The 71,691-nt window shown below is 42.3% G+C and overlaps 2 protein-coding genes across 4 annotated transcripts; one reads left to right on the top strand and one right to left on the bottom strand.

The window, feature by feature from the left end:
- Positions 1-16,714: 16,714 nt before the first annotated feature.
- On the bottom strand, positions 16,715-45,798 carry EXOC5 (exocyst complex component 5). 2 transcript variants are annotated; one of them, XM_064715862.1, is made up of 19 exons: positions 45,655-45,798; positions 41,085-41,176; positions 38,659-38,806; positions 37,481-37,675; positions 33,320-33,384; positions 32,848-32,876; positions 32,606-32,715; positions 32,074-32,118; positions 31,825-31,965; positions 30,662-30,744; positions 30,001-30,210; positions 29,717-29,752; positions 28,683-28,830; positions 26,474-26,582; positions 25,676-25,796; positions 25,192-25,278; positions 22,754-22,862; positions 21,232-21,447; positions 16,715-19,108 (listed from the first exon to the last, which is right to left on the bottom strand). In XM_064715862.1, exons 1-19 carry the CDS (start codon positions 45,679-45,681, stop codon positions 18,920-18,922), a joined length of 2,160 nt encoding a protein of 719 aa, XP_064571932.1. In that variant the 5' UTR covers positions 45,682-45,798; the 3' UTR covers positions 16,715-18,919. The 2 variants fall into 2 exon arrangements, with proteins under 2 accessions (XP_064571932.1, XP_064571933.1); XM_064715863.1 differs by lacking the exon at positions 29,717-29,752.
- Positions 45,799-45,858: 60 nt separating this feature from the next.
- AP5M1 (adaptor related protein complex 5 subunit mu 1) lies at positions 45,859-57,906 on the top strand. Of its 2 annotated transcripts, none has more exons than XM_064715865.1 (8): positions 45,859-45,998; positions 51,656-52,301; positions 54,512-54,739; positions 55,216-55,355; positions 56,070-56,155; positions 56,251-56,366; positions 56,608-56,704; positions 57,736-57,906. In XM_064715865.1, exons 1-8 carry the CDS (start codon positions 45,931-45,933, stop codon positions 57,816-57,818), a joined length of 1,464 nt encoding a protein of 487 aa, XP_064571935.1. In that variant the 5' UTR covers positions 45,859-45,930; the 3' UTR covers positions 57,819-57,906. The 2 variants fall into 2 exon arrangements, with proteins under 2 accessions (XP_064571935.1, XP_064571934.1); XM_064715864.1 differs by having other exon boundaries at positions 45,864-45,998; positions 55,195-55,355.
- Positions 57,907-71,691: the final 13,785 nt, after the last annotated feature.

The raw sequence follows: 71,691 nt of genomic DNA, 5'->3' as shown, positions 1-71,691 counted from the left end.
AGGTTGGATATTAGGAAGAAGCTTTTTATAGAAAGGGTGATAAAGTTCTGGAATGGCTGCCCAGGGAGGTGGTGGGGTCACCATCCCTGGGTGTGTTTAAAACAGACTGGATGTGGCACTGGGTTTAGTTGAGGTATTATGGGTTGGACTCGATGATCTTAAGGTCTCTTCCAACCCAGTGATTCTGTGAAATCTGTGAATTCTTAGGCCCAATTCCTGGTGCCACAGTCCCGTGAGGTCTGGCACATGTCACCATCCAGGACAGCCTGTTTGCCCAGCTGATGCCACCCCAGGCATTGTCCCAACACTGGGATCCCCTTCCCAGCTGGCTGTCAGCTTCCCCAGAACCCAAAGGACAAAACTTTGCACCCAACCCCATCCAGCCATGGGCCTGTCATGGTTTCCAGGCAGAGGTGCTCCCTGCACACCTGGGGTTCTGTCCCTGGGGGTCAGAAATTTCTCATGGGAAGGCTCTGCAGAGGGGTTCTGTCCCACTTCATGTGGGAAGGCTCTGCAGGGGGATCTGCACAGGCTGGATCTGTGGGCTGAGCCCAATGGTCTGAGGTTCAACAAGGCCCAAAGTCCTGCCCATGGGTCACAACAACCCCTGCAGCTCCAGCCTGGGGCAAGAGTAGCTGAAAACTGCCCAGAGGGAAAGACCCTGGGTTGCTGGTGACTGCAGCTGAATGTGAGCCCAGGTGTGGCCACATATTCACCTGGCCTGGAGCAGGAACAGTGTCCAGCAGGAGCAGGGCCATGACTATTCCCTGTGCGGGACACTGGCAAGGCCACACCTCCAAAACTGGGGTAAATTTTTGGATTCTCACCAGAAGAAAGATGCTGGGGGGGTGTAGTGTGTCCAGAGAAGAGAATGGAGCTGGAAAGGGGCTCAGCCTGGAGCAAAGGAGGCTCAGGGGGGACCTTGTGGCTCTGCACAGCTCCTGCCAGGAGGGGACAGCCAGGGCTGGGCTCTGCTCCCAGGGAACAGGGACAGGACAAGGGGAAATTTTTTCAAGTTGCACCAGAAGAGGTTTAAATTTGATGGTAAAAATTTCTTCACCAAAAGAGTTGTCCAGCCCTGGACAGGCTGCCCAGGGCAGTGATGGGATCCCCATCCCTGGAGGGACTTAAAAACTGTGTAGATGTGGCACTTGGGGACATGGGTTAGTGGTGGCAGTGCTGGGCTAACATTGGATTCAATGACCTCAAAGGCCTTTTCCAATCTAAATGAATCAATTATTCCCATGGCATCAGACTCTTCTGCGACCCTCTGTCAACTCCAGGAGCTGGCAAGCGTGGCCAGAGCCATCTCAGAGCTGTGCCTGCTGAGGCAGTTCACTGGTCCAGCAACATTTCCTTTTCTCCCACATGACAAAATAAAAAGCAGGAGAGAATTATTCGTCAGCTCAATCCCTGTGTTAATCTAGTTGCAAGTATAATGTGATTTCCCTCCTGCCCCAGTAGTAGGTATTGCAACACCTTACATATGGATCATTTTAATCTAATATAATCTGGCTGGCTAGAAAGAAGGTTTCCCTCCACCACAGCTGCTTTTGATTAATGCTAAACATACATGCAAAGCTTCAATCAGCAAGAGTGTGCATCTTAGCTGCTCTGCATTTGGGAAATCAACAGTAAACCCTAGAAAATGCAGAAGATGCTGCAAAGCTTTACATGCTTAAGTTATATCCAGCTTTTTTCCCCCTCAGATGTTTCCTCTCTTTGCCATTTCTAATGTATCATGATTTATTACTACTTTTCTTTAAGCAAAATTGATTTAAAAGCTGCTGATGGCAGGAGATAAGAAGCACCAGCTCACCTTTACAAAAAACAAACCCTGGGCAAATACTCATTAACTGTTTTGTCCTCTTCATTTTACATTCACTTGCTGCAAACTTCAGCAAGAGGAGAAGCATTTCTGCTGGAGCTGAGATCAGGCACATATGCTATAATAAAAACACAAAGCCAATAAACGATAGCTTTTTTATCACTATTAAATACAAACATGTATTCTTATTTTACTATAATTATCAAACTAGGATTAATATAATCTTGTATATTGCTTCCCTTCACGGTGAATTAAATTATGTAAAAAGTCTCCCACCAGTATTCTTACCCAGCAAGAAACATTTTAATTGTAAATTTGCCTTTTGGAGTCTTTAAATGACACACACACACGCATTAAAAAAGGCCACGACTGTGGAAGCTGTGTATCCACTAATCTGTAAATAGACTCCCAGTCCAGGACTCATCTCTGAAATGTGGCATCAATTGCACAGGCTCCCATTTAGTTTTAGTTGAATAAAGCCACACTAGATACGCAAATAACATCAAACTTGCCGGATTAGAAAGGGGCACCTCATACTCTAAATCATGATTGTCAATCATCACCCAGGATTAAGGGATATAGTTTAAAAACCTAAAAGCAAGCACTTCCTTTTAACTTCTGCCTACTGTGCATTTTGGATTATCGCCCAGAAGCAGCATTACTTGAAACAAGGCTGCCTCCCTTCTGCCAGCTCCGGCAAGTGCAGCTCTGCCACCTCCTCACCCCTGCTTTGGGGAAAAAAACCTCTCAGCAAAGCATGCAATTTAGATTTGAGATCTACTGCTGGCTGTGATTATATTTATAACTCGCTTTTCACACAAGAATGGGGGGTTATTTTTGGCTTAATAAGTGCTTTCTGAACACAGTCCCCATTCTTACCACAAAGATGTAAAGCAGTTAAAAACCAGAGCAGCTGCTCTGTTCTTCCACGGAGCTGGCAGCCTCCCTGAACCACCGAGTTCCTTCCTGGTGAAGGGTTTTGAGGGAATTACCTGGAATGCATTTCATTGTGCTCCCGAAAGCAGAGCAGCATCCCTTGGGTAACTCACCTGTCCTGGGCAGTCACACTCAGCCTTCAGGCTCTGTCCCCCACCTCTCCCTCCATCACCTTCCCCTGGTTGAGCTGCAAGGTGTGCAAAGTGAGAGTTGCCACTTGGAAAGTCTCTCCTTGACTCCATGGGATAGGGAGATTTGGTCAATGAACATTTACATTGAGTGTGTATGTGAGCTCGGTGAGCTGAGCTCAGGACTGGGACAGAAACCAGGAATAATTTATGGGAATACTTAAGAGAAGTGGCTCCTGTTTGGGCCCTGACTCATTGTCAGGATCTCTAGCTGGTCAGAGTGACCCCGAGATGTGTTAGAAAGTCTCTTTTCCCAAACTGGTGCTTGAAGAAGGAGTCAGAGCTCTTCATTTCTCAGTTTCAAGGTTGTTTGTTGTGTCTTATCTCTAAAATTCTTTCTCCTGTCCGGCTGAGGTCAGCTCAGCAAGACAGCCCAGGCACTTTGCCCCCAGGGCACTGTTATGTTTTTATACTAAAAATTATGTGTACAATGCTTACAATTACTTCCCAATACCTATCACCTGTGTTAGACAGTGAGCTTCTACTCTAAACTAATCTGTAAGTGCCAACATCACAGCAGAAGATGGAGGCCAAGAAAGAGAAAGGCTGGACACACCCAGATCCCTCCATCTTGCCCCCCTGAATCCCCATTCTAAAAACCCCAAAATCTACTTTTTCACCTTGTGGTAAATTCACTATCATTCTACTTGATTTGTCATGGCTTGCAGATCTTCATCTGAGGTTGGTAACTTGCTCCATGGGTCATAATCAGAACCATGGGCATTTTTGGTCTCTGAGCCCCTTGTCGGGGGTCTTGGCTGCTCAGGACAGCCAGAGGGATGTCCTGGATTCTGACAACTCATAACTGATTACCTGATTTTCCAGGTTTGTGGTTTTCCTTATCTGATGTAAATTCAGGCCATTTTTGGCCTTTTGGTTGTTTCTGCCCAACGAGTGTGCTGCCAACTGATGTACCTGGACATGCAGGTTCTGTTGGAGAGCTGGGTATGGATGAAGAAGAGAAAGCCCACAAGGAATGGGGCACAGAGGGAACCTGCACAAAACAAGGACGTGTTTACTCTGTGTGAAGGCATTCCCAGCCAGTACTCTGTGTTTCCATTCCCCACGCTGCTACCACAGACAACACACATCCCATCCTGTTCCTAAAAACAGGATTAAGTCATCTTGCACAGCTAATGAAGCTTATTTCAAAATCAGTATTTTTGGAACATATTTATAACTGAGATGGTCACCAGGACCTGGGGACAAGGGTCACACCCTCACTGATGTGAATTCACAGCTGCACTGACTCCAACTTCACTTTCAAAATCTAAAGGAGTCAAAGCTCTTGCCCCTAAGGTGCAGTTTATGGCTGCAAAGTGATTAAAGAAAATATACACTGGTTCTTTAAGCAAGAAGGGGAAAAAACTCAGCTAAGGCTAATCTTATCAACATATAACCTTTTAATCAGATTATTGAAACAACATGTTAATTTATGAAAAGTTCAGCATTCTATTAAATTGCAAACAACCCAGTGAATTGCAACCCAACAGGCTGCTTCATTGAATTCATGCAGCCACTCCTGGCAAAGGCATTCCAAATTTGAACTTAATTAATATTCCTACTCCTGGTTTCCATAGTTTCTTTTTAAACATGAGTACCAGCAGAAACTGGCAGTAACTTTACCCATATTCTCAATAATAACCCCCCTCTGGCTGTCAATATGTATGAAAGGAAAAATTTTTTGCATACCCCAAACAGCCTGTCATTTTCCTGTCTTTTGTCAAAAATATGTTGGCAACTTTTTTCCCCTCTCTTTTTTGCTTACACAGCTTAAGATGCTTAACTGTTTCTCTGCTTGGGTTGTGGGTGAGGCACCTTCTCTTCTTGGAGCACTGACATCAAATGACAGCCACATTGGAAAAAAAAAACAGATTTCACTGAGGTATTGGGGGGGAGGCTTTCCCTCAAAACATCAAGAATGTAAGTGCTAAAATGCTTGGGGAAGTATTTAACATTTTCCATCCTTGCTTAGAAATTTTAAAAAAATTGCTTGTCTTCATCATGGAGTGAGAACTTATTACTCTAAATATGATTTAAAGCTATTTTTCTATTCCTATACAAGCTGAATGTCAGAAACACAGAGCAAGAAAGCCTCACTCACCATGTGGGCAGAAAGCAGGAGAGAAGCACAGCACCGAATCCCAGCTGGGCATGGAAAAGGAGGAAAGGGACATTCCCAGCAGTGCCCTGCTTCCACAGGGATCTTTCCAGAGGGCAAAGCCCCTCTGCAGCTCCACATCTCCCTTTCTACATGGTGTGGTGCCCAAAACCATCTTCCACTGTTCACCAAATGAACTCCTTGTTCTTGATATCCTTTGACTTTTAGGGAGTATTCTTTGTGTTTTGTGTTGGTACAAGAGGAACATAAATATCATTTGGGAGTGTACCCAGAGAGCAGAGGGCTCCCATGAAGAATTTCAGGCAAAAATCTACACAGCAAATCCACCCTGAGCTCTGTTCTGCTGCAGGACACTGTAATAAAGATTAATCCCTCAAGATTTGGGACCAGTGACTTCAGATTTATGCCTTTGGACTTGTGCACAGGAATAACCCTGGATTACTTTCCATGGGGAGCTCAGTGTCTCTGTTTCATCTGGCTCAGAAAACCCCAAGTATCTCAGACAGTGTCTGACTGAACCTCTCTTAGAAGCAGAGTTGATCTTTAAACCTGGTGAGGTGCCAGTGATGGCAGGTAGAAAGTGACCTCACAATTCCCTAAATTAGGGACTAAACCTAAAGCTTTTTCCTAAACTGAAACCAGCAGGTGAGCTCAGGATCTTGCCATGGATGTATCCAAACTGATTCTTCTCTCTAATTTACCAGGAGGGTGGGAAGACACTGGTACAGATTGCTCAGGGAGATTGTGGCTGCCCCAACCCTGAAAGTGTCCAAAGCCAGGTTGGATGGGCTTGGAGCAACCTGGGATAGTGGAAGGTGTCCCTGCACCATGGTAGGGGGTTGGAATGAGATGATCTTCAAGGTCCCTTCCAACCCAAACCATTCTGGGTTTCTTCCAATCCAAGCCATTCTAGGTTTTCATTCTATTAATTTCTCAGGTTTGGAACATTAGTTCCATTTTAACCAAAAGTGGCCAAAGCATAGATTGATAAAAGATAAAATTCCCCAATAAATTTTATGCAAAAAAGTTCAATGCAAAGATCAGAAATCCAAATCAGTGCATCACCAAAGGCAGGCTGCAGAGTGAGCCCAGCAGCAGTTTGTTGTTTATCCCATCTGTTGACCAGCTGAAATGTGTGAACTGGTGTCCAGTTAGAGCATATGTTAATGTACAGGAGATGTGCCAGATGCTGTGTGGCTCACAAGGAACACACAGTGCCACTCATCCACCTGAGGGACAGCACAGAGGGTGCCCAGAGGGATTTTAAAGGAGAGGGATTTTAAAGGAGCACATCCAGAGGGGACAACAAGGCTGGTGAGGGGTTGGAACACAAACCCTGGGGGAGCCTGGGGGTGCTCAGCCTGGAGAAAAGGAGACTCAGGGCTGCCCCCATCACTCTCACAGCTCCTGAAAGGGGCCTGTGCTCAGCTGGGGCTGGGCTCTGTCTGCAGGGACTGACACAGCCAGAGCACACAGCCTCCAGCTGCACCAAGGGAAATACAGGCTGGATAGCAGGGAAAAGTGTTTTCCAGCAAGGGTGATAAAGTTCTGGAATGGAGAGTCCCCATCCCTGGGTGTGTTTAACAAAGCCTGGATGTGGCACTGGGTGCCAGGGCTGAGTTGAGCTGTTGGGGCTGGGTTGGACTCAATGACCTTGAAGGTCTCTTCCAACCCAGTGATTCTGTGAATTCTGTGATTCTGTGAATTCAGCATCACAGAGTCATTTAAGGTGGGAAAGACCTCTCAGATCACTGAGCAGAGGGAGAAACCTGTTGGAATCATTCCCCAGGAAACCAGGCTTGGTTTACTCCAGTGTTAAATACAATAAAATTAATTAACACATTCCCTGACAAAACAAGGTTTAGATACACACAGCCAGTAAATCAGGTTCTGCACCTCTGAATTTGGTGCTGATCCTGCTTTAAAGGTGGGGGTGGGAGGACCAGATGCCTTCCTGATGTGCCTTTTAATCTGATTTATCCCATGTCCATCCTACATCTGGGAACACAAGCAGCTCAGTACAGCCATAGGTGGATTTTCCACCTGCAAAGGTGGGAAGGTGAAAAATTTTTCTTTCTCCACTAAAGAAAAATCCACATGAGCAAAGATTGAACTCCCAGATTCTAAACTGACACAGTGAGTCTGCATCACACCCTCAACAGGTACAGGAGCAGGCAGTGATGCCAAACCCCAACACTCAAGCACTGAACACAACAAGGCAACCTTGGGCTGGTCATGACACCTATTCCATTCCATCAAGGCTGATGTCAACCACAATTTCCAGGATTCTGCAGGATAAGAAGCCTGCCTTCAGGGTACCACAGTGCAGAAAGGTGATGTCTCATGCTGTCATTCCAAATTCTGCTGTTGCATTGAGTTCAATCATCCAGGCCCTGCCAGACGGGGAAACTCAAAGCCACCTGCAAATCAGGAGGGGACAAGATGACAAGCAACTGTTTGACTGGTGAGGATCCTATTCTTGGAATAGTTCCTGCCTATCCTGCCAAAAATGCCTTGGCTGAGGAGTGTGTGGTGGCTTGGGAGGAGGGATGAGGAGAGGGGAGGGAGTGCTGAGGATCAGAACTGCCTCCAGGTAAGGTAGACCCAAGGCAGAGTTGAAAGAGAATGGCAGGTCAGATGGAAGCACCCTGGAAGAGATGGAGGATGTCCAGCCAAAGCCAGGATTTTCTTCAGAAGGAGATAAATAATTTCTCCTTGATGTTAGTGCTGGCCTTCAGCTTTAGAGACTCTCCAACTCAGGGAAGTGGTTTAAAAAAAAAGAAACAGATCAGGAAGCCCAAGTGATCCTTTGATGGGGCAAAAAGATGTTTTGTGGTTCACAGTTCACAACAGAGAGAAGGGCAAATAGGATGGCTGGAAATAACCTTCGATGCTGCACAGGGGAAAAAAAAAATCTCTTAATTCTTCAGCTGCACTGGGAAGGGCAACAGACATTATTTCTGTTATGGCCTGATAAGCCTTAGCTAGAAATGGATACTGGAAAACAAAAGGGTGAAAGCAGTGAGGACATATGAGGGCAGGTCATCAGCAGAGCCCTGCAGGAAAGAAGAGCCACAACATTCTGCCTGAGCAGCTCTGAAATACCAAAAATCCTGAGAAACCACTAAGAGCCAGCATTGCAAAACTCCACCTACAAAGGGGAGCTCACCGTGGAAAAAGAATCAGGGTAGAGACTTGCAAGGAGAAGAGGAGACAGGCCATTGCTCCCAGAAGCCAGGGATGGAACAGATGGATGGCATCTGGAGATGGCCTGAGCTGCAGCACAGCTGAGGGAGCGAACGGTCAGGGAGCAGCTGCCACCAGGCTGGGATGGGGAGCGCAGGGACAGGGCCTGCTCTGCTCTGCCAAGGACCAGCAGGTGTGCAGGGACAGGGATGCCAAGCAGAAGGGAACCAAGCTACAAGGAAACTCATTCTGTTTGAAGTTAGCCAGTGTCAGATTAAAGGAATCAAAGACTTGTTTAGAGCAAAGCAAGGAGAAATAAAGGAAGCGTTTTTCAGATTTCAGTCCAAGCCTTTTGTCCAGTTTAACCTCTTTCCTCTTACCCCTCCATTTGCTTGTTTTCCTCATCAGTCACAACAGAATGGCTCCTCCAGAAGAGGCTCATCCCTTGGCTTTGTGATCACCAAAGAGACCAAGATCAAAGCAATTCAGGAAGGAGTTTGCATGCCTGCATCCCCCTCACATGCTCCTTCACAGAGATAAACCTGAGCAGAGCCACAGCAGCCAGAGGGGCTGTGCACTTCTCCTAAAGACAATTCCTGCCCACAGAAAGGCAGCATTTTCCTGCCATCAAATTCTCTGCTCTCCAGTCTTAGCAGGGAAGCAAAGTCATCTCGAGGTTTTCCTGTTAACAGGGAAGAGGAAATCCAATGAGCCACACGAGCGGAATTCATTACAGATGGTTTTCAGGGGTCAAATTAACAAGTAGCCATGGCTTTCTTGGCCTCTGCAAGTAGTGAGGTTATCTTAGGCACTCATTTTACTCATTTGCTCATTAGGCATCTCATTTTAGCAGGTTCAAATGAGTGGCTTGCATCCCTCATGAAGTGATGAAGCAACTGAGACTCTTCTAGGAAGCAAATCATCTGTCCTACTTTAGTTCCATGCCAGGATGAATCAGACTTTGAAAGAGATCCCTTCTCTCTCAGTCCATGATACAGAGAGCCTACACAATGAGCACAGTGCCCATTTCAACTCACAGGATGGGAATTTGGGGCTCAGTCCCCCAGGATGTTTCCATGCCTGGGGAACTGCTCCACTTTTGCTTCTTTTGGCTCCACTTCTGTCTCGTGTGGCACTGCAGAGGAGCTGTGTTGTCTTCTGCAATCTTATTCCATCACAGAACTGGCTCTGTTCCATTTCCCCTTAGAATCCACATAGTTCAACATCCAAAAAAATAACTACCCACTGAATTAAAAACTTTTAAAATGTTGTCACTCTCCCATAGCTTCCTCAGCACATCTAGTTCTTTCTGGGTCTATTTTGTACAGGGAATGCTCAAGAAGGAGAACTATTCCTCGTCTTTTTTGGCATGAAGCAATTTTCTGGCACTGACAATTAAAAGCAAGTACATTCCAACTCAAAGCTGGAGACAAATTTAGGAATGTGTCTGACAGCACAATTGACACTCATGCCATTTTTTTTTTAAATGAAGTTGACAGATTCTTAGGAATTTCTAAGAGCAGACATTTCCTGAGCCTGATTAGGACCTTAGTGAGTCCTGGAAATAAAACCCCAGGATGAGCTCTCTTCTTTAGCTGACATTCCTGTTGATTCCTGCCCTCGCCACGTGACTGAACACTCGGTGCTACCATTGAATCATTATTTCCTGCCTTCTCTTTTTCAGCTTGGCCCTTCACGTTGCTAAATGTGCCATTTTTCCCATGAAACAAAGCAGAAAACTGCCCACCTTCCTGTTTCTCACCTCACATGGTGGGTCTGAATGGAAAACACCAACATGGAGAGAATTACACGTTGTACAAAGAACGGCTCCGGCTTTCTCGACGGGAACAAGCCCAGCTTTGGATCACACCACTGCTGCACGAGGAATTGTCCCTCCAGTGGCCTGATCTGAGGGTCTCTTCTGGAATAATGTCCTAGAGGGAAGCTGACAGCTCTTTCTTGCCCTCCCTGCACACAACCAGCAGCATTATTTTTGCAGGATTGTTGTTTGTGAAGACCAAATAAAGCCATTTCCTTTAAAGCAAAGCGCCTTCACAGTGTAAAGGCTTCAAAGAGGTCTTTGCCCATCATTACAGGGAGTACAACAGCCCTGAACCCCTGTGGTTTTGTTTCCCCAAAGTCACTTAAACTTATTTTTCAATTTGCAGAAAAGAAGAGTCTCTTCTTGCTAACACAAGCACCACCTTAGCACCCCTCTCATCAAAAAATTAAGTGCTATTAGCTAAAGACACTCTACTCTCTGCTCTGAGTTAGACACCAGTCATGGTAGGTTTTAATTTGATTAGTGATTGGGCTAAAAGCAGCTAAATAAAAATTATAATGCCCAAGAGCCACTTAGACTTGTTCAGACTCTTTAAACACCAAATCCCTTCAGCAACATAACATTATCTTTATAGACAAAACTGAGTTTAAAAGTACAAATCTAATTGATCTCAAGTGCATTGGAATTACTATATTTAGGCATTGGATTATGTACTACAGAAAGCCTCATGCTATGCAGGCAACAAAACTAATTGTGGGAAGACAAAGGTATGTGTCTAACGTGCTTATGGACTTTTAAAAATTCATATTTCCATTGAAGCTGGCAAAATTACAGCTGCTCACACCAGCAGTGAATTTGGCACTGTGCCCCACATGTTGAGCAAACACAAGCCAGCTATTTCTGGTCTCCTTCAGAAGACCTGGACTTCAAGCTCTGCCTCAAAATTACTATTTAAGGCTTTCACTGTTGCAGGAAGAAGAAAGTAAATAAAAAAGCAGCAAGTTGACTCTCAGCAGCTAAACAAGACTTTTCTTCTCTTTAGTCTCGACTGGGGGCTCAGTTCACACAGACATTTACAGCAGATGCTCTGACACTGAAGAAAGATGTCTTTCCACAGTTAAAGGAGCTTTTCAAATGTAAGATGCTATTTCAGAATAAAGGAATTGCCTAGACAAGAGGAAGGAGCAATCCATCCCCACAGCCACTTCTGAGATTGATATTTATCAGCATATATACAAAAACCACCCCCACACACCCAAAACACAGGGCACACAAATGGAGAGATTCACTAGCCCAGTTGAACTTGTGTCTGGCTGGTCAGGAACATTCTTTTAAAGTCTTCAGATGGATGCAGGGATTCTGGCTGCTTTGAACTGCTGCTGCTTGCAATTTACTTGCCTCCCTGCAGACAGATTTCCCCAGGAGGAAAAAAAAGCAACAAAATCCATTTTTCCCCACCCCAAATACAACCCCAGATCTGCATGTCAGAACAAAACAATTGTCAAGAAACACTGTCAGACAACATGATCCAAGATTACAGAATTATTTTAGTTGGAAGGGACTTTAAATCATCTCATTTCAACCCCCTGCCATGGCAGGGACACCTTCCACTGTCCCAGGGTGCTCCAAGCCTCATCCAACCTGGCCTTGGACACTTCCATGGATCCAGGGGCAGCCACAGCAGCTCTGGGCACCCTGTGCCAGGGCCTCCCCACACTCACAGGGATGAATTTCTTCCTAATATTGAACCTAACCCTGTCCTCTGACAGTTTAAGATATTCCTCTAAAACTTGGTGGCTCATCACTGTGCAGCTTTTCCAGCTAATCCCAGAATGTCTCCTGGGATAAATGTCTCCTGGAATGTCTCTCTCTATAAAAGGAGATGCAATCACTGCTTAAACACACTGACTTTACCCACAGAGCCTCCCAAAAATGCATTTAAAAGGGAAAACAACAAACAACATGGCAGAAGACAAAACAGGTCTTAAAAATATAAAAAACCCAAAACACCTGAGCTTCATATAATTCAGAAAAATCCACTGAAGGAATCCACCCATTATAAGGAGGCTGGGCTGGGTCTTGGAGATCTTATTTCAAGCTCTTCCCTGACAGGATGGAGGGAGAAGGAAAGGATTTGGAAAAGAAATTCCATGGAAGAGCAAAAATCTTTCTAGGTTGAAATGTGTTTTGTTTTTTGGGTTTTTTTCTTAATGAGAAATTAAAACCACACATGCTGAGAAACAAAGTTAAATCTAGCCCAGCTTTACACATTTTAACAATTCACTCTGCTGTCTGTAGAACACAGCAATATAAATATTGCTATCTCTGTTAAAATGAATTATTGACAATTTTAATACATGTTGCACAGTACATATTAATATAGAAAAATGCATGTTATCAGCAGTGCAATGTTGACCATGTACTAATCCATTCCACCTGCTCAAATATTAGTGCAAATAATTATATATTTGTAATGCATCATTGCTGTCTAGTTTGAATCTCTGCCTCCAGAATAAATGTCTCTTCTCTGAAGTTGTTTGCTATTATGAGTAAAATGTTATATATTCATACTCAAATTGACTTTGGGTGGATAAGTAAAATGAGCAACCTTCAAAAATCCACTTGCCTAAGACTTAGCAAGTCATTTTAATGAATTGTTTACAGTAAAATGGTTGTTATAAAAATGTTTCAAATGCAAGCTTGTGTTCACTGGCTTCTCCACAATGCTCAAACATCAGTTAAACATCAGTGGAGGGCTCACAATGCCCATCTGCAACCCAGGTGAACCTGAACTGTTTGTCCTAACACCTGGAGCTTGGAATTGGCTCTGGACACATCTTCTCTCCACAATCTGTTTCTTTAGAAGCAAAGAGGGGCCCTTGATGAGGCTGAACCCCTGACAGAACAACAGCTCCTGTCCTCAGCAGATTGATGCTGTGGCATTCACATTTTCTGGAAAAATCCCTTCACCCAGGATTTTTCTCCTGTGAAATTGAGAAGCCTCTGAGAGAAAGGAAAATAACAATTACCTCATTTGCTTCTCCTGTGTTTTGCTGCTTTGGAATGTGTTTGGAGATTGTTTACCCACAGGTGATTGTTTAATTGGGTTCTGGCGTGAATTATTTTGACTCTTTGGCCAATTGGGGCCAAGCTGTGTTGGGACTCTGGAAAGAGTGACAAGTTTTCATTATTATCTTTTTAGCCTTCTGTAAGTATCCTTTCTGTATTCTTTAGTGTAGTTTAGTTTAATATTCTTTAATATAATCTAGTATCATAAAATAATAAATTAGCCTCCTGAGAACATGGAGTCACATTCAACATTCCTTCCTGCCACAAATACAATGTGATGCCACCATGGAAAAGCAGCTGCACATCCAAGAACTGCCAGGGCTCCTTTGTGCCAGGAAAAACCCTTGGGATGGGGCTGGGAGGGGCCAGGGCAGCCCTGAGGAGATCCAGAACCCAGATCAGCTGGGCTTCAGGTGAATCACTTCAAGGGAAGAACGTGGTGCAAACAGCCCCAAAATTACAGAGCCCCACTGTGCACACAGAGGGGACAAATGGAAAGGGCCAACACCTCTCAGTCTGCTCTCTCCTCTGTCCTTGCTAAATCCAGGTCTGAGAACAACAAAACACAGCCTGAGGGGCTTTCAGCAGCACCACTGCTGCAATGCTGGGATCCTGAACCAGCACTTCTTCCTTCACACTCTGGACTCAGCGGCCTTGCAGGTGATTTTGGGGTTCAGTGAGACAGAGGCGGTTTAAACCTTCAAGAAGAAAAATTTTAACATTTCAGCTTTCAAAAAATGCTGCACAGTGGGAGATCAGCAGAACAAGGCAGCTCTGACAGCTATGGCTCTTGGGATGGTCACAACATGATCTAAAATTACATCAGTGGGGTGGGACAACTCTGACCCCACAGGGACACTGGATATTAGGAAAAGGTTCCTCACTGAAGGGATGGCTGGGCAGGGCAGGCAGGGAATGTGGGGGCTGGCCCCTCACAGCAGGGATGAGGACAGGGAAGGCATGGGAAGGATGGGAATTGCCACAGCCTGTGGCTCAGCTGTGTTCCAGCCTCAGCTCCAAGGCCTCCTCACTCCACAGAGGAAAAGCAGCAGTGCAGATGAGCAGGATTTGGGACTGCTACAAGCAAGCCTCAGATTTAGTTTCATCCTATATCAGGATGAACTGAAGTTACAAATAAATAAATTACTATGAAAACTTCAATCAAGGAATGAAAACAAGTAATTTTGACTTAAGCTGATACTCTTCAGAAATGGCTCAACTTTGCATTTCATGTTACTTTCCTAGTTAAAGATTAAAGCTGAGATATCTGAGTTTTCCCTCCATGGTTGGCTCCTTCCATGACATTTCGATATAATGTACAGGTCAGGGGGAAAGAGATGGAAACAGAGACCTGCAGAGATGAGAGAATTTGGGGAAGATAGATGGATGAAGGGGAAGGGAGCTGCACTTCTCCCACCAGACTCCACGTGGATGAAGAAGCACCAGATAATACGTAAAAGTCTCCAAGAAGCCACACAGAAAAGTTAAAGATTTTTCCCTCTCTGACAAAGTGAAACAGAAGGGAAGGGATAGTGCAGTCCTGAGATCTGAAAGGAAAACAGGGCACAGGGACATAAAGCTAAGAGAATAAAAGTAGAAACCAAGGTTTCCACACACACTGAGGGCTGTATTGACACAGGGCTGTGCCCCACACAAGAGAAAAGACGCCAGGCAAACACAGCTGCTTCCCCACTGCAAGATAAGCACAAGATGTGGTAGAGAAATCTCCTACCACCAAAAGAAATTAGAATGGAGGAGAAAAAACACAAGCAAAGCACTGAATGTAACTGGGCAGGAGATCTGCCTCCCTCCCCTCCTTAAAACAGGTGTAGAAACACCAGGAAATAAAAAATAAAAGCCTACAACATGCCAGCCTTGATGCAGAAGCAAAACAGAAATCTGTCTGCATTTACAGCTACCACAGAGGAGGAGGTGGTGGGGAGGAAATAATGCCCAGAAGACAAAATCCAGCAAAACAGGAGGACAAGAAAGGTGTTCCTACCTTTCTGTTGTCTCCTAGAAGAGAGCTGGTGGCTGGCTTGTCCTCCCTGCTGCTCCTGGGACAAGAAGGGCAAAGGGTAAGAGCTGCTACCTGCATTTAAAGTTAGACAAGCAATTGTTTAGAGATCTGCTTCCTTTGTACAGAAAAAAAGTCATAGCCTCAAACTATGAGTGGCTCAACCCAAGTGCTAATCTGAACTTGCCATGAAAACTTAATCCACAGCCACCTCCTGCTCTGGAGTGTGTCAGGACATCCAGAACTGAGAGTGTTTACTGCCATGCACACACTGGACTGAGAAACCTGGAACTTTATGTTTTGAAGGACAGGACAAGGTGTACCCAGCCCAAGAGGGGACCCAAGGGGCCTCACCCTCGCCAAGGCACTTTGCAGGACACAAAATCTCCCACAGAAACAGAGCAGTCAATTCAGACAACACTCCATCACAACACCAATGAATTAAAATAACTTTGTGAAGAGGAAAATAAAACCAAACCCAACCCAAGTCCTCTCCCCATAGCCAGGACAGCCTGAATTTCCCGCTGCTAACACTTGCCACTCTCAAATCCAGCACTCACCTTCCTCCAGCTCACTGTGGTCCTCAGAGAATCACAAGTTCAGCTCTGTGGTTCTGGACACAAATGAAGGCAAATTCTCCTTCCCTCCACGGAGGCTGCACCTTGCTGGTGCATTTCCACTCCTTGCAGACTCCCACACCAGCACCTCTCCTTCTCTCTGGGTTTGGATTCTCCTCCTGTTGAACCCATCTCTCCAGATGAATGAACAGCTCCACAGCCAAGTATTTCAGCCAGCCCCTCTCCTCTGGAGGCTGATTTCATTTCAGGGTGGGACACAGCTGTGGAAATTCAATGTCAATGCTGCTTTTTCTCCCAGCTTGATGTGTCAGGTTTCCATCATTCCTATTTTAACCTCCTCCTCCATGTGCTTCTTCATTTAAAACTGCTCCTTCTCCATATCCTTTTTTAGTTCATATCTTCTTCACATCTTACCCTCTATTTCTCTATCTCCCATTTCCCAGCACTGCTGTTTCCCCATTTTTTTGCATTATTTCTGAAGGATTGTTACAGAATTCCTTCCTGCCCTCTGTGCACACACAAACAGAACAAAATAGCAAGTGACCTTGATAAATTACAGGACTTGAAAAAAAACCCACAGCTTCTTTTCCAGCCTACAACAGTTTACTGCAAAGCCATTTTCACCAGTTGTAGACAACATAATTACAGACACACACACTCTCCCCCTCCCAGGTTTGGCTGCCAGCCTGATAAATAAATGCCTATGTTGTAGGAGGGAACATTAGACAGGCAATACTTTAACTCATTATATGAACATTAAAAGGCATATTTGTATTTTAGATACTATTTCATGGCATTCATAAGCCACTGGAAATATTTTTCTAAATTATATGCTGTAAGAGCTCTAAACTTAAAAATGTGTGAAAATTATAGTTCCCCCACCCCATCCCAATGGAACTTGTATTATAAAATAAACTTACTGACAATGCATCCTTCTCCAGAAATAGAAACTTCCAGTGTGTGCATGGGGAGGTTTTTTAAAGGAAGGAGAAAGCTCACACCAGTGATAAATTTGGTCAGTAAAATTACTTTTATTCTTTTTTTTTTCTTTTAAATAGAAGGGCTTATACAATTGAGTATAAATATCTTCGAGGAACATGGAAATGAAATGAAAAAAGTATCTGGAAGGAATTCTTTTTATTGAGGAAGAGTTTACATATCTAAGTGTTCACCTACTTTTTGCTGCCTCCTGTTAACAGGCATAATGGAAATACTGCACTGAGCATATGCATGGAAAACACAGCTAACAAAGCAAAGAATATGGTAAATACATTTCATACAACCTTAAAAAAATTCAAACAGTCATACAACAAATTCTGAAGCACTTCTGTGATCTGCAGTCTCAAGATGATGTTCACTGTTCTGAAGTGTTAGCAAATTGACACTTATTTTCTTTTTTTTTTTTTTTTGTAGAAAGATTTTGTATTGGTTCATAAAACCACAGCCTTAAAATTGTTGGCTTTCAGTTACAGAGGTAACAGAGAGGTATCATCTGAATTCACATCAGAGCTTTTGGAACAAAAATGGCAGCAGTACAAGCAGGTGCCTCCTCCAGTGTCCAAACCCCTGTGTGGCTTTGCCATGGCCAAGGAACAGAGCAGAGCAGCCCAGCAGAGCAGCCAGACTCCCTGGATGCTGTCAGCCAGGCTGGCATCCATTCCCTTCTTTACTGACAGAATGCTCCCCTAAATCCAAAATGAAGCAGGAGAACCCCAGCTAAGCAAGAGAAGTTCCAACAAGTCTTGTCAATATTGACCCCACCTGGGAATTCTTTAACAGAGAGGAAAATCCAATTCTTTGACCAACCCTTAAAGTGAATGGATAGAAATGCTGCTCTGGAGATGGGAGACAAAGAAGTTTCCAAAATGTGCTGAGCCCACAGTAGAAGAAAGAACATGTTTGCAAGGATTTGCTCCACTGCAGTTCCAACCTGGTTTCCACAAGAGCCCACTGTGAAAAAAAAAAGGTCTATTTACAACAATTTCCAGCTGCTTGTGGAAAAGCCAGCCCAGAGGTTTCAAACACCACTGCTGCTTCAGTTCAGTGTGTGCACACTGTGGGTCCATGTCAGGAACCCCTGCATAAACCCTGGAGCACAACAGACACAGAGTAGCCTCTGTCCAATATCAAAGTTATAATCAGTGGAAGAGCAGCTTTCACACACTTCAACATTTTATATTGCTCAGGCACTGAGGATCAATTCTCTTCAGCATGAGAATTTGCCACTCTAGGTTTTTGCTGGGGCCATTCCTGCCACATAGCAAAAACTGGGCTACATTTTATCCTTTCACTTCGTTAGAATTTGAATTTATTTACATACAAAATGAAACAGGAGAAAAAGTTCTTTTACAGTAACCCAACAATGGGCACCCTCCCTTGCAATAGGGATGCCTTAGGCAAGGCAGCTGCATTTACTTCAGGAGCATATATAAAATTCAGTGTGCTGGTATCAAACAGAAACAATAATGTCAGATCATACAATGCCAGTACATTCCAGTGGGCCCTTGACTATTAGGTAAAAAAAAAAACAAAACAAAACAAAGCCAAAGAACCAAAAATAAAATTAAAAAAAAATCCAAAACTTTTCACCACTTTAGTTCTGTTTAGAATGCTACACAATGAATAAATTATGTCTTTCTGGGATAGTGTTTTACTCCTACATCTCAAAGAAATTCCAAGCTAATTAATTAGAGCAAGAAATTACATTGAGCAGGATAACGTTTTAAATGAAAGAAATGACTTAGAAACACCAATCAAAGATAATTTGATTATGATTAGCTGTGCTGAAGTCTAAGTCATTAAAATTGATGAAGAATGTTTTTACACTGGTCTATTCTATGTAATCCATTACCTACGCTATGCTCTGTAGTTCAAGTCTAACAAATGGTATCTGATAATTCAATATTGAAGACTAAAATACTTTCAATGCACCATTTGCTCTCCTACACCAACATGTTTCCAACTAGAAAAAAAAATAAATCAGTAGCAAGTAGATTTGTGAAATTCTTCACTGGGAGAACTTGAGCTAACATGAAACATCATCCAGATTTTCACCTGCTCGCCTTCCACATGGCCAGGTTTAAATATGGCTGCTGCTTTACCCTGAACAGTCACTGTCCCACAAAAGTTACACCCATGGTTGGTAAGAAATAATTCCCTGTGCTTTCTAACAACTGAGGCTGCCCAAAGGTGCAAGGATTCCTGCCATGCTCTCAGCTGAAGTGGCGAGCCAGACGAGCAGACCTGTAGTCGACACGCAGCTGGACAAAGGAGTGAAGGATGTTCTTGTCCAGGTTAGCAAGTTGTTCTCCTGAGCAAACCTGCTTCAAATTATCTGGGGCTACAACCAGAAGGTTGCAAAGTGCATGCAGGGTATCAAAGAGCTGTAAGACCAGCGCAATCTGTGGGCAAGAGGAAACAAAGGGAAAAAAACCAGAAATTAAATTAGAATTGCTTGAAGTCTTAGAATATCCATCAGGTGAAAGTCTTATAACAAAATATCCATCTACATCTATCACTGGCTGGGGTCTATGTACAAATCACAAATGCTAGGAACAGCCTTGAGCTGTTTCATTTTCCAGCATCAGTCTCATTACAATGTTTTGACAATGGGAAGATGCCAACAGCAGACCAAGAACTTAATGTTACAACTTACTTTAAAAGTTTTTTGACCAATTACACAAAGCAAAAGCACATTGACAGTAGTTCCATCCAACCACTATAAACACACCTTTGGTTAAAAAATGCTTGCTTATTTTGAATACAATACCTGCTTGTAAGCCTTAAAACACAATGCACAGAGCTCCATTATTAAGCTTAGAACTTCCTAATATCTCACTAGATACACTTTTCTGCAGCTTAGGGAGTTGTTCTAGACAAGCTTTGATACAGAAACCATTGTTCTATTTGTCCTTACTTTTCTACTTCTTACATAATTTTTCTGCTGACCAATCTCATGGCTACTGCTTAGCTCCAGTCACAGTTCTGCTGTCTCTGAGGCTCTCAGAATCTCTGCTGGTCAGGATGACCCTGAGATGCACTAGAAAGTCTCTTTTTCCAGCCCAGCAGTCAAAGAAGGAGTCAGGATTCTTCTGTTCTGGTTCTCAAGGTTGTTTACTGTTTCTTATCTATAACATTCTTTCTCCAACCGCCCAAGGTCTGTCTGGCAGGTTGGGTTGAGGCACACTGCCCACCTCAGAGGCGGTGTTGTCTTTTTATACTAAAAACTACGTGCACATTATTTACAATAACTTCCCAATACCCATCACCTGTGTTAGACAGTGAGCTTCTACTCTAAACCAATCTAAAAGTGCCAACATCACCCAGAAGATGGAGGCCAAGAAGAAGAAGGAAAAAGGACAAGGAACGCCCAAATTCTTCCATCTTGGGACCCTGAGCCCCCATTCTAAAAACCTCAAAAATCTATTTTTCACCCTGTGATGAACTATCATTCTACTTAAACTTTTGAGACTTGTAATTACCATATAAGGTTGGTAATTTTTTGCATGGGTCAAAATCAAAGGCACAGTGGTTTTGGGCTCTGTGCCAAGGTCTCTGATTTCCCTGGGCAGCCAGAGGGATGTCCTGGGTTCCCACATGAGGCCTGCCTTTTGCAGCTTTCACAAAACCCTCAGATTTTAAGGATTCCCACAGTATCTTCAAAAGATGAGGAGAGAGAGGATTTAGCACCATCACTCCCTCCTGATGGACAGGTGTGGTGGTGTTCACAGGGGTCTGAGGATGAGGGAAGAGATGAGAATGTTGACTCCATGTTTCAGAAGGCTGATTTATTATTTTATGATATATATTATATTAAAACTATACTAAAAGAATAGAAGAAAGGATTTCATCAGAAGGCTAGCAAGGAAAGGAAAGAATGGAATGATAATTATTGAAGTTAGAGGGGAGACGACCCACCTTGCGTTGGTCAGCATCGACTCCACTTTATTGATCAATCAGGCACCTTTTATAACAGTGTTAATTCACTTCATGCATATTGCAAAATCTGAGCTCACAATAGGCCAGAGATTACACACCAACTCCTCCTTATGTTTCCAATACCAAGATTTGGGTTCTCAAAATTATTCTTGCTTTCCCAAAACAGCCAAAGATAGAACATCCACTTGTTATGAGAAAGCTGCCTGAGAACTCTGATGTGCAAGGCTCTCAAGGCCTTCATGTTTGTCACTTTTACCTGTAGTTAAAAATAACCTGAGAACCTCTGCTGTTCACAGAAACAGGCTGTGAGAATCTGCTCCTCACAGCTGCCTTCTAGGCTATCTCTGAAAAAATCTCCAACGGATAATAAAATTTTGTGACTGACTAGAGAGTCCAAGCCAGCTGACTGTGATTGGCCATTAATTAGAAACAACCACATGAGACCAATCCCAGATGCACCTGTTGCATTCCACAGCAGCAGATAATCAATGTTTACATTTTGTTCCTGAGGCCTCTCAGCTTCTCAGGAGGAAAAATCCTGGCAAAGGGATTTTTTAGAAAATATCATGGCTACAGACAGGCTCACCTTGAAGTCTTTGGCACACTTCCTGTACTCAGCCACGTCACAAATGGCCAGCATCCCCCCCATGCAGCTGTAGGAATATTGCTGGAGGTGCTCGTAGATGAGGCGATGGAAACGAACCCCAAACTCCATCAAAACTGTGTCCACGTTCTTGCCATCCATGGAATTCCTGATCTTCTCCACCTGCTTTCTAACATACCCACACACTTTAACACAAGCCTAGATTAAAAAATAGGAAGAAATCAGTAAGAATTAGGTAATCTACTGTGGTGATGTTTGCAGGGGTCTCAGGATGAGGGAAGAGATGAGAATCTTGACTCCATGTTTCAGAAGCTGATTTATTATTTTATGATATATATTATATTAAAAGAAAATTATATACTAAAACTGTACTAAAAGAATAGAAGAAAGGATTTCATCAGAAAGCTAGCAAAGAAAAGAATGAAGTGATAATAAAATCTTGTGACTGCTCACAGCCTTAACACAGGTGGCTGTCATTGGTCATCAAGTGAAAACAAATTCACATGCTGGGTAAACAATTCTCCAAAACATGAAGAAGCTGAAGTTTCTCAGCTTCTAAGGAGAAAAGATCCTGACAAAAGGATTTTTCATAAAATATGTCCCTGACAACCTACTTTCTTCCACATTTTAAGTTAAACATCAGTTACTAACTCTGATTAATCTCAATGATGTGTTGCAAAAGTTTATTCTCCCATTAATAATTTTCCACATTTCTTTTTATTTGCCAAAAAAAGGCACAAAAATGCAAGTAGAAAGACGGATGCAAGAAAATATTCAAGTAAGTTACAGTTCATATCAGTTCAGAATAGAACATTTTAATCTGGATTTTTAATTTAGTGATCCACCAAAGGGGTGTGTGATTAAAAACCGCTTGTGAGTCAAAATCATAAATCCAAATTAAGAGCCATACATGGATTCCCACCCTTCCCACACTCTATTACCTTCTGCTGCCTTTCTCCCATTCCCACCTGGCTGTTGGCATTTAGGGAATGCTCTCACTTCTTCCCACTGAGTTTTTCCCTACTCCTCCCTGCCTTTTTCCCTAATGTGAGCCACCCCAGCAGCCCCTAGGCTGGGATTCAGACACACTCACTGAAGAGAGAACACTGCAGCAAAATGTTCATGCTGCACCTGAGATGCTTTGCCATGTTCCTGCCATTCTGAGAGGAAAAAGCACCCAGCAACTGGAGAGTACCTGATAATTCATTTTCTGAAACTGATAGCTTAAAGGTAATTATCAGCTAAAAGCTTTGTTCCAAATTTGGGCCCCTTGGGAGGGGAAAGAATGTGCCAGTTCCTCCAGCACCCACTGATTTGTGTCTGACACCAGATAAAAACTACTCATGTTCCTTTTCAGCTTGAGAAAATAGTCCACAACAGAGTTTGGAGGAGCTTGGTGCAAGATGGAAGTAAATTAAGTAAATGCACATGTTGTCTAATGGGAGTTTGGGAAGGAGCATCTTGTACTTGATAACACTCATGAGCTGAGACTTTGGTTACTTACATTTGTATATTGAATCAAAACATTGTTTTCATCTTCTGGTTTGAAATCTGTCTTCTTTTGCTCTGCAGCCAAGATGTGCTTCATCTGTCCAATCATACAATTCAGTGTCCTTTAAAGTTACAAATACACATTGGGTTTTGAAGGGAACTTTTTCATTTCCTTGATTTTTATCTTAAATATACTGACACAATTCTGGACAACATTAAGCAGCATGAAGCAATGAAGGAAAAAAAACAGCATCTAACATTTTTCTATAGAGAAGATTTTATGAAAGCAGTTAGAAAAAGGAGCATAAGCCAAAAAAAAAAAACCCTAAAAACTCTTTCCTGCAAGTTCAGTGTCTTGGAGCAGAGAATGCAGCCTGCTGGGCTGCTGCTTTTAAAGGGAACACATGAACTGTGAGGTAATCCATTCAAATCCAGCTCTTCAGAGGAATTGGACAGCATCCTTCAGAGAGAATCAGAAGGAAGCATTCCAAGGAGTTTAGCAGAATTAGATCACATTGCATATTAGTCAGAAGCAAGCCTCAGAAAACACTTGGAAAATGAAGGAAGGGTGAGGGCAAAGAAGAAACTTCTTCCTTTGCCAGAGCTTGGTATTTCTCGTGCTCCCAGAAATCTAATGGAGTTTTACAGCATCAATTATTTCTCCTTTATAGGATTTATCTGTTCAGAACATTATCTAAGGTCAGGGCTCTGCTTTCCTTCGAGTCCAAAGCAAAGGTCAAGCAGCAAAGCAGAGACAGAGGCTGCAAACCTCTCCCAGTATTCCCCTTGGCCAGGAACATCCCCCTGGCTCTCTTCTCTTCCCCTCCCCTGTCCTTCATCCTCCTCATCCCCCCAACCTTCCCAAACAAAACTGTCAGGGACATTCCAGGCCTTGAAGGATTCAAGCTGGGGTGGGGTGGAGAAGAATACGTGCAACCAGAGAGGGAAAAAACTCCTTTTTTTACTATGCAAAGAGCTCAGGATTGTATTTCAGATTTACTTTGTTCCAAGTCCACACACCAACAGAAATTTAAAGAAATAATATCTTGCATTCTCCTCAATTTCCATTTGGAATAAATACTCCCAGAAGGATGTTTACATAAAATACATACTGAGAGAAAACCAGTTGAACTAATTCTGTTTGGCCAATAAATCACTTTTACTGAGATAGATAATTGCTGTGAATGGTTTTCAAGAAGCTGCACTTGGACTTTTCCATATTAGATAAAGGTGAAACCATCAATGTTTCAAAAATTTGCTTTATTTTTTAAGCAGGACAATCAATTCTCAACAGCATCAGTGGCAACACAAAGCAGCACAAAGCAGCCCCACAAACACATTTTAGATGTAACATTCATTGCATTTTACATGTAATGTTCATTCATGTTCATCAGGAACATGTGATGTTCATCTCAAAACTAATCTCCCTTTTTTATGTGCTGAAAAACAATTTTTTTTAAATTCCTCATCAACAAACCTTTGATTATACTGTCTTCTGACAAGAACTTGTACTCCTAAGTCTTTAAGAAATTAATTATTCAACACAAAGAGATACAAACCACTGCAATACTGATGACTGACCTGTATCTGTCTACAAGTGAGCTTATGGCCTCAGTGCTTCAAGTGCTTCCAACTCCATGGTTAAACCTCTAAGGTCACCTGCAGCAGGAGCAGCTAAAATCTCAATTACACCCCCTATTTCCACCTTCTCCTTGCACTTGCAGAAAATAATACCCCAAATCAGAAGTAGGGCATCACACAACAGCTCCATTTCCTAATGTTAAGCTCGTTAGTTTATTATTTTCCTCTGCTGCAAAACAGCTGTGATTTTCATTTGCAATTTTTATAGCTATCCCCTCATTTTTATTCTGAGAAACAGAAAAAAGATTAAATGAGTCACAACCTCAAAGCAAGTCAATGTCAGAATCAAAATTATTCCAGGTCTCCAGACTTCCACGACTCGGTCTAATCCATAGCACTGCACAGATCCCAGCAAATCATTTAACCTATTTTTGTCAAACCTTGCTCCTAATGGAAATCCTGCAAGTGCTTAACCTATTTCAATCATCATTTCTCCCTCTTTCAAAGTAGAAAAACACCAGTTGGAGACAATAAGGTAACAGTGAATTATTGCACTCTTTCAACATAAGCAAAATCCTTTAAAACATCCTGCCAGAAGCATTTTTGGGTCAGAAATCTACCATGGAAAACATGACCCTCTAGCCACACAAAATCTAAATTTCCTGTGCACAACAATGGATGTTTATCTGTTTTTAAAAAAATAAAATATCAATTTTGAGTTGAGGAATAATTCATACTTAAAGGGCCAGTTAACAAAAAATTGAAATATCAAATTTGAGTTGAGGAATAATTCATGTTTAAAAGGCCAGTTAACCTATATCACAAAGGTGTGGTTTAAAAGATTAAGAGAAAGTTTTAATCTCTACTTGCCTATCAATGCCCATATCCAGCTTCACTTCCATTTGTTCTATGATATCCTTTTTCTTCTGAAGGCATTCAGATAATTTAGGAGAAGAACTGCAACAGTACAGAAGATGTTTGACATATTAAAACATCAAAACTAATTTTTCTGCTGGGTTTGCTGCTTCCAACAGGATCTAGTGAAGATTTCCCACCCCAGCAGGAAAAGGGCACAGCCACAAACCCCCTTTAGTCCCACCTGGAATGCAGCAACAAAATCTCCATGGAGCAACATGTTTTTCCTTCCTCTCAGTATTCCTGGAGCTCACCCTCTCCCATTTGTTTCCAAAGGAACCAATTTGTTTAAATTTCCCTTCTTCCTCCTCCCACAATATCAAGTTTAACTACTCCAAGCATAAACTCCTCTTAATAAATATGAGAAAGGAAAAATTTCTTTTCTTCACCAAAAAAAAAAAAAAAAGACCAGAGGAAATGTTAATCAAAACAAAGGTACCTGATCAGTGGCATCAGATGATCATTGAACTGCTTGTCAAATAAATGGAAAATAGTATTGGCCTGGTGGACAACATCCAAGAAATAAAGATTTGCATTCTTTGAATCAGAAGAGGGAATGCCTGAAGCAAAGGAGGTTTCATTAGAATTGTAATGATATGCAGTTCTTATAATTAGCATGATGACTTTTTAAATATGCAGATTTTTTCCATGAATGCTTAAATCACAGGCTTAGAGTTTCAAAAATTTACCACGGTGCCATATATAGAATTCTTCTTGTAGCTATATTGGTAACAAGCATAAGAAATACTTTATTGGTAACATTTCTGATGGTAAAACAGAGCAGTCAATTTAAAAACTCCTTCAGAATGTGAGTTTGATGCTGTCTCACAAGACAGGTTCTCACTGTCAAGATTTTAACTTCTTTAAACAAGCAGTTTTCTTATTTATTGTCACTCTAAGCACACAAATATACAAACAAGCATGGAATTTCTATAAATATTATGATTTAATACAAAAATACTCTCCTGTTATGACACAGAATACAGAGGTAGGGAATGCTGATGTCCCAGCTTCTGTGATAAAAACGTTTCTAAAGACAGAAGCACGTTTCCATCTGTACATCAATTCCCCAAATGAAAGTTACACTTTAGAAACCATTAAATGTCAACCCCCAAACACACAAAACAGATTTAATTTAACCAACACATCCTGAACAAGGCAAATCAATAAGGCACAGCAAAGATCATCTGCACAGAAAGGCCAAGGAGATGAAATGCTCAGGAAATTCTGTACTCACCAGCAAGGCCTGTTTCTAATGCATAATCGATGTGCTCAGTACATAAGAACTCTACAAGCATAGAAAAAATTCTGAAAGCATTCTTGGGTAAGTCAGAGGGATCAGAGAGCTTTAAAGAAAAAGAAAAAAAATATCCCAAAGGTCAGTTCTACATAGATTTGAAAGTTTATTGGATATTGCATAGGGGATAAGCTTAAAATGTAACAAGTACTCCAGAATAATTGGAATTTTACTCAAAATGAAAAGTATCCATACAGAGAATTATTCAAGAACTGACTGTAATAGCAATAAACCCTTCAGCATTTACAAGTAAACTGAAGCTGCCACAGGATGCTACAAATAAAAGCATTAACAGATGATGATAAAAATAATAAATATTAATTAATAGTCCTTACAACAGTTTTCCAGATGCAGTCTCAGAACTGCCTAACCTGCACGCCACTGGATGCTGGAAAATGCATACAGAAGTGATTACTCTATGTATATCCTGTATTTTTTATTCTTTTACCACTCTCCTGGCACTGGCCACAGTGAGGAGCAGGACACTGGGGTAGCTGGAGCTCCAGTTTCTGGTTTTTTAGCACTGCAGCAAAAATAATGCAGCTGAAGCTGGGCCATGTTTAGCACAGTTCAGCTGGAGTCAATGGAGCATGAACACTTTATTAAGTGCAGCAATGGCCACATTTACACTCAGCATCTGGACTTTGATGAGCTGTAAGCAACATGGGATTTTGGACAGCGACCTGTCAGTAAATCCCTTTTCTAAAGAAAAACGTGACAGGGCTTTTGTACCTAAGAAAAACAGCTTTGGTTCCAAAGGAATTAGGTGAAGACTTTTATAAAGCTTCAAGGAAGAAAGATTACTACTGCAACTGCAGGTAATTTACACAACACTCACAAATATTTCTGCTGTATTTCCCCCTAAAAAACTCAAAAACCCAACAACAGAGATTCCCAAACAGTGAAATGTTTCAATATATGGCTACATCAAAATTACCAATTTATTTTTCCTGAAGCAGTCACAGCTGGCAGAACCCTGCACACATCTGCTATGTGACATAAATACCACAATTAGTTAGCCAGGGACTAACTTATCTTTTGCACACTGAGTTGCTTTGTCCACAAACCCCTAAATTCTAAAATCCTCATTCTAGAAATCTCCTTATGTGCCAAGATCCATTGGGGTTTCCACTCAAATCGAATTCTTGTAAAATAATTGATATTAAATCTGATCTCAACAGAAAGGCAGAAACAAAAGGTTGTGCACATGTGGAAAAATCCAGTTTATATCATGAATTTAACAACTGCTTCTAGCAACTATGATATTGAGAAAAATAATGATCCACCTGCTTGCCTTAGAGCACTGATTCTCACCCTGAGGAAGGTGATGATCCCAAGGGTGTGCAGGTAAAGTCTGTACCCTGTTCTGTCTTTGGCTCCACTCAGTTTATAAAATATTAAAACATTTAAATATCTGAAGTTTTTCTGCCATAAGCCCATTGAGAATGTTAAAGGAATTAAAATTTCCTAGAAATCAATGTGTTTAGCTAATAAAAAAAATCACATTTAAGTCTGCAATTAAATTTCAAGGGTTTTCATTTACACCAAATATGACTGACAGGCAGTAAAACCAGCAATTTAATCAGAAGTAAAATACCTTTTTCATGTTAGACTGAAGCATTTAAAGAACTGTAGAGGGTTACCAAGGTAAATAATGTTTAAGACTATTCCTCTCAGCATTTTATTGGTGATCATTCACTAATGGAAGAAGAAATTACACTTGAGGCAGGAAAACAACTGTTGAACTACTCAGTATATTTTTAAAGCAGGGAAAGAAAACCACACTAAATGTTTCTCAGGTTTTGGGTCCAATTTAGTAAGAAAAGCAATGCAGCCAGTAGGTTTAACCATCCCCACTTCTTCCTAATCCTAATACTCACAAATTACAACTAGATCCACATGGTAAAACAAACCCTCAGCCTCCACTGTGGCTCCATTTCCATCAAAAACACAAGAGACAATTGAAATATCCTATCTTTTCCAAATTTACAACAACCAAAAAACGACAAATTTTTCCAAATTTACAAATTTTCCTTTCCAAATTTACAACAACCTTCTTATCACACCTCAACCAAAAACTCGAGCTCAAGATTTAATCTCACACACAAAATTATACCACACTAAGGGAGGTGACAGGAAGCAAACTTACCCTGTGACATCTTTCAAAAGCTTGCTTGGTTTCTTGCAAAAGGTTAACCACCACTTCTTGGGACAGGAAAGTTTCCCCATGTGTGTCAATGCTTGGCCCCAGGGGTAAGTTTGTTCGTTGCCTTAGTCTCTCTTTGAGGTCTTGAATACTGGAACAAAGACAGACCCCAAGAAGATTTCACCAGGTGGAAATTTTGGCACTCAAACTCAACAACAATTCAGCATCTTTTAGTTGTTAACTCAAAAAACAGGACCCAAGACACAGTTTAGGATGTGCAAGCATTAAGACAAGTCTTGCAAGCTTTAAAAACAAAAATTGGCAGTAAATGCAAAACTACCACCTCTGATTCCATGGTCAGCTGTGTTCTGGAATGGCACATTCACACATGGGAGCAGCTGCTCATTCCCTTGTGGGATGAGTGATTTCACTGGAATCCTGCAGCATTTCTGCTCTCTGGACAGATTTAACCTCCATCCTCTCTGTCACCTTCCAAACACTAATGAGAGCTTCCTATCTCATCCATACCCACAAATCCTCTCATCCTCATCCATGATCTCAGCAGTTCTTTATTTAGTCAAGCATGCTTCGACACATTTCCATGCATAAAACAACCCATACAGTTACGCACCACAATAAATTTAATTTTCCCCAAGAAAATTAAATTTTCATCTTTTTTGCTTTATTTTTTAATTACTTCACTGCTGCTTTTTCCATATCATTCCTCATTCCTGACACACTGAACCCAGCAGCTCTTTGAAAGGTGCAGTAGCCTTTGCACCTCTGCTTCACACAAGTTTTAATATTTCCTATCCCACTTCTCACTATTCCTTCATTAGTTTTTCTACCCTGAGGATAATGAAGTCTTGTTTTACCTTTCTCTAAGTCCATTGCATCTTCTGGGCTCACTAAGAGCTTTCTCACTGACATTGCTATGGTCTTTTCCCCTTCCTAGGTCTTGGGAGGGGACCACAAGACCTGGGCAGGTGAAAAAAAATGTATGCTTTTAGATACACACATATACATGCTTTAGGTACCTTAGTTTTGCTTCAGTCCTTTTGTGGATCTGGATCCTAAGTTGAAACATAGGTTTAACTGGTATTTTTCATTTCCAGGAAGTACAAATACCATGCACTGAGTACATTTCACATGTACTGAGAGCAACACATTTTTGAGCAGAACATCAATTGAAAGCAAATTATAAAAAGCTGTAGGTTTTTGGCAGTTCATCACTGTGCATCTGACATGGCAAATACAGCCTTTCTCCCCTCACCACCTCCCTTCCACTTCAAAATTATCAAACTTCCCCAAAGGAACTCACCCTCCAGTGCCAATGGACCTCTTCTGGTGGTTTTTGGAATCATAATAGCGCTGCAGAATCATTGCACTCCTACTTTTCAAATAACCAATTTCCACCTCAATGTAATTCTCCAAGTAGGAAATGAAAATGGCCTTGATAAGCTTAGACAAGAAAGTCTGCTTATCAGTACCCAAGTTAAATTCCATCAATTTGCTTGACAGATTAGTGGTTCTTTATGCAAAAGAAACAAAGAAGGGAAGGGGAGGAAAAGGTTGAATGTGGATGAATTACAGCATGACACGTTTGTAAAGTACACAGCACAACAGAACCCTGATGGTGATTAACACTTGGAGCAGTTTCACATTTAAGTAAAGAATTTCACATAATTCATGTTTAATTACACACAGCTCCACTGCAATCAAGTTGCCAGTGAGATGGGGAGGACTGGCTTTTGCACAGTTTTAAAATTACTCTTGAAGATCACAATAATACCCATTGAAAATAATAATAATGGCCATTTTGAATTTTCCTTAGGAAACCCATCATTGTAAAGGTTAATAGACAAAAAAAAATTCACAGCTTTTATGAGAAGTTTACATTTTTGGCTCCTTTTTCTTGACAATAAATCTGTTTATTTTCCAATAGCTCCAATCCAATAATTTCATCATTGATGTATACATACCTTGTATATAGATCATAGAGGTTTTTAAGATACTGCTCTGCATCTGATTTCCTGTGTTCTTCCAGCTGGTCCTTCACATAACTCTGCAAAATTTGGTACATCTGTTAGAAGATCAACTGACAACCAAATGAAATACTCACTACTTCCTAGATTACATGGAATTTCCTGCAAAGTGTAGATCTTACTTAAAGGAAATTCATCTTTCCTTTGGTTTTACATCTCTAATTTACTCTTCCTGCATTATCCACAGAGGGAGTTAAACACCCTTGTAGAAGAGAGTGATTTAATAATACAAAACAGTAATGTGTGAAGCAAAGACAAAAGATAGATGGCTTTGAAAATATGTCTGACCAACTAACACAAAATCCCCTCACTTTAAAAATCAAAAGCACCAGAGGCCTCAGAGCATTTCTGCAGTGGACAAGGCAAAGGAGATGGTTACATATTTGCTTATCATAATACACACACAAAGCAGATACAAGCCTAGAGCCTTCTTATCATTGAATATTTGAACAAAAATATAATTTAGTATAAAATACTAATTCAAAACTGACACACAAAATTGGGGATGAAACACAAGCTCAATCTCTACACTATGGGAACAACATCTACAGGGAAATTGCTTTTTGCAAGGAAAGTCATGCTGTTGACTTAAAGAACTTAAGTGGGTGTATTTGCAGGATGAAAAACTTAGTATTTTCAGTGACTCTAGATTTTCATACATATTGCATTAGCTGCAAGACAGTATTCACAACATAAATGACTTCACCTTATTCAATGTTAACCTCACACCCAAATCCAAGAATGAGCAAATTAAAGATATGAAATGTGGAAGTTCTTCTCCTGACATATTCTTGGTAGTGGGCATAGAGAAGAAATCAAACCTGTGTATGATATCTCATGAATTACCCAATGAACACAGCAATTCCCCAATAATTTTACATGTTGAGTTTGAGTATTTGCTCTGTATTCAGAGCACAAGGAGATTTATTTGATATGGGTTTGATTATCTGTCCTAACTGTTACAGAGCAATGAGTTGATTCTACACTTTTATACAGAGATTACAAATACTGTAAATTCTCATTAATTGCTATCACTAGATAAAATATTTTTTTATTAAGAGGCTCCTCAATGAACTTCAACGTGTTAAAATTTGAAATACCTGAAGTTTAACTTCAAAGATATTTTGAATGAGTTTGGCTAGCACGGTCTCTGGATTGCTGAAGATTTCTCCAACTTGCTTATTCACTCTCTGGCAGAGAATGGCTGCATCTTCAAAGACATCATTCCTCAGGAATGCACCCTAGGGAATGAGAAGCACATTTTAGAATATATTTCCAACAACATACAGGACTAAATAAACCAATAATGTAATGTAAATAAAGAAATGATGTAAAACAAAGTGCATTACCTCTTGACACTGTTTTATGTACACATCAACACAGTGGGAATAGCCCTGTGGAAGGAGCAAAACAACTCTGTGTTAGAGCAGGGTGTTCATGTTTTCAGTACAAAACAAAATCAAGGAAATACAAAACTTGTGAAAAAGTTAATTAAAAAAAAAAAGACTCAAACAGAATTCATTCAAAGCACAGACTTTTCCAAACCCATTTTCTTACATATCTAACATAACTCTACTTAGCACCACTCCACATTGATCCATACCTCAGGTTTCAACATTCTTTCTCAAGCATGAAAGTCAGGTCACATCCATGCAAGAAAAGATTATCTTAGAAAGTTCCCCACTGATGCTGCCCCCAATCCCCCTCATCTGCCTCCTTTATTCCCCTGCACTTGATTTCAGATTGAACACCTCAGTCCTGAAGTGACACATTATCTGACATGAGGGTTTGCCCATACAAACACCTTCACTCAAAACAGGCACTTATTGTGCTGTGGGTCGATTTTATTCACATATTTAAATTAAGCCCCTCAGCTTTTACCTTAAAGTGAAGCAAAACTGCTGCTACTTCTCTCATCCTGGAGATTTCTCCTCTGCGCTGAGCACTGGTAAACTCTTGAATTAACTGGCACTCTAAATCATGGTACTTACCTGGAGAGAAAAGGGGATAACAACAAAAACCCATCAGGCAAAAACTGTAATACTGACAGTATTGCTTACTTCTTTAATCATCTTTAACAATTCAAATACAGCAATATGGATTGAACTGGATAGATAACTTACTTGCTATCTTTGATTTTACTTCAGAAAACCTGTTAACAACAACAAAAAAATAGCATGATTAAATTCAAATCCACATCACATGAGAAATCACAGGCACCCTGGATCATGAACAGCAGGCACTCTGCTTAAAAATGAAAACATGCAGCACAAAGACGACAGAAAAGTTCCCTGCTTTATATCCCTAAAAACCTACAAGCATCTAATTCAAATCTAGCATTAAGTCAGCAAAGCAAAATTATCCCATTAAAAGTCTGTTAAGCAGTTTAGGATGTGTATGTAAAGATGATCCTACAACATGAGCGCGTGAACACAAATTTGAGAATAGAGGAGAGAGAAATAAGCACACAATCCAGCTCAAAAGCTCCATGAATCCCTAAGCACAGCACCAAAAGGGGAGACAAGGGAAGCATCAGGAAAATCACAGCTGTGCAAAGATTTGCTTTCTTAAAAAGATGTTCAGATAGATTTTTACCTGTCAAAAGGCAGTTCCTGTGCAATCAAATGCAGTTTCTGAATAATATCAGCTGCCTCTTTAATCTGGTGAGAGGAAAACATGACAGAGTCATTAAAGAAGGTCTGATTTGGGGCTGTTCCTTTCCTCCCCCTGCACTGTCCAATTTTCATACACAAAGTTCCTATCTCTAAAGCTGGTTGAGAATTGACATACCCGTGGAAGAGATCAGCCCCTCCAAGTTCCCATATGTACTTTTAAGATGCTTAAGGTATTTTTCTTTAAGATAAAGTAATATAGGTCAAAATATGAAGAGAAGTCACGTTACATGTTCCCATTGGGGATGTCTGTGGAGGTGTGTGAGCTGGCTGGACAAACAGCACACCAAAAAAAAGCCATGACCATGCTTGGCATGGAGAGGGGAGAAAGGGGATTAAAACAGAGAATTCTCCCAAAGAATGAGAAATGTAAGATGGATTAGAAACTCTGAGGTCCAAAGCAAAAATCAAGATGGAAGTCAGGTAATTACAGAGCTACAAAATAAGAATAGCTGCATGAAAACAGAAGTTAATAAATAGGTAACACAGCATGCAAATCTGTGCTCTGCTCTGGGCAGCAGAACCTTTTATCCATTATTCTTCCACCATCAGTCAGCACAGAAAGTGCATCTAAGCAGTGCTTAGTGACTGCTTTGTTAGGCTGAACAAAATGGTGGAAAACCCAAATTTCAAAGTGTGGGAAGGCAGCTGGCTGCAACTGAACTGGAGTGGATTTAGGCAGTGCTGCCTGGGCCAACCCTGACCCAGCTGAGGGAGCTGGGAGGGCTCAACCTGCAGAAAAGGAGGCTCAGGAGGGACCTTCTCACTCTCCAAAATTCCAGGGGGCAGCCAGGGAGATTTGGCTCCCAGAGAACAAGGGATAGGACAAGAGGAAACACACTCCAGTTGTGCCATGGGAGGTTTAGATTCATGTTAGGAAAAAATCCTTCATGGAAGGGGCTGGCACTGGCACAGCTGCCCAGGGCAGTGGTGGAGTGCCCATCCCTGGGGGATTTCAAAGCCATGTGGATGTGGCACTTGGGGACATGGGTCAGTGGTGGCCTTGGCACTGCTGGGGGAAAGGTTGAGCTCAAGGGTCTCAGAGGTCTTGTGCAACCTGAATTATTTGATGATTAAAAGCTTTATAGGCTGACACAATGGAGAACATGCAGAATTTGCAGTTTATCTTGTTCCTCCAATTAGTGATGATCCAGAGAACTGAAGTGAGAGGGAAGGAAGTAATGAAATCCTATTCTGCCACCACTTAGAGCAGGCTGGATTAAAACTTTTCAAGAATAGAAGCAGACACACAGGTAAGAATAGAGAGCACAGGCATCACACCAGGCTGGTTGTTCAGCAAAAATAGGGGCACTCCAAGTGTCTCCATTCTGACTATTAAGAGCAGCTTATGTTTTGAACTGTCAGCTTACAATAGCCTCTTAAGGCAGAAGCTGCTACACTCCTCAGACAAATCCAATGAAAGAGCAGTTATTTCTATTAGCTTGCAGCAACATTAATGCCTAACAACTGGGATCTGTGCAATTGTCCAGCTATTAGCAGTTATTCACCAAAGCTGCAAAATCAAAACAAACAAAAAAAAAACCAACCAAGAAATCCCACAAACACAACGTTTTCTTTGTTTCCTCTTCACACAATAGCTGTTAACTAACTTAGATTTTATTGAACTCAGGACTTTTTCTATGCACAAGAGAAGCCATGACAAATCAATTCTCCACAGCTTCTCCTTAAACCCGGACATCTTTAATTTTTAATTGAATCAGGCTTCTGTAAACCATTAAAACCAAAAAAATATTGATTTTTTAAAATACAACTTAAGGGTTACAATGTATCTGGGAAAAAACAAACGAAAAATCATGGAGAAATAACGGCAAGGGAGAATTTTAACACAAACCATGCACAAGTGAAAAGGCAAAATGAAATAATATTAAGAACAGAACATAAACAGAGAAATAGACATAAGAGTAACAGTAAATATATTAAGCAGGACAATGTTATTGAATGATAAACAAGTGAGCTGCTGATCATTTTTACAGTTTAATTGTGTTGGAGTGATTTGCTCACTTCAAGAATCTTCAGTACAGCAGAAAGATTGGTCAGCTAGCAGCACAAGGGAAATTATAAGGATTCAGAGGGTGAAGACACAATGCACAGAAAGGGACAAGCCAGCAAGGAAAACCTTCACAGAGGTAAGTCAGAAATTGCCCAGTATGGCTGGGAGAAAGTGGGAAGCAACAAATGGAGTGCAGGGAAAGAAAGGAATCCAACAGATTTTAAGAACAGACACTATTGAGAAAAGTATCAATTATAACACAACTGCACTATGTTATTTTTTGTGCCTCTCCTTTCACAGTGCCCCCTCAATGTCTCAAAGAAAAGTCCACACTTGTGAGGGCTGGCAGAGCACAAAAATCATAACATCCTCTAAAACATTATCTAAAACCCCCATCAGTTTGAAGATCACAAGACACTGACAAAGCACTAAGGCTTCACATTAAGAATGTTTGTTACCATCTCGTACTTTAGAAGTATTTTTAGTACAAAGATGCATTAAGATGTAACAGCTCCTGTCTGGGCAGGCTCTTTTACAAACACTTCTTCAAGTTATTGTTTAAATCAGGGGGAAAAGTTCATGAATTCACCTGGATGAAATTAGCCCCAGTAAGATAACTTGTATCCAGAAATTCTTGTTTGTGTTTCCACACCCTTCCCCTGCAGACAGGCACAAGACTCAGGGCCTTTACATTTGTCTTCCTCCAGATTTGATGAATATCTTACTATTCTTTGGGGTGCACAGAGGTTCATTTATTTACAAATTTCCAGGTTCACCCTATTTATCTACCAAATTTTTCTGGTTCTCCAACAGGATGTATCATGAAACTTTAATTTAGAAATAAAGCTGAATTTTTGAGCCTCTTCAGCAGACAACAATTCTCTAACTTATGTTTTGTTATTCACCATGCTGCCATTAAATATTGGTAAAATGCATGTTTTATTACTCTTCAGGAAAAAAGAAAGAATTTATGCAGCTCTGGGGAAGGCTGTCCATAGAAGAACTTCCCTTATGCTGAAACCTTTCTGTTTCCCTTGGAAATCAGTTTTTCCTCTGCTCTCTCTTGAATTAGGGCAAGCTATCAACCAGTAATTACCACATATCCACAGACCATGAATCAAAAGGCACTGTGCAAGTGACTCCTTGGGAATACAACTATATAAAATGATTAGCTTTTCATTTCCCTGAGAGACACCTCCAGCTCAGTGGGGAGGGGTGACTATTAACCTGTTCTCAGGTCTTCCATGAGCTGCACATTTCAAGCACAGATTTTTCTGCTGAATGTGCAAATCAAGTGTTTGCTGTTTCCACATATTGTAATTTTTTTCCTGACTTCAAGCATAGCACTACACAGAATTTAAGGAGGAAAGGAAGATTTTTCAGGATACATTAAAAAAACCCCAACAAACCCAAACCAACAACTTTATTTAAACTGCATTGAGAAATCCAATGTGTCCTTTTGCTTAGAGCTGGATTTTTTTCCTTCAGTTTATTTCTGTTTGTCACACCACTCAGATTATATTTGCTTCATGAACGTACTCTTGAAGCACAAGAAAAACAAAATGCTTGAACATTTCTTTGAAGTTTTCCTGCCTGGTTCCTCTAAATTCCAAGGGTGGAGACATAACCACAGGACTACACAAAGCCCAAAGGCATGCTGTGACAAAAAGGTATCCAAGGCCAGTGGACTGACCCAACAGAGCAAAGTTGCACAAAGAAGTTGCATTCAGAAACGTTCTGCTTTACAGGATGGATCTGAGGCAAGGGGTTCAAAGGGAACAGGCAGATATTGTATTGCACTCCAAAGTTGCCCTCCCAGCGTTTCCCAAATCTCCGATAATTTCATAAAATGAAAAATGCCAACATTGCCACATTAAGCATGGCTGAATACAAATGCTTTATCAGCAATCTGCAGCCCAGTGTTGTTAATTTCCATTTCAGAACAATGAAACTTTAACAAGTCAGTCACTCAGTGGTTTGAAGTCTGACCATGGTAAGTCATGGTAGCAGCTTGTAATTAGGGCAGTCCCGCTTATTGCTTTGAACTGCTTTCATCCCGCTGACAGCTCTTACCTTTTCAGAGTTTGTAAAAACATCAGACTTCAGCTCTCCATCCAGAAACTCATTAAAGTATTTCATCAGCTTCTGAGCCTCCACAGCCCGTTGCCGTGGCGTGTTTACCCCCTCCAGCTGGTCACCAAGGTGACAGACCTTAGTTGCCACATAGCTGATGTGCTCATCCAGCTCTTGGAAATGTTGGAAGGCAACCTGGAGAACACAGACACTAAAATCATGATTTCCATTCCATCTACTTCAGGAAACACAAGATTTCCTTCAGGATGGAGTGAATGTAGGTGCTGCATCTCAGAACTGCTAATTAATTAATTACACACAACCCAAATAAAGCTTAGTGTTTGTCTTTAAATGATTATGAAGACTGCCCACTTTCAGCATTGCTAACACTCCTTAATGCAACATTGTCCTGTGTTGACTACATGATGCTTTTATCCCCAATCATCTCATTCTGTTTATGTTGAATAATAAGTTTTGCACCTTTAAGAGTGTTCCAGAGAGTGAAGGGGGGGAGAGAAGAAGCAGCATTTGTTTTCAGACACTGCACTCACTCCTCCACATTCCTGCTCCTGGACTGTTGTTGTCTGCAGACAGACAGCGGGACAGAGCTCTTCTTTTGCTTTTTAGTTAGTTTTTAGCTAGCTGAGGCAAAGAAATTCCCTGGACTGGTTTTTTTTTTTTTTTTGGACCTCTTGAAGCTGCTCTGGACTGAACACCCAGGAGAGCACCGGCAGCTGCAGCTGTGGCCACCAGGCCGGGCCTGGGACAATCCCAGATCACAGACTGAGTGAGCTACAACCCAGGGTTTTCTCAGTTTGTCATCTCTTTTAGAGTGGCAAGGGGTCTCATTGTTTGATATTGTTTTGGTTTTACTTGGTTTATACTTTATACTTTGGTTTAATAAACAGGGGTTTTTTTCCACCTTTCTCCAAGGAGGCATTTTTTCCCTCCCGGACCAGTTGGGCCGATTGGATCTGCTTTTCCCACCGGAGCTCCTCTGGGGGATTCTTCCCCAAATTTCCTCTAAACCTGGACAAATATGCAGATGAGCCTCCTCTGACAGGAGAGTGTCATCAAACCCTCTTTATTCTTATCTCAAACAGCAACACCTGGCACCAAGAAAGGTTAAAGGAGCACAGGATGCTTTGAAAACTTGCACAGCTTCCCCTTGGATTTACCTGGTTGCTTTTCTGCAGCTCTTGTACTTTCTTGGCAAATTCCTTTGCTTCCTTCTGGCACTGTTGTTCTAGTTTCTCCACCTTCCTCTGAATCCTTTCATCCATTACCTGTAATTCTTGGATATGATTTACAAATTCTTCCAATAATCTGATTTAGAATAAAATACAGAAAAACAGACTTAAGTTTGAAAGACACTGTCTTCTGAAGAGTTTAAAACACCTCAAAAAAAGAAGCAACTTGCACACAAGGCTGATCTAACTATGTCCAACTTAGAAATGTTTCTAGATTGAAGATCTAAATATTTTAAAAAATATTATTATTAATAATAACAACATTAAATATTTTAGAAAAATTCTGTTTCTAAAATTTTGTTTAAAATTACAACACCCTAGTGTACCACTCTATGACAACATAAAAACTCTGTGCATGGTGGGCCAAAGGAAAGAGGAACACCAAAATATTAATCCCTCAAGAACGTGGCTCTGCCACAGATACAGAAATCCCTACATCCCCATCTTCCCTAAATAAGAAAAATGGAAATCATTTGGAAATCATTTCATAGGAAAAAGAAAGCTGAGGCAACTACATCCCTTCATTGTAAGGGACACAGCAGAAAAATATTCTCTACATGTTACTGTAAAGTTGGGAATCAGCATTACAATGAGTAATTATGAATAAGTAACTGATACAGGATAATTTCATAATGTTGTTCTGATTTCAATTCTTCCTATACCCATTTTAGAGGGTTTTTCTGCCCTTTCCCATCTTGAACTTTTCTTTCAGACTCACATTTTACTCCTCCCAATCACAGCACATCTGAATGCATTCTTGAATTCCCTCTGTTTTCATTCCATTCTCAACATCTCTCTTCCTCATTAATTTTGTCCATTCTGTCCCATTTCTGTCATATTTTCAGCTCTTATTTTCTAAATCTCCCAGTCACTGGTCACAGAATGGATCCTCCACAGCCATAAAGCTCATGGTAAGAACTGAAAACATCTGAAACATTTCAGAATTTTGCTGTCCAGGTTTAATGTCAGAAGAGGCTTTCAGCCCAGTCAGTTACTTGAGGGCACAACTTAAAGAAAACTGGACTGAGGCAAATGTTGGTGACTCCTCTCCCTCCCTCCCTGCTTGCCAGAGGCCCAAGAGCAATCTGCACAATTGCAGCAGATTCCACAGAAAGCCACAAGGAACCCATCTGAGTTTACAGAAGTACATTGAAAATCAAATTTAAACAGCAATGACACAAAGCATTCTTTCAAACAAAAGCCTAGAGAAATGCAGGCAGTCTCTATTAATTTTAACAAACTGATTCAGGCTGGGGTTTGTTTTTTAAACAGGTCTTGTGGCAACTCTTCACTTAATTCAGCAGCACTGCTCAGTATATTGAGAAAGGAAAGAAGCAGAAGAGGCAGCTGCTGCTCAGGTTCACAGATGAGAAATAAAAACTCCAATACTCTTTCTAGCAGAAAACAGAAAAGAAAAAAATAGACACCAAAATCTATTTCTTTTTCAATATTAATTTCTTTTTCAATATTAATTTTTGGCTCCCTGCCCAATACTAGAAGATGCCACAAGAAAAATATTTACTGTTGGGTTTCACCTGCTTGTCCTGAAAAATATCTGGGAGGAAATGCCTCGCAGAAGTTCACACAAGCAAACCAGCAGAAATACAGAAAATCTGTTCAATTAAGTAGGAATTTGTGCAAATCATGAATCACCCTAATGTATACACTGGGCACAAGCACAGGGAAAGAGCTCCAGGGAATAATGTTGGGCATTTCCAGGCTTCTTCCTGCTTCCATCTGCAGGCCTCAGACTGAATGTCAAGAGTTCAGCATCTTGCTAGAAATTCAACAATATCCTTTCTCTCCTCAGATGCCTCCAGAGAGGCAGAGTGCTCCAGAAGAAATGTCCTTTGACTGTGTCAGGTTCATTTGCTGACATTTTAGTCAGTCAGATCAGTTTATCATGAGATCTCATCCCCAGAGCTGCCTCTCTTGCTGTTCTACCTTTTTGTGCCTTTTATTTACAAATTACTGTGTCTTAAAACAAGGCAGCTCAGGAAACTAAAGTAAGGAACTCATTAAATTGGCTTAACTATCATAGCAGTGATATTTTGCTTGAATCCAGCAACTGTCTGGCAAGCAGAAACAATATCAATTCTCCTTCATTCAAAAGGTCTCAATCAGAAAGTGACTTTCCCTACTCATTACTGAATAATTAGTTCTGAATAATTGGCTCATGGTCACAAATGTTAACAATTTTCCCATATGAAAACCTTGGACACACAGCACTTACCATTTACCACTACATACAGGTTTGTGTGGAATAAATATATTGAATATACGTGGAATAAAACAGTACAATCAGAGATACATCCACTTTGACCATTGTGCAATTTGATTTTTTTTTTTTTTACCTTTTGGGATCGAAAGCTTCTCCACCTCTGGAACCTCCCCCAGGTGTTCTCCATGCCAGTCGTTCAATGTATTCATCTGCCACAAAAGGCTCCTGGCCACAGAAGAAAATCAAGAAAATCCCTTTACAAAGTGCCACAGCAGGCTGCTCCTTCAGCAGGTGCTCACACCTCATTTGGAAAGTGTTTAGAAGCTTTGCTATAATCAAAAGTACAGTGCTGGCAATTACTCCATCACCTCTTGGGCTCACAAATTTATTGTTGAGAACACAGCTTTTAATATGATGAGTTGGAAGATCAAGTTTAGATATTATCAGGCTGGTTGCAAAGATTGTGCTGCAGGTCTGTGAAGAGCTGGCTGTAAATGAGATTATTTGCAGCTGAGTTTGTGGCTTGTCATTCCAAAGTGCCTGATTTTGAGAGGTTACACCACCCTGAGCCAGCCATCAGCAAAACATCAGAGAATTCATCTGCCCACAAAAATGATGAGGCAAAATAAGGAGGTTTTACAGTTGTTCAACTCTCTGTCACACCATGGCATCACACACAGAACTGACCAAAAAACCCAGCCCAAAAATCCCAGCATCCCACTGGATGCAAACCAAGTGCAGCTGCAGAAACAGAGCAAATAAAAATGAGGAAAAAAGGCATAAAAACAGAGGATGAATTTGATTTCTACAAGTAGAAAAAACAGGGCATGAGTGATACTAAAACTCAAGGTTACACATAATATTTGCTGGTTCTTCCATAAAACACCACTCAGGGATTAAGAGTTAAGATTATTTCTCCACCCAACAACATTTTCTGAAGGCAGAGGCCTCATTTATAAACCCAAGACCTCCAATTTTAGCTGGCTTAACACTTACACCAGCTCAAACATTTAATCATATAGTTAATACTAAATGACTCTAAACACAGTCCAATTTCTATCATTAATAAAAATAATATTTATCACTTCAGCAGCAGTGATTAGGTGCTAACATCAGCACTTGTAAGACCAGTAAGAAAAGTACTCTCACAACCACCAGGATTTTATAGAAAGCTTTTGAATTATAAGAAACAACAGTTCTAAAAGTGTGAAACAACCCAAAACAGAGCTGGGAGTGGCTCTGGCTAATAGGAGTGTTTGGTGAAACAACTGAATATGCCACCACTGCTTTTGGTAAAATTTGAATAAAAATATGAAAATAGTAAAAAATAAACAGATCTCAACAGGTATTACATTGGTTACTGTATCACTATGTTTGAAACTTTGTCACAAGGAATAAGGAAGGAAAAACCAGCATTACAGAGTTAGTTTTGAAAGTAAAACCAAGGGTTGAAAAGCAAATATTGCCTGTTCAAGGTCTGTCTCCCCAGAAACAAATTGCACCCTATCCAGTCCGAACCAGCCACTAACCAGGAAGATAAAATATTTTAAATATACTTTGTTACACACTGAATCCTGACAGACACGGCAGAAATTTTATCACTCAGTAACTCCTCATGCACAGACTGACTCAAGCAACCGTGTTGTGCTCAGCCCCCTTGGCTAAAATTCAAAAATAACTGGTTGATCCCACATAAAAACAATTTCCCTGCAAGTCTCTCATCTCTTGAACCAGGTCCTTCCTGATACACAAGGTGAAGTTTCCTCTGCAAGAATCCTTTTCATCAAAGCCACAATGCCAGGTTTTCATGCCAAGTGTTAATTCCCTCCTTATGCCACCTGGGTATCTAAAAGTTTGGAACACTTTTGGGATTTAATTCTAGGTGAAATGAGTCATTCAGAGCAGTAGCATTCCCTTAGGGGAGGCCTCCAGCTTCCCAATTACCTCAGGGCTCCTTGCAGGACTCCTCCTTTATATGAAAATCCACATTTTTTCCTCTGAATCCTGTAATTCAGCTGAGGCACCGCTCTGGTTACAAGGATACCACAGCCAAGTGTGCAAGAACCCTGAATAAAGGTTTTACTGACACTCTGTGTGTGCAGATAACATTTGCTACACTTCTCCCTTCTGAAAGATAATTCACCCACACACATATAATGGCTTTGAATATGTTTTAATTTTTGTAAAACAACATTCACAAAGTTTTTCTGCAAGCCTCTTCTCCTAAGGAAATCTGATTTAGATGCCTCAAAAGGCCAAAAAATATTATAATGTCCATCTTTTTTCACCCATCATGCCTCTATAAACTTCTAAATATTCCTTGGGTGCACTTTCATAGGAAATACCTATCCTTCCAAGAACATTTAAACAGGAGATCTGTCCTTCAGTTTTTTAATAATATAAGTACTGTTGTATATTATTTAATAAATATTAACTGGAGTGGATATTATGTGCAGGATATCAATCAAGGAAGAAATAAAATGAGCTTTTTCTTCCAATTTTCCACAAAGGATGTGCTAAAAATAATCTACTTGATTTATAAGGAATACATGAAGTTCAACAGTGTCTTTCTAAGACATGATTTTCCAGGTTCCACTGCAGATCCAGAAATTTTTACTTTAGTTTGCACCTTCCACACACATTTGCTTTTTAAAATGCTATCTTGATAGCAGGGTTACTCACAGCTGACAGCCTAACTCCTGTTTTAAGTCCCCTATCCTGTTCTGCAGAACTTGCTGAAAATCAGCTGTTACAAATGTCATTTGCAAGTCCTTTGCCTGTTATCAGATGAGCCCCAACAGTCAATTTCTCCAGCTTTGAACTTCCCTCGGGCTCCAGATGAATTAACGTGATCCCATCCATTCAGCCAATACTCCTGATTTAATAAGAGATATGCCTGAAGTGGGTCATAACCTGGTTTGATCTGGTGTTTACAAATGAAACTACACTGGACACAGCCAGATTAAAAACCAGTTTAGAAGTATCCACTATTAAGTTATGTGAGGAAGAATTCAGTCCATGTTGTGCACATTTTCAGCACAGATCCTGCTACACAATTTCCCATATCTGTTCTGAAATTTACTTAAATCACACGCTCATGAAAATATGGTAATGAAATTTCAACCTCAGAAGACAGCTTAGGGGTACTCCCATAACAAGCACATTTTTATGTTCTTATATAAAATTTCAAACTAACCAAGTAGGCAACATTAAATTAGTGGACATCAACAAAAACTCTCTTGCCTTTGGAATGAAACAGGAGTGAAAGCAGGAGAGACAGAAATACTGAATTCCATGCTGGAAAAACAAAATTTCTAGCCCCAAACTTCAGGCAAAAGTCTCACCTAATTTGCAATTTCACGCTTATTGCTATTGCAAAATCCAAAAAGTTGTTGCACGACCCAAAGCAGCCAAAACACACAGTTTTCTTTCCATATTCAAATTACCTCACACTCAACACCCCACAAAGACCAGAATGGCACTGTCATCGTGTTGAGAAACCAAGGGGCTCCTAGAGTGGTGCAGGGAGGGTACAAACCTGGCATCCAGCTACAGGAACACAGTGTTTTAGTCCTGCCATTTTTTAAAGCTATGCAAACCAAAAGAAGTGAGTCATAACACTCGTGTGCCATCACAATGATTCACAAATTCAAATGCACACAATGCATTTACATGAAGCCCAGATGTAGGAACTTCCAGAGAAACAGGAAGACCCTTTCCTGAAGGCTGGGCAGAGTGAGTCCCAGTGACAAACCAGCAGAACAACCAGCTCTTGAGTGACTTGGAGAGCGAATAAACCTGGGGATGGCACCATGTCCCTCTGGAGAGGAATGGGGACACCACACATTTTCTGTTTATCACAGGTCACATCATGAGAGCTCACGGCCCAGGCCAGAAGCTGAGACCACAGAATCACTGAAGGGTTTGGGTTGGAAGAGACCTCAAAGATCATCTTGTTCCATCCCCTGCCATGGGCAGGGACACCTTCCACTATCCCAGGTTGCTCCAAATCCCATCCAACCTGGCCTTGGGCACTTCCAGGGATCCAGGGGCAGCCACAGCTTTGCTGTGCCAGGGCCTCACCACCCTCACAGTCGAGAGAGTGATATCATTCTTCCTAATATCTAACCTAAACCTGCCCTCTTCAGTTTGAAGCCATTCCCCCTGTCCTGTCACTACACATTCCTGTAAAAAGTCTCCCCTCCATCCCTTTGGCAGGCTCCCTTCAGGAGGGAGATGATCCCCGTACGTCTCTTCCACCTTAGGGCATTCTGTAATTCCAAGGGAAGAATGTGACAGACTCCTGCTATTCCTGCCCTGCTCTGCGTGGCCTTGGCTGAGCCATTCTCCTTCCTCACTTCCACCGCGGGTAAAGGGAGGGCAAAGTCATTTCTTTATTCCATCCCAGCCCCACTGACACCGCCGCGCCGGGGTCAGACCAGGGGGTGCCTTCGGCAGAGGGATCGCGGGGCCGGGCCTGGCGTGGCCCTGTCACCCGCCCGCTGCCAGCACCCGGCAGCCGGCCGGGAGAGAGGCCCTGCAGCGGGGCACGGCGGGCACCGCACCCGCGGGGCGGCACCGGGGCTGCCCCGCTTCCCCAGCCCCACAACCGCCCGCCCTTCCCCGGGGAGAGGCCGCCGCATCCCCTCAGCCAGCCCAGCCGGCCCGGCCAGCGCCGCCCAGCCCGCGGGGCCCGCACCCACCTCGAAGAGCTCGGCCGTGGTGGCCATGGCCGCAGGGAGGGAGGGAAGGAGGGCGGCGGCCCCTCAGCGCCCCTTCGCCGCCGCCGCCCCGCCGCTGCCGCCCATTGTGTCCCCCGCCCCGGCAGCAGCAGCGGCGGCCGCGGCGCCGCCTCCGCCCGCCGGAAATGGGGCTGCGCCGGGCGGTCACGGCGCGGCCGCGGCTCCTCCCCGGCTGCCATCGGCACCGGCGGCATCACCGCCACCACCGCCACCATCGGCACCGGCGGCACCGGCGGCATGGCCCTGCGGGCGCTGTGGCTCCTCAGGCACGACCCCGCGGCCGGCGGCGCCGTGCTCTTCTCCAGGTAGCGACGGTACCGGGCACGGCGGGCTGGGCAGGTCCGAGGGCCGGGCCGGGTGCCCCCGGTGATCTAGAAGGGATCCAGGTGTTCTGAGGGATCCGAGTGCCCTGGAGGGACTGGGTGATCCTGGGGGCACCGGATGCTCTTGGGGGTCCGGGTGCTGTGGAGGGAACCGGGCGCCTTGCGGAGAGCCCCCTCAGGGGGCGCGGATGTTCCCGAGGGGGATCGGGTGCTCTGGGGGTCTGGATGCTCTGGAGGAAATCCTGATGTTCTGAGGGTCTGGGTATCCTGGAGGAAATCCTGGTGTTCTAGGGGTCGGGATGCTCTGAAGGAAATCCTGGTGCCGTGGGGGGTTCGGATGCTCTGGATGTCCTGGAGGAAATCTTGATGTTCTGAGGGGATCGGGTGCTCTGGGAGTCTGGATGCCGGGAAGGAAATCCTGATGTTCTGGCAGTCTGGGTGTCCTAGAGGAAATCCTGGTGCCCTGAGAGGTTCGGGGGGTCTGGGGATATGGGTGTCCTGGAGAAAATCCTGGTGTTCTGGGGGATTTGGATGCTCTAGGGGTCTGGATGCTCTGAAGGAAATCCTGGTGCCCTGGGGCGTTCGGGGGATCTGGGTGTCCTGGGGGACACTGCTGCCCTGTGAGGCAGATGCAAAAACACCAAAACCATCTGATACTGAACAAATCCCTGCTCTTGTCCCAGTGCTGCTGGATGCTGTGCTTTTCTGACTCCGATTTTCCAAAGTTCAGAATCATGATCACATAATGTGCTTTTAACTAAATATGGCAGCTTTTTCACAGCTTCTGCATTTTGCACGTGAGTTTCCTTGCTCTGTTCCTCTTTCTTTTTTGTCACTGTGAACATTTTGCCCAGCTCTTCTCCTTCCTAACATGGTAAAGGACAAGGCAGTGATTGTGAAATACTGTCAGATTTACAAAATGGGAAAGTAGAAAGCGTATATTATTGCTTGTATTTTACTTATATTCTCTTCATATTGTTCTATAGCTGCACTTAGAGTGTGTTGAGACAGAAATTCTGTCTGAATTTGATATTAATTTTTTGCATATAAATACATTTTTAAAATTATTGAAGGACTTTTAAGTTATTGAACACTAAAGAGTCCTCCAAAGGAACAGGTTTTATTCAGAATTCTTGCAGGTATAAAGGAAGACTTTGGGCTAGGCAGGTTACTTTTGATGGGCTGGCAAGATTTGTTATGCCTTTTTTTTTTATTTTTGTGACTTTAGAGAAATCCAGACAGTGAGAAGAAAAATAACTGGGGCTAGGGAAAGTTTGTGGGGAAAAAATAACAACCAAGAAAAAAGTAAGTAGACTATCTTCCATCTTCAGGTGCAGACAGATCTCTCCATTGGACACTCCTCTGATTGTTTTAGGATTAGTATTATGGTCCTTGTATTACCTACAGGACTAGAGATGAGGCCTCCCCTCTACAAACACAGATAAAGAGAAAGCCTTGTCCCCAAAACCTCGAGAGTGTAATCACCACGGAGCAGGGGGGCGGTGACAGCGGTGTCTGAAGTGACTTGTCACACAGTGAGCGCCCGAGACAAGGAGTGGCACTCCTTTGAAAAGGGCAAACCATCCTCGATGCTTCAAGTGATTTCCAGACTTAGATCTTTCAAGTTCCCAGAGGAAATAATAGGGCTGTGGAAGCCCCAAGTTTATCCTCCTAACTGACCTTAAATTCAACAAAGCATGCAGACAATACAAAGAATGCCCGGATCACATGGAAACTGTTGGTTTCAGGACTTAGGCACTCAGCTGGAGATACGTGAGCCCTGATCTTTGACCTCAGGGAAGACATCAGGGACATCAAAGCATTCCCCCCCTCCTTTTTTTTTTTTTTTTTTTTGAGCTGATCATAACTTAATTCAGGCAACAAGGATGGTCTCTCTCTTGAGTCACCGAAGCTCATTCATCCCTGGAAACTTTCATCTCTTTTTTTTTTTTAAGTTGGCATCACTTTCTAGAAGGGAATACTGAAAAACTGGGATTTGAAGGGCTAACTAATGATCTAATGACCTAGCTGGTAAAATTCAGTGGGAGGAGGAGGAGCTGTCCCCACTGCTGTGGTGTGGGGACAGCTTCAGCAAATGGAGCAGAGAGACTGGGACTTGACTAAGACTGAAATATCTCCTCTTCCCTTGTTTTGGAAATGTTGGCCAAAAATAAGAGCTGCTCACCAAGGTTACACATAGCCTCTTATCAACACCCTGGCTCTGCAAAGCCTCATAAATTTTAGAGCTGGAAACCCACTTTGTTTCTTTGCTCTCCAGAATAAAATGTGAGACCACAGGGAGGTTTTGCTGTCATCTGTATCCTGTTTACAAATTGTGTAGCTCTGGCTTTGCTCTGTTTGCTTTTCCCTTACCAAAAAAAAAAAAAAAAACCAAAAAAACACCATCCCCAAAAGCCCTTGATGCCTGACTAGGAATGAAAAAAAATAAAGCACAGTCACTGAAAATAAGCCTGAGGAAGTTTAGCTGCCTGCAGCTACTCAGTTAAGAGAAGATGATGTAGGTGGGACTTAGAGGGCACAGGATAAGATCCATGGGAATGCTCAGGAGCAGGAGGGAAGTGCTGCAGATGGAGGTCACAGATATAACAAAGTCCCACACTGCTGGGGTTGCAAGTTTAGGAAGCAGGCTGTCAGTGTGTCCTTAAAAAGATGTAAAAAAATGACACCAACTGAGGGCCTTTATATATCTGTGCAGTTTTTTTATTCCACGTTGGCATGCAAGCATCGCTCTGAGTGCAAACAAACATCTGAGAACATCTGCTACAAGATGATCCATAAAGTGATTTAATTTTGTGTGTGTGACCTGTGAGGGGCACTTTGAGGGTCTGTGGATAACTATTGAGGGAATCCATAAAACAGAATGTAGGAAAACCAGACTTCATGTAAGAGACAGTCAGGAGAGTCTGCAATTCCAAATCAGGGCAAAACCAGTGCATTCATGGAAGTAATGTTTTTTTTCTTTTCTCAGTTATCTATTAAAAGACAATCCTCAGTTCCTTTTGATGGATTTAGGTTACCTTGAAAACAAATTCATCCCACTCCCCTTTAAAAAACAATACTGCTGCAGGACAAAAAAATCCCAGATATAGTTTTAAACAGTTAATGTGATATTCCTCAAATATTATCTCTAGAAAATTTGAAATGAAATATATGTTTTGGTACAATATAGCAATTCTAAATTGTACAAAGCCTCTGTCCATGACATTATCATTACATCTTATATACTTGATAAAATGAAATGATGAAAAAGTCATAAAAGCTTTAAGTCATATATATTGCATGTGCAGGGTGGAATTATTATTGTTATTATTATTATTATTATTGGTATTATTGTTATAGCAAAAAAGCTGTAGCACTAGTACACTCTATCTAAGCAAAAAGCTGTTGTAGTTGCATTTTTTTACATAGCACATAATTTTCTTAAATATCTGACAACTTGTCTTCAGTGTGATCTCACCTCTTAGAAATATTTTTGAAGTTCTGCTCTGGTGGGAGTCATTCCTTAGTGTCATACAAAAATCCTGTTTTGTGTGACAGTCAGCATAGATGGACAGATTCACATTTTATTTTAAAAAATAGGTGTTTACTCATGTGAATGTATTTACTCAAAGTTTAGACTTGCTAGAAAGAATCCTAACTATTCATGGAATGGTTTTATTGACAGTAATTCGTGTTCTGACCCCACCACTGCTTCTATCAAGTTGCTGCAGGCTTCCATGTACACGAGGTTATTTTCAGGCCCAGCAGGTTTTGGGGAGTTGTTTGAACAATGAAGAGAAACCCAATATCAGAAATCCCAAGATTTTCATAATGCTTTTGCAGCCAGAAGAGGGCTTGGGAGGTTCTGCCCTGGAAAACTGTTTTGGGGTGATATTTTGGGTGGCCCAAAGGCACTTTATGGGTTTTGCCCCTCTCCTTGGGCCCCCAGGGCACTCCCCTGATGGGGGAAGCCCTCCTGTGACAGTTCTGTGCCAGGACAGAGAGATGCACTGGACTTTTTGGGTCTTCAGCTTGTTATTTATTGTTATCTTATCAACATTTCTGGCACACCATCTACATCAGACTTAGCACCACAAAATGGCCACAGGTGTACAGTTTCAAGATCTTTTAAAGTTGTTTCATCCATTTAACTCTTCAAATGTACTTTATTTCCACCTTTCTACCAATAACTCATCCCTTGTCTGTCCATGTAACCTCTGCACTATGGCTTTCCTCACCCAATCATCCTGTGCCACCAGCACTGCAGAAAATGGAGTAGATGAAGAAGAAGAAACCTGAAACAAGGCCCAAAATCCTCCCTCTTGCTTCCTATCTACTTCCATACTAAAAAACCCCAAAACTTACATTTCTCATCCTGTGACAATCTACACTATTCTCTATTATCTGTTTCACACTCTGGTAAACTCTAGTCTATCCCAAAGTCTTGGAATCCTTCTCCATGGGCAGAGGTTAAAGGCAGTGCTTCTGTGGGAGTCAGGACCCCTGAGAGCAGACAGAAATATTCCCTGTGCCCTGGGCTCCAGCAGCACATGGCAGTGCTTCTCTGGGAGTCTGTCAGAAGCCAGGAGATTCCTCTGGCTGCCCTGGAGGGCTCCAGCCCCTGCCCAGGCTGCTCAGAGACCTCAGCACAGAGCCCAAGAGCCCTGTGCCTTTCATCTTGACCCATGGAAAAAATTACCAACCTTACATGAAGATTTGCAAGCCACAAAAGTTTAAGTAGAATAATTGTTATTCTGGGTGAAAAACAGATTTTTGAGGTTTTTAGAATGGGGGCTCAGGGTCCCAAGATGGAGGAATTTGGGCGTGCCTTGTCCTTTTTCCTTCTTCTTCTTGGCCTCCATCTTCTGGATGATGTTGGCACTTTTAGATTGGTTTAGAGTAGAAGCTCACTGTCTAACACAGGTGATAGGTATTGAGAATTTATGGTAAATAATGTATGTGACAGTGTTTGCAGGGCTCTGAGGATGAGGGAAGAGCATCTGACTCCATGTTTCAGAAGGCTTGATTTGTTATTTTATGATATATATTATATTAAAACTATACTAAAAGGATAGAAGAAAGGATTTAATCAGAAGGCCGGCTAAGAGTAGCAAAAGAAAGAATGAATAACAAAGGTTTGTGTCTTGGAAAGAGAGTCTGAGCCAGCTGACTGTGATTGGCCATTAATTAGAAACAACCACATGAGACCAATCCCAGATGCACCTGTTGCATTCCACAGCAGCAGATAATCAATGTTTACATTTTGTTCCTGAGGCCTTCCAGCTTCTCAGGAGAAAAAATCCTAAGGAAAGGATTTTTCATAAAGGATGTCTGTGACAAATGTACACGTAGTTTTTAGTATAAAAAGACAACACCACCTCTGAGGTGGGCAGTGTGCCTCAGCCCGACCTGCCAGACAGACCTTGGGGAGTTGGAGAAAGAATGTTATAGATAAAAAATAATAAACAACTTTGAGAATGAGAACAGGAGAATTCTGACTCCTCCTTCAACTGCTGGGCTGGGAAAAGAGGCTTGTGCGTATCTCAGAGTCACTCCAAGAGGAGTCAGGACCCGTCAGAGCACACAGAGGAACATTCCCTGTGCCCTGGGTTCCAGCAGCTCCAATTCCCTCCCCGCAGGCGCTACCCCACGGTGGAGCTGCGCGCCGAGACCTTCAACGGCTCCGCGCGCGTCCCCATCCCCTCGGACAGCGCCTTCCTCAAGGCCCTGCTCCTGGAGCTGAAGCTGGAGGACGAGCACCTCTTTGTGGAGCACAGGGACACCTGCACCAGGATCAGCCACTCCTGCGTGCACTCCGTGCCCACCGCCGCCGGCGAGCTCTGGCCCGTGCTGGCCTTCCACAAGAGCGGCCTCATCTACGCCTGCGTGCCGCTGGTGGAGGGCAGCCTGGAGCCGCGGCCGGCCCTGCTCACCGTCACAGGGCTCTCCCAGGGACTGGCTCTGCTGCTGGGCATCATGGACTACGTCTCTCCCAGCCGCAAGAACGAGGCTGAGCTGAGCAGCAAGGTGGGGCAGCTCCGGACTCTGCTGATCCAGGCCTGTCCCCTGGGCACCCCCCTGAACACCAACATCCGCAGCCTCAGCAGCTCCTTCGAGGACATCCAGGAGATGCCTGCGGACAAGGAGCAGCCAGCCTGGAGATCCAGCAGCTACAAGGGCAAACCCCAGGTCAATGTCTGCATCGCTGAGAAGGTCAAGTGTATGCAGTATGACCAGAGGGATGCAGTGGACACGTGGCAAGTTTATGGAGCTGTGAACTGCAAGGTTTGTTGCATGGCTTTGCAAGGGTTCCTCAGGGTGAGAGAGATAGACGAGAATCTTGCTTCATGATCAGAAGGCTGGATTGATTAATTTATTATATATAATACATTATGACTGTACTAAAAGGAATAGAGAGAAAAGTTCAGAAGCTCCTAAGCTTAGAATAGGAATAGAATAAACGAGAGCTCTCTGTGAATCTGTCCCAGAGAGCTTGGTCCTGATTGGCCCTTAATTGTAAACATGGAACATGGGCCAATCATAGGTGCACCTGCTACATTCCACAGCAGCAGATAACAATTGTTTACATTCTTCTTCTGGGGCCTCAGCTTCCCAGAAGAGGAAAAAATCCCAAAGAAAGGATTTTTATGAAAAAATGTCGGTGACAAAGGTGAGAGCATTTGATGTGCATAGTTATTGTGCAAAATAAATACTCATTTTGTGCAAAATAAATACTCATTTGTGATGATCTTTAAGGTACCTTCCAAAACAAACCGTTCTGGGATTCTACAATGAAAACCACTGTCACATACAAACCATCCAGAATAATTGTACAACCAGTTTCTTTTACCAGGTTCTTTATCAACTGTTCTTATGTCATGAAACACCAGCTTTTGTGGGATCGTTTACATCATTTGATGTTAAATGATGTATTGAATTGAAAATTTTCCCAATTTTTGTTGTCTGAGTCACATTCAGGAGTTACTGGTACCTTAGACTGTAGGGGGATAGAGTATAAGAAAATAAAGATAATGTATAAGGTTATCTTACCCCTAAGGAGTTGCAGCTGGGCCAATTATCAAAGATTGGGAACAGGCCACAGCTGTAGCCAATGAGAAAAAGAGTAGGTTGGCTGGTTGAGAAGGAACTGGAGTCAGTTGGCTGCTTTGTGAAGAAGAAAGAGTCATTGCTCTGAGACACTGCCCACGAGAAACACCAAGGTATGAAACTTTTGTGATAAGGACACAGCAGCATGGAACCCCATGCAATAAGATGGCAACATTTGACTGCTTGGCCACACTGCCCTTACTTTAAATAAAGCACTGAAATGCCTGAATTAGACAAAATATATCCAGGCTAAGATGTCTAAATGTCTTCTACAAGTGTCTTTACATAAGCATTTTAATTATTTTTCCTACCAAATGAAAGTTTAATTTTCTGTCGTTCCTTATGCTGCTACAACAACATTTTGATCCTCCCACAAATGTTGGTGTTTCATGACATAAGAACAGTTGATAAAGAACCTGGAGAAAGAAACTGGTTGTATAATTATTCTGGATGGTTTGTATGTGACAGTGGTTTTCATTGTAGAATCCTAGAATGCTTTGGATTGGAAGGGACCTTAAAGATCCTCTCATTCCAACTCCCTGCCATGGACAAGGGACACCTTCCACTAGACCAGGTTGCTCCAAACCCTGTCCAACCTGGCCTTGGACACTTCCAGGGATGGGCTTCCCTGGGCATTGTTTAATATTAAAATATCTCATTGTTTAATATTGAAAACTGGGGACTATTTACTCAATACATCAATACATACATTTACTCAATAGTTATAAAATATATTAAAATTTGTAACTATAATTTGTACGGTCATTCATTCTTTGTTCTGAATTGTGCTTAGGAAGCACACAATATTATCTTGGCACACTGTATTTGGAACTGCCAGTGTTTTGCAAGGAGAGAGACCTGCTAATAAAGTGGGCATTTAATTATTTGCATGCAGTGGGAATCTCATCTCCAGAGGAGGCCAACCAAAATGCTGCACTCCAAAGGCTGGGTCGTTTCCCACCTGCCATGCTGGTAGGGATTGTGTGGGTGAGCAGCTTCCTGCTCTCAGAGGGACAATTCCCAGGTCACTTTGCAGGGTGGGTGCATGGCCCTATGCAGAAAGAAAGCTCAGGTGTGATCATGGCCTGCTGGGGATGCGACAAGGGACACTCTGCTGTGACAGAGCTGGCATGGAACCACAGAGGCCATCCAGAACATGCTGGAATCCATTAAGTGGATGTTGTGAAAACAGCCTAATTAATTAAATTGTCAGCAAGTGAGTGAGACTGATGTCTTAGTACTGGTGGTTAGTACTAATGATCAAAGCCAGCTGAAAATTGGTAGGGATTTCATTTATTTTTAATGCTAAAAATGTGGTTTATTTTTGAACATCTCACTGTGACTCCGTTCAGGTATTCTAGAATAATGTCTTGACTCCTTTTGCCCAGTGTGACATCGAGGGATGTGCACCAAACGTCACCCTGAGCCTGACGCTGCCCAGCAACGCTCCCCCGCTCCAGGACATCGTGGTCCATCACTGTGTCACCTCCGTGGACCCTGCCATGCTGCTGTCCACCAGTGCTGAGCCCCTGCACGACTCTGTGTACAATGGGCCCTACAAATTCCCTTTCATTCCTCCTTCAGATTCCTTTGACCTGTGCTACTACACTTCCCAGGTAACAGCATGCTCCCAGCTAGCATTTCTGTGAGTGTTCAAACAGAAATGAAAACGCCTGTGTGGGCATCAAGCCCACACGGGCATGCTGGAGTGAGTTGGAGTCCAATATAGATAATAAAACATTATATAAAATGGGTTTTATGTAATATACTGCTTGGAAGGCACTTAAGGACTTGAGTTGTCTGAGTCATGTTCAGGAGTTACTGATATCTTTGCTTGGCAATGCTGCTCTTACTTTAAATCAGCCACTTAAATGCTTGAATTAGGCAAATTCAATATCAGCCTGATATCCAGGCTGAAATGTCAAGTGCATGCCCCCCAAGTCTCTGTTATCACAAGCAGCCTGCAGAGTTTAGCACAGTCACTAATTAATGTTTGGGGTCTTTTTTAAAGTACTTTATCAATGAACTCTGTATAACTGATCTTGTGGTGATGGTGTTAATATATCTTGAGAATGAATATAGTTTTTCCCAGGTTCCTGTTCCACCAATTTTGGGATGTTACCAGCTCGTTGAAGAGGGATCACAGATAAAAATAACAGTTAACTTAAAGCTCCATGAAAGCATAAAGAATTCTTTTGAGTACTGTGAAGCTCGTATACCTTTCTTCAACAGGTAAGAATAAAGAAAACCTAAATAAATTTCTTCCATTTCTCTGTTATCTTCCCAAAATGAACTTGTCAGGGCTCAATATAACAGATTATGCACCATCAGGGTGCTACCAGTGAACACCAACCTTGGTGAAATGAGGTGGAATACAGAATTATGCCAGAATATTTGATGACATTCCCAACACTTAGTTTCTCATCCTGTTTCCCTGTTGTATCTTCTCACATGAAACACTGCCACAATCCCCCAGGTGGATTAAGCTGGAGATCACTTCCAGCTCAGGGTTACCTGTTCCTTAAGACTGCTAATCCTAGCTGCAGATCAGCTTATCAAAAATATAGTTATTTCAAATTAAAACGATAGTTTTCATCTAAGCCTCTCTGACAGCTGCCACGACCGTGCTGCCACCTAATTATCATGAAAATTCAAAGATGGGATGATACAAAGTTGCTGATGCTGATCATAGTGTTAGTAAAGCACTATCAGTGAGCTAAAACATCAACAGCTCCTTTATGATTACTGGGCTGAGAGCACAGTGATTTCCTCCTGCTCTGTAATTTCTTCTCATAAATTAGCAGTGTGCTCAGATAGGTGTGATTGGTCTGTATGCACATAAATAACATCTGTCAGCATTTCCTGGCTTTCTGTAACAAAACAGGCATTAACAAATGCTGAATGATAGTGATTGCAGTGGTTTTGTTTCTCCTCTCTCCCATGCAGGGGCCCCATTGCTCAGTTAGAGCACAAAGTCAGTTATGGCCAGCTGGATTTGTTCAGGGAGAAAAGCCTCCTGGTTTGGGTCATTGGTAAGGACCTGCCCTCTGTGACTGCCCTTCCAGCTCCTTCTCTGCAGCCTGGGCACAGCTGTGGGACATCTAATGGATGCTGTCTCTGCCTTTAGGACAGAAGTTCCCCAAATCTTTGGAGGTTTCCCTGACTGGAACTCTGTCTTTTGGCACCGCGGGCAAAGAGCACCCGACTGATTATGTGTGCACTGGGAACACTGCTTATGTCAAAGTAAGTCACAGGCTCTGGGAAAAGAGGCCTCAGTAGCCAATTCTTATTGTCTTCAATTGAAGATACATTGATTTAAAATCTCACATTCTCAGCATGGATTTTTGTTTCCCTGCCTAGAGGATTTGACATCCTGTCACTTTGGAGTACCCTTGCACACGCAGAGCATGTGACACAGATTGCCAGATTTGCACAGCAAGGGTGACAATGTGCATCTGATTGTGTTTTCCCTCTCTTTCTGTAGCTGTATTTTAGGATCCCAGACTTCACACTTACTGGATGTTACGTAGACCAGCATTCTGTTCAGATCTTTGTTCCAGGGAAGCCCAAAATTACTGCATGTGAGTTGCTAAAATTGAATTGAAGTTATAAACTGACTAAAGTTATAAACTGAAGTTATCAGTGACTAAAATTACATAACTAAAGTTGGGCTTTTGTTCTCTGCTTTTGAGTTGGTTTTTTTTTGGTGATGTTTAAAGCATCCCTGGAGTAGGGACAGGCCTCTCCCTTTGAAATGAGTTCTCTTACAAAGTCAGCCTCTCTCTCCCTCTGCCCTGTGCTGGTTCCTGTGCTCTCCATAATGGCAGAACTTTTTTGGAGGACACAGGAATGATCCTCCCTAACCTGGCCCCTTGTTTAGGACACCTTTGTCAGAGACATTTCAGGGGGGTTGGCAGTACCCAGGTACAGAGCTCTGCTGCTGCATGCAAAGTGACACTGCTGCTGTCAATGTCACCACACCAGCACCTCTTGGTGGATGTGGCTCTACACAGAATGTGTGAAGCAGAGCCCAAATCTGCTTTTTGTTAACACATGAGCACTGCCAAGCCTGCACCAAAAATACCCTAAATGGCACACAGAAAGCACTCATTAAACCTGAGCAGCTCTGCCTGATGGAAGCATTTTTATTTGTAGCTGTCTCTCTCTGCTGCAACTTCTGCCAGTCATGGTGGCAGAACTCAGTAAATGCCTTTTGAAAAGCATGGTCTACACTGTTAATTTTGTGACAGGTCACACTCAGCCCTAAATTGTAACACAGAAAAAGCAGCATTTTCATGTTTTATATTGAGTGTGCAATTTATATTCATTGAACAAAATCCAAGCCATCCACCTGCTTTTGACTTAACCTCTGTTTGAATTTTAAGCTCATGACTGATACATTAGTAAAGGTAATTGAAGCTGAGACTTTAAATGTCTCATTATCAGAAACGATTTTCAAATAATAGTAAGAGTCTTACAGTTTAAAGAGGCCATTATACCTTTTCTGTAAACTGGTAAGGATGGATTAGTAGTCACTTAACTTGGATGAAGGAATGTCTGATTGTGAGGCACCCTGTAATGCTTATTTTTCTTGCCTGTTTTTTCCCTTTAGCCCGGGAATTGATTTCTTCTGATTACTACATCTGGAATTCCAAAGCACCAGCACCTATGGTATTCAAACCCTTACTGGACTAATGTACTTGGGAATAATTTAAATATTTAAACAAAGCACAGTGTTAATAAGATTTATGTCATGATGCAGTAAAATAAATGTTCTTCAGCACTTTTGCTTTCCTTGTGTTCTTAAAAATTTCTGCTGGTGGAAAATGAGAGGTCACTTGTCTTAAAAACATGAGTTGGGTTTAAATGGTTGAGTTCTGGATGACAGCCCAGAGAGGACAATTTGAAATGTACTTGCTGTGGTTGGTTTTACTTTCCCTTCTAACTTTAACTGGTGGTACAAAATATGTCCCTGGTGTTACAGGTACAGACATTGAGATTCCCAGTTAATTCACTGGTTTCCCATTGCAGGATGGGAAAGGTTTCAGCATCCTATTCCTGTCCTGGAGTCACAAGAATCTCATCAAATTCCAGAGTCAGAACAGTTCAAAGCAGAAGTTGTGTTATTTTTACAAGATGTGTACAGAATACACTCCAGTCAATAATTCACAAGGATTGTCAAGAGTGGGAATAAGGCATCAGCAGCACTTCTGAAAGTGGAGGCAATTTTAATGAAGGAATCTTTATTGCCTCTGCCAGCAGAAGTGGTGAGTTCCCTGGCACACATGCCTGTGAGCTGCTTGCTCTGGAAGCAGGGGTATGAACTGGGTTTTCCAGCTCACAAAACTGGTTCTGAGGAGGCAAAATCAGCTAAATTTGCTGGAGGTTCCAGAAACCTTCACTGAGCTGTTTTTCCTGGAAAAGTAGATGGAAAAAGGTCTCAATTTACAGATGCAAACCTCTGATTTTGAGATCTGCAGGAACACAGGAAATGGACTTTAGGAGAGTCACCAGGAAATGTGCAGATTCTGAAGGGCTGGTGAGGAGGTGCCAGAACCTGGAGAGCAGCACAAAAGCCGAGGATGCTGATTCCTAACAGAGCTGCTCCTGCCCTGCCTCGTGTTCACTCTGCTCTGTGGGGTAACTCAGATCAGGGATTGTGCAAGGAGGGAAGTTTTGAGCTATAATCTGAAAAATACTTAGATTGATAGAACAATGTGATGGGTTGGTGAATGTTCTGGAGGGTGGAGATGGTGTTGAGCTGAAACTGCTGTGCAAACTTAGAGCTGAGCTTGTTTCACACTGGTGATGTGTCTGTTTTGTTTAGCAGCAAAGTGAGTTTGTGATTTTGCCCAGGACCCTGCTGGAGTTGTCCACATGCCTGGACACCACAGTGTGAATGGGGAGAGGAGCTCTCTCTGCTGGAAGGGTTTAGAGCCTGTTCTGGACACCAGGCCACAGGGTTTGGCTTCCACCTACCCATGAGAAAGGTGGGAGCTCTGCTCTGCACAGCAGCACTCTGCAGGAATGGCTTTTCTTACTCAAACAGCCCCCAGTAAATTCTGGGAAGCAATGGCACTGCCTAAATTAGTGATATTTTAAGAGATCCTTTGCACTTAATAAAAAGGGATTCTTCTAAATCCTGATCCTTTGTGTTTCCCTCTTGCCCATGTCTCTTTTATGCTTAGGGGAGTTGAGGTGCTCAGGAATGGAGTGCTCTGGCTTTGCTAAGCTAAAAATGCCATTTATTCTACAGAAGCTGTGAAAGGAAATAATGAACTGCTTTGCACACACTCAGTAGGGCAGGTTTGGAGGGAGGGAGGGGGCAGGTGATGTTTCACAAAACTGCTCAGGGCTAGGAGGGAAACATCACCTGCCCCCACAACCTCACATCAGCCATCACCTGTTTTGATTTGTTATCAAGGTTTGCTCTGTAATTTTTGCAGTGCTCTGCTCAGGGACAGCTCAGTGGTGAGAAAAGTGGGGCAAGGAGCCCTGGCTGCTTTTGTAAGAGTGGAGAGATCTCTGTGCAGATGTGGGTGTGCAGCACACCCTGTTCTTTGGGAAGCACCAGGAATGGGGAAGGCAGCAAAACACAGCAGGTTAAAGGCACACAGCTTCACCCAGCATTGTGCAACCCCTGTGGGACACCCACAACGGGGAGAAACCAGAGGGGGAGCTTCTCCTGGCCCAAGTGGATCTTTCCTAAATATTAACAAGGTAGGAAAGTAGTAAACTCACTACATTAGGGGACACTGGGTAGAGATAACATGGGAAGAATTCAAGGATTTACAAATGACTAAACCTTTCTGTGTTTCTCTGTTCCCTCTGTAGTTGCCCAGATAATTTCACTGTTTCTTTATGTGCTTTGAGCACTTGTCTTGTTTCATAAAAGGAGAAAAGCCCTTCAAACCCTAAATCAGGAAGATCTGATGTGGAGCTCACATGAGCCTGAGGACTCCCAGGGCAGAGCTGGTACCTCACAGAGGTTCTGCTGAGCTCTAAAAGTCATCAAGTTCAGTGCCATTCCTTTAGCTCTTTAATAAAATAAACAAGTTTTTAATACAACAGTTTCCTTAAAAATGTGTTAAAGGGAAAAAAACAAAAAAAATTTATTTTGGTACAGAGTGCTGTTTCTTCTACCAGAGCCTTTGCTGCTTGAAGTGCTTCTATTTATGATTTTGTCACAGACATAGATTATATGAGACCTTTGTGAAGGTAACTTTGCATGAAGACTTTCCAAAAGAATTGGCCAAAGAGTTCTCCAGACTTTGCATTGTGTTTCAGAGGACCAGAAGAAAACTAAGATGCAAAGAACTGAAAACAATAAATGTAAGGACTTAAATAATGGGTAGCAAACCTGAGATCCCTCCCTCCAAAAAAAAAAAAAATACTGGGTATAAATATCAAGGATTAAACATGGAACTCACTTCATTACTGAAATTAATTTGTTTCATTTCATTAAAATTTGGGAGTAATGTAAGAAACAGTGATTAAAATTAATTTAAAGCAAATACACTCTGTCAAAGCTTGTGAAGTGAGACTGAACATTAGTTGGCAATGAGAATTGATGGAACAGACCTCCAAGAAATTAACATAATTCAAAATCCATTTATAACCCACTAAACACAGCAAAAATGGCTGAGGTTTCCAAATCCAGTGGTTTTGGGGAACCCTCATCAAACATGTTTTATTTAACACTTGTGGAAGGTGTGGAGGGAAATGGGGAATTTGCACTGAGGTTCCCAGAGGCTGAGAAGCTGCAATTCCTGTTCCTCTCACCACAGAGGGGAATGAGTACCCCTAACACAGTCCCATGTTGACAAATCTCTCACTGATCACTACTCAGTGATTTGATGCTTTTCCAATTTTCTGGAAGCCCTTTCCTCCCCCAGGGTATTTGGTGACAGCTCCAGGATGGTTTATGCAGTTCCTCAAGAACTTTGGGGTAAATCCTGTTCCTTGACATAATTTGGAAGTTGTCACTTTTTTCGTGCAATTCAGCCCTTCCCACCTCTGCATTTTTACTGTTTTTACCAGCATTAACTGCTGTGGCCATTTGTTACAGTAAACACGGAAACAACGAGGCATTAAACATTCCATGGCTGTCCCCAGTTTATTCATGCTGTCCCAGGAATTGGCCACACTTTGTCCTGTTTGTGCAAGCCCTGCTGAGATTTCAGCCACGAGAGAGTTTGTGAGTCCATGTTTGTCCCTCGCTGCTTTTGCTGACTCCCTCACCACCACCTCCCTGTTGTCTCATCCTTAGGGGACAGACAAAATAAAAGGTTTTTAATATTAACACTTTTTATTTCCCCACTTTTACAGTGGGGAAAACCAAGCCCACACAAAGCTGAATGCATCCTGAGAGCACCATGGTGGAAAATCTCTGCAGCCCTTGATCCCAAATGAGACATTAGATGAGAATTTTGTGCATCCCAGTTTGGGAAGTGCAAGTTTCCCTGGAAGAGCTGCTGTATGGTTATCAGTGGGAATCCCACAGGGGCACCTTGGGATTGTTTCTAAATTACATTCCCATGCCTGAATTCCCCTCTTGCTACCAAAATCTTGCCACACAAACACAATACAACAATTCAGGTGCAGAGAACAGAGATTGACATCCTGGGGCATCCTGGGGACCCCCAGCATGGGGATAGGTGCCATTCACTGACCACCTAAAATTCCTCTTCCTTATTTCCCCTAAGATGCACCAATCTGCTGATTTTTGCAGGAATGAGGTGGTAACTCAATTAAGTAATAATTCAGTAAGGTGGTAATTCAATAAGGTGATACTTCAATAAGGTGGTAATCCCCCCTGCAGGTGAGCACGACCTGAGAGGAAAAAAGGCTCTTTTTCCCCTAAAAATGGGGATTCCCTCTCTTGTGAGCAGGCTGGCATTAAAGCAGGGTCTCTCTCCACCCACAGCCAGATCCAAAGGACTGTGGGGTCGTTACTGCAGCCCTGCAGCAGGCAGGACACCCAGCCAGATTTCCCAAGAGGCTTTCCCAGGAAAGCAGCATCCCTGGAACTGCAGTGAGGAGCACAGCAGTGCCACCACTCCATGCCAAGTCAAGGGGGCCAGGCAGGAGCTGGAAAGGAGGGGATTGGGATGGCTCATTGCTCCCCCAGCCAAACCCCACTGTCCTCAAAGCAGCCAGAGTTCTCTCCCAAAAGCTTCCCACTAAAGATGCACCTGTGCCCCAGGATGCCACACCCTCAACAAATCCAGCCAAGTACTACAGGAAGATCTCAGCCCTCAGGGATGCTTTTATCCTAAGGACTCCTGACCCACAGTGCAGCTGAAAATCAGATATTTTAAGCCACAGGCCTGCCCCCTTTTCTCCTTCTTGCCTTTATGAGGCCTCCAAGAAAGCTGGTCGAGCTCTAGATAATTTTTGAAAGCCCGATGCCATTTGTAGAGACACATAACAGCAGAGAACTAAACCCAACCCATTTTCTCCCCAATGAGATCAGCTGGTCACTTTTGATTTTCTCTAGAAACCTATCTCTTCAGGACCTTTCTTTTTGCTTTTTCTTTATTTTTTTGAAGTCAAAGTCTGTTTCCCGTTTGGTAGGTGACCTGTTTAATGTTTTCCCTGTGTCTGGGAACTCCTTAGTGTAATTAGCGACCTTTGAACTCCACAACTAATCCTGAGCTATTTTGTATTCCTTACTCATCTTTAAGGCTGGACCTTTCTTTTCTTTTGAGTCTGCTGCCACAATTAAAGAAGAAACAGCTGCATTTCAAAGGGATTCCAATTCCAGAAGCTTAATCGTGATTGACATGTTCTTATTCTAAGCTATAAGAAACTCTAAGAGTCCTTTCTTGGGTTAAAACTTCAATCATTTTCTAAAAAATTATCTCAATATGGATTTTATTCATTTTCTTTGATAACCATTCTTTGTGATTTTTTTAACTTGAAAGATGCTTTGAGTTTGTGATGAATATGAACTGCGCCCACCGAAAGAATGAATGGTGTCGGGCTCGGGCTGGGTGCAGAAGTGCCTAAATTCCATTTATTGTCAAAATCTGATTATGAAACCTGACGTCCTCCGTGTAGCTTGACATCATTCCACATGCCCCAAAGGAAGGAGAGGTGGAAGCTCTTGCAAATGAACCCCAGGAAGGCTGGGGAGGGAGATGGCATAAAGCATTCTCCAGAAATAGATATATTTTTTAACAGCTTTTCCCAGTTTTTATAGCACAGATTAAGAAGCCTTCCAGTGTTGGAAGGGCCTCTCATCACTCTTGGAGAAATGAATTCCCAATGAAAAGTCACTGCCAAAAGCAGCTGCCTTAAAACAGGGATAATTCTTGAGGTTTAAAATTATTGCCACAACCCCACAACAAACCCTGAGCGAGGCTGTGGCACTTAAACCTTCTCCAAGGGCTGATCCTAGAAAATGATGGGAGCAAATTGGGTCCTGTTATTTAATTATCTCCCTCTCACTTACACTCGAATTCAGCATGACCTCAGAAAGATGGGCTTGGAAAGGCAAAAAAAAGGCAAAAAGCCTGAAAATCTGTTTGTGTGTTTGCCGAGATCCACCTGATCTGTGGCACATGGATCTGTGGGCATCATTGATGCCCACAGATCCCCAAAATCATCCCAAAGAGCCCCAGGAACAACAGTAGGCAAGACCTGGTGTTCCTAAGACAAAGGTCAAATAAAAAAAGGATGTTAATAAACAGCCCTCCATTTAAAGGGACTTTTTTCTTCTTTTTTTTTTTTTTTACCCCCCCCTTTTTTTTTTAAGGATTACATCTTAAATTCCAACAAATCAGATTTAGGAGTTACTGAAAGTGAAATTGATCCATCCCTCAGCCAAACTTTGCAATACTTTCCTGTTCTGACATCATTTAGATAGTTAGCTGCATTATCAGATTAAAAACCATTGTACAGGGCCGCTGAAAGGAAAAGGAGCCAAAAAGCTAAACACTGCCTGAATTCTGAACCTTTTAACCTGGCTGAAGTACGGTGGGGTCCCTGTTATGCAAATACCTTCAATCCTCTGCTAAGTTCAGTGGAAATAATTTTCTTGAATGACAGGTTTATTCAGCAAGGATTCAGTTGGCGATTAATCCCCCTTTGATCTAAGGTATTTCACTTAACCAGCAGTTACCTCGTCCTGACAAAGTGCAACCGAGATTAGGGAGATCTCCCCACCAGCGGCCGGCCTGCCCGTTTATTCTCCCCACCGTTCAAAGGGAAGGGCCAGGAATGCAATCTATTCCCACTATTTGAAGATGGAAAGTGCTGTCTCCCGAGTTAGAAAGTCAATTGAATACCAAGTGGGGCTCGCTCCCGACCCCAGATATTCCCATCCTCGGGATGTTTTTGTTCTGACCCCGCTCTCAGGCAGGTTTTCACTCTGCCAGAGCTGCCTGCTTATTATTTATTTTTAATAATAAATATACTTTTATTTATTATTATTGTTATTATTATTTAGTTTATTATAGAATTATTACTATTACTATTACTATTACTATTACTATTACTATTACTATTACTATTACTATTATTATTTAGATCAGCGCACGGCAATGTGGAAAAGAACTTTGCTTTTGGGAAAAGAGGATAGTTCCCAATTTTGAGCTGGTTTTGGGCTATTTCCCAGTTTTGAGCTATTATTCCTTCATTTTTTTGCTAAAAAAATCCCTTTTGCACTTCTTCAGCTAGTATAAAAACTTATTAATATTTAATAGACATTAGATATATAAATAGATAGATGATAGATAGATGATAGATAGATAGATAGATAGATAGATAGATAGATAGATAGATATTACATGTATTATAAATGCATATACTTATGTATATAAATTTATACATATACTTATGTGTGTACATTTATACATAATGCTACATGTATTAAATGTATGCACATTTTTATATATAAATGTATATACTTATTTTTTAACTATTTCCCAATTTTGAGCTATTATTTCTTCATTTTCTGCCAAAAAATCCCTTTTGCACTTCTCCGTTGAGTGTATAAATTTATTAACATATAATAGATATATAAAGGAATATTACATATATTACAAATGTGTAATTTTGAGCTATTTTTGAACTATTTCTCAATTTTGAGCTATTATTTCTTCATTTTTTGCTTAAAAAATCCCTTTTGCACTTCTCCAGCGAGTATATAAATTTATTAATATATAATAGATATAATGTATAAATTAATATTACATATATTATCAATGTGCATATTTTGAGCTATTTTTGAACTATGTCCCTATTCTTGAACTATTATTTCTTCATTTTTTGCTAAAAAAAATCCCTTTTGCACTTCTCTGTCGAGTATAACTATTTATCTATGTATAATAGATATAATATATAAATTAATATTACATGTATTATAAGTGCATATGTTTTAAAAACTGATAATAGAGCTAAACACCCAAATTACATCACAACAAGAAAATTTAGCTGAGGGATGAATCAGTCTCACTTTCAGTAACTCCTAAATCTGATTTGCTGGAATTTAAGATGTAATTCTTAAAAATAACCAAATACATTTCCTTTATAGCTGGAGGGGTGTTTATTAGCATCCCTTTTTTTATTTGACCTTTGTCTTAGGAGCACCAGGTCTTGCCTTCTGCCATTCCCGGGGCTCTTTGGGATCATTTTGGGACAGGTTTATATGGCTGGATACATATTTATACCTCCAGCAGGCGTGGTGTAAAATTTTAGTGCCAAAACCTATTTATGAAGGAAAACACATCGCTAGAAATGACAGAATCCTCCCCTGAAATAAAAAAAAAAATTCAGACAACTGTTCCATGGCTGCCTGACATCCAAAAAAAGCATTTTAAACTCTGCTTATTCATTCACTAATGTGTTTGCCCTTTTTTGCTGAATTATGACATCATTTTGGAGCAGCATCAGCTCCAGAAACGCTGCAGCAACCACGGGAGCACGGTCCTGATCTGGGGCTTAGCCGGGCCAGCCCGTGAGAAGCTGATTACAGGATTGGGCACAAAGCTGCATTTCCCCATCCCAGGGGAAACAAAATCATTTGTGGGATTCTCCCCGTGGTGAAAGTGGCTAGTGCCAGGATTTCCACTCAGAATTTGATGATTTTAGGGGGTTGTTTGTATGCAAATAGGGCTGAGAGAGGGGAGGGAAATTATCTTATTCCCTCACTTTTAGGACTTTACCCATCCTGAGATATCAGGCAGCTGCTTAAACAAATTCCTTGTCTGTAGAATCTGTTAAAATCAACCTCCTAAAGCAGAACTGTGCTTGCAAGTCCTTGCAGAATTGGGGCTGAATTTGGGTATTTCTCCACTCCACATGTAAACCATCCTTCATCTGTGTTGTCATTTTTTCACTCCCTTATGTAAAATAATTGGAATTATTAAATTGCTGCTCTGCAGGGTGAGCTCTGCCCCACGAACCTGCCCTGGGGTCCCCCCATTCCACCTGCACCCCCTCCTCATTTATTCCCATTTTATAGAATCCTGGAGTGGTTTGGGTTGGAAGAAACCTTAAGGATCACCCAGTTCCAACCCCTCTGCAAGCCACGGGCAGGGAAATTTAAACTTCCAAAAAAAAATATGAGAATTTCCTGGTGGGATTCCACAGCCTCGAAATCCCCCCCCAGGGCTCATCGAAGGCCCCCATCACACTTGATCAGGTCAATAATACACAAACTAAGAAGGATTTGCACTCGAGACAGTAACAGCTTCTCAAGAGCCATTACACTGTAGTGGCTTTAAGAAAGAAATCCCTTTTAAGAAATGCCAGGCTCTGAAGTAACGTGATAGTCCGTAAGGCTTTAGGGTCTTTCTAGCAAATATAATGTTACACGTGCTTGCCAAGGGGAGTTTTACCACTGACAAGTCAGGGAAAAATAAGATGGGAGGGTTTTAAAATATTTTATGTATTTGCTTTATTGACCATATGAACTCTGCAATGAGAAATTTATATTTGAAAATAAGCCCAAATTGTTGTCTGCATAATAAATTCAGAGGGACTGTAAGCAGTCAAAGCAAAGAGCCACAAACCCCATGCTGGTCTCTGTAGTGCCTCATCAGTGACAGATAATTGATTGGTTTAGCTAAATCAAACTATTTGGAAAATAATTGTAGTCAATTTGATTTACATTAAATTATTTAGAAAATTGGGTTGTATCTGTACGAGATTCAGAAAATGTTTGTTCCTGTTTTGAGCAAAAAGAAAAGTGGGGAGGGGGTGTTGCTGCTTGGTGATATTTGTGTGAGTCTGTGCTCATGTCTATACAATAAATACTTATATAAGTACATAAATAAGATGGGAAATATGGCGAAACTGAATGGTATTTATCATTTTTGTTGGCTGTTTTTCCCAATTTGAGCGATAAAAAACATCTTCATCATAGAAATAATATAGGATGATATTCTATGCTGATTATATTAAAAACTATTTGCTGATTATTTATAGTAATCTGATGGTTAATTGCTTAATAAGCAGGGTTCTGTTCAAAACCAGGAGGCATCCCCAACACCTCTGAAACATGAATAATTTCTATTTTTCAGCCCTCAGCAGTATTTCTAGAGGAGAAACACCTCTCAGAAACACCTTTCAGAGCCCTGCTTTAAATGCAGCGTGCAGTAGGTCAACCTCCCAATTTCAATAGAGGGCAGGGACATTTTATTATAATATATGGATATTTTCAGGGATATTTTAATAACGGCAGAACTTCCCTGGCTGCCGCTATTTCCTGGGGAAGGCTGATGCTCTCCAAAGGCCATTCCTGCCCCCCTGTGGTGGCTCAAACCAGAGCTGCAGCCCCAAACCAGCCGCAAGGGATGGAGCTGGCTCTGATATTTATTTCTGTGCGGTCTGGGCTGTCCGAGGGTCACTGGGACACTGTTTTGGCGGGGAAGGACATTTCACAAATGTCATTTTACAAATGTCATTTTACATTTTACAGAGTGACAGGATACGAGGAGGTGGATTCATACTGACAGAGGGGAGGTTAGATGGGATATTGGGAAGGAATTCTTCCTTTTGGGGATGGTGAGGCGCAGCTTATCCAGAGAAGCTGTGGCTGCTCCATCCCTGGAAGTGTCCAAAGCCAGGTTGGACAGGGCTTGGAGCAACCTGGGATAGCAGAAGGTGTCCCTGCCATGGCAGGGGGTGGAACTGGATGAGTTTTAATGTCCCTTCCTATGATTCTGTGCTTCACTGGTTTGCTGCAGCCTTCCTGGTGGGAGCAAATATCTTCACTCTCCTCTTTGAGCCACCCTCATCCTCACCCGTTTCTATTTTACTCTGACATGTATTTCTCACCCAGGCAGACATTTCCTCAGAGTCTGGTTTCATTTTGGGGATGGGAGAAGTTTGGGAATGACTTTGTTATCACAGCTTGGCCTTTGCAAGCATTTATGATGGTTCTCAGCCTCCTGCCACAGCAGCTCCTGGAGCAGATCCAGCCCCATCCCAGGCCATGGCAGCTCCCTGGGATGGCCCAGGTGAGCAGAGGTTCCTCACTCTGGGAAAACCTCTGATGCCCACAACAATCTGAACAAAGCTTAGAAATAGGATTATATTCACAAATTTCTGCAGAATCACTTTGCCACTGGCAGGACATCTCCAAGGTTTCTTCCCATTTTCAGAAGAATTTTCCCAATTTCAAAACTCAGTATTGTGCACCTTTCATCCCTAAACCTCACTAAAAGTGCAGTAGCAACCATGAACTGATTTTTGCTTTCATTTTTCTACTTCCTGGCAGAAAAGGTGTGGCCACCCTCAGCCCTGAGCTTTACTGAGTGCCAGTAGAATCATTGCCAGGCTGGTTGCATTTATTGACACCAGAGGGTGAGCTGGGACTGCAGACTGGGCAATTAGGAGAAATAGCACTTTGCACTGCTAAAACAGACACATTTGGCTTGGAGCCACAGAGAGAGCAAGCAGAACGAAAGGAACATCAGCCCATTGCTACAAAACCACTGCTCTCCTGTGGGATTCCCTTTCTCTGAACCTGAGAGAAGCAGTGAGAGAAGCCGAGAAAAGAACGATCAAAACAATTCTTATCTCATTTGCTGCTCCTGCATTTGTGCCAAAGTAGAATGCAATGTGGAGATTGTTTGTTGTGCCAAAGTAGAATGCAATGTGGAGAGTGTTTACCCAAAGTGGTGGTTTTTTTACCCAAAGTCATGGTGTTTTGTTTCCTTGCCCTGTCAGGGCCAAGAACGTGTCCACACTGTTGGTCAGCATACAGTCACGAGATTCTGGGCAGTGGAGTTGAGTTGGGTGCTTGTGCAGATTCAGTTTAGATTCAGTGTAATATATTCTAGAATAATGCAGTATAATAAAGTAATTAATTAGCCTTCTGATATCCCTGGAGTCAGATCCATCACTTTCTCCCCATCCTCCTGCTTTTCCTCTCCCAGTCCCTGCTCCAACACACCCACCCTGCTCCTCATGCTCCTCCGTGCTTGCCCAGGGATCTGGCTGGAGAAGGAACGATGCCAGATGAAGGGAGCTGCATTGTCTGAGCAGTCTGAGAGCAGAGCTGGGGGCTATTGCCACGGGAATAAATCACCTCCAGACATTTCTTCACCTCCTCACCAGGTGCCCGTATCCGTTTCTGCGGCCGGCGGGAGCCGCTTTTCCGACATGAAACCGTAGCTCCAACAGCCAGCGCCTGGTGGCACTTCCAATTCAATTAACTTACTCACTGGAACTCCCAGAGAAACTGAATATGACCAGAACAAGAGGGGAAGCTGGGCCAAATTAATAGGATGAGATCCTTTTACAGCCCCGGCCAGCAATCCTGAGCAGCAGCCCTGAAAAGCAAATTGGAACAAGCAAATTGCTGTTGAAAAATTCTTTCAGCACTCGGCTGTTGCTACTCAGCCGGTCACTGCTGGGAGTCAAAGGTTGAAAAATCCTGGGATGGTGCTGACAATGGAGGCATTCTCGTGACAAACATTTACATTTTATTTATTGGAGTGTTGGAGGTAGATTAGTCTCATCTTCGGCCGCTCGGGATGGGCTGCGCTGTTTGGAGAGGAGAGCAATGGGAACAAGCATTTTATTGTGGGGGAAAAACAATAAAATCATATTTCCTGCTCCCAGCCTAAGGAAAGGGTAGTCAGATTTTGAAGATTACCCTCAGGAGAAAGCTTTTGTCCCCAAGGACTCCTTTTAAGGAAAAAAAAAAGCACATTATGTATTGGGATCATGAGGGATTTCTTCTGATTCCAAATTAAGTTCTCTTCAAAAATAATGTCACTTTATGTATATGTCTGACTTGCCATGTGCTTCATGCAAAAGTCCTGCTGCATTCCCTCATGGAGACCAAGGCACACAGTAAATAATTCATTCAAAAAGTGTCTAATCAATGCTTTGTACAGATGCAAACTTGTGTATGGGCATTGTTTTATCGTGTGTGGTGGTGTAGCCCCATATTCATGGGAAACTCATTAGTTTGTAAAAAGAATAATTCCAAGCTCACAGCTGCAATTTCATTGATTTTTTTTTTACTTTCAGTGAGTTGTGGAGAGGGAGTGGAATCTCTGCTGGGGGAATGGACACAAGCAGGAAATCATAAGCACATCATGAGACATCCTTCCTCTGAATTATGCCCAGGACTTTATTTTATAGGTAATAAAGCACCAATACACCTGTAGGATAAAATGCTGGGGGAAAGAAAAGGGAAAACGCCCAGCTGGGAGCCAAGTGAATAGTTTGAACTGGAAGAACAATCACAATGACCAAGTTTCTCACGGGGCAGTGCTGGTCCCATGGAGGCTCCTGTGCCTGGGGATGTCCCAGTGGGTGCAGCATCTCCAGGGCTCTGCCCCAAAAACCCTGGGACAGCTGCTACAAGGGACAATCCCCTTTGGCACCCTCCTCCTTGGCACACAGCAGAGAGCAGGGCTGCTCTTGATGCTTTCTGCACCTCAAGTCCAGCTCTGTCCTTGCCAATTATTTGGGAAAGCTAAACCCCAAATCCCTTCACTCTCTCCTGCTGCTCCTGCCTGCTGGCCCACAAACAAGAGCTGAGGGAATGCTTGTTCACAGACAGAATTTGTCTCTTTTTCTGTTGTTTCCTTCTCTTTCTGTGGTTTTCTTCTCTTCTGTGGAAGGAAAGACGAGAGAGATCAGCACGGGTGGTGTTGGTCCCAGGGGCAGGATTTTTGTGCTGGCTGCTCCTGGCCACCTCTCTCTAGAAAGGTAAGATGATGATCACTCCTCTTTTGGGGTTGATCTTTTGGGCGTGATCTTTTGGGGATGACCTTTTGCCTGTAGATCCCACACTGGAGCATTCCATGGGCCACAAAATCTCTCCTGCCCATCTCTCCTGTCCTGCACCCCAGAAGCAGCAGGAGAGTGAATCCTGAGGCAATGCAGCAAGGCGAGCCCTGCAGCAGACACAGGATGTTCACTCTGGCTCTTCCCAGCAAGCAAAGAGTGACCCATAACAACTCCAGCCAATTCTGGGGGGTTGCTGCCACACTCAGCCAGCCCTTGGATGATGACCAAGGTCCATTTGATCTCCAAAGCTGCCCCAGCTTGAGTTGCAATGAGGCCACTCTGGCCAGCAAAGATTCTGCTGCAAGATTCA

Source organism: Zonotrichia leucophrys, chromosome 5 (genome assembly GCF_028769735.1).
Source record: "Zonotrichia leucophrys gambelii isolate GWCS_2022_RI chromosome 5, RI_Zleu_2.0, whole genome shotgun sequence".
Lineage (NCBI taxonomy): Eukaryota > Metazoa > Chordata > Aves > Passeriformes > Passerellidae > Zonotrichia > Zonotrichia leucophrys.
This window is presented reverse-complemented; position numbering and strand designations above follow the sequence as displayed.

Coding starts and splice junctions, on each gene's coding strand:
- EXOC5 (XM_064715862.1), bottom strand. CDS start 45,681: ATGGCCACCACGGCCGAGCTCTTCGAG. Junction 32,877..33,319: donor CAGGAACTGCCTTTTGACAG/GTAAAAATCTAT, acceptor TGTTGTTAACAG/GTTTTCTGAAGTAAAATCAA. Junction 25,797..26,473: donor ATTAGAAACAGGCCTTGCTG/GTGAGTACAGAA, acceptor CCTTTGCTTCAG/GCATTCCCTCTTCTGATTCA.
- AP5M1 (XM_064715864.1), top strand. CDS start 45,931: ATGGCCCTGCGGGCGCTGTGGCTCCTCAGGCACGACCCCGCGGCCGGC. Junction 52,302..54,511: donor ATGGAGCTGTGAACTGCAAG/GTTTGTTGCATG, acceptor CCTTTTGCCCAG/TGTGACATCGAGGGATGTGC. Junction 54,740..55,194: donor TGTGCTACTACACTTCCCAG/GTAACAGCATGC, acceptor ATATATCTTGAG/AATGAATATAGTTTTTCCCA.